Source organism: Terrapene carolina, unplaced genomic scaffold (genome assembly GCF_002925995.2).
Source record: "Terrapene carolina triunguis isolate 2854851 unplaced genomic scaffold, T_m_triunguis-2.0 Scaffold68, whole genome shotgun sequence".
Classification (NCBI taxonomy): domain Eukaryota; kingdom Metazoa; phylum Chordata; order Testudines; family Emydidae; genus Terrapene; species Terrapene triunguis.
In genome coordinates, this window is record NW_020664419.1 from 10,564,766 (window position 1) to 10,628,199 (window position 63,434).

At 42.5% G+C, this 63,434-nt stretch overlaps 1 protein-coding gene across 3 annotated transcripts; it reads right to left on the bottom strand.

The window, feature by feature from the left end:
• Positions 1–3,947: 3,947 nt before the first annotated feature.
• On the bottom strand, positions 3,948–60,071 carry BEND7 (BEN domain containing 7). 3 transcript variants are annotated; one of them, XM_026648644.2, is made up of 9 exons: positions 59,508–60,071; positions 55,410–55,493; positions 48,154–48,453; positions 40,934–41,056; positions 36,139–36,404; positions 27,351–27,576; positions 20,424–20,543; positions 10,875–10,922; positions 3,948–6,051 (listed from the first exon to the last, which is right to left on the bottom strand). In XM_026648644.2, the coding sequence occupies exons 1-9, from the start codon at positions 59,566–59,568 to the stop codon at positions 5,990–5,992; spliced, it is 1,290 nt and encodes a 429-aa protein (XP_026504429.1). In that variant the 5' UTR covers positions 59,569–60,071; the 3' UTR covers positions 3,948–5,989. The 3 variants fall into 3 exon arrangements, with proteins under 3 accessions (XP_026504429.1, XP_026504428.1, XP_026504430.1); XM_026648643.2 differs by having other exon boundaries at positions 10,875–10,925; XM_026648645.1 differs by lacking the exons at positions 55,410–55,493; positions 59,508–60,071 and adding an exon at positions 48,910–48,975 and having other exon boundaries at positions 10,875–10,925.
• Between the last annotated feature and the right edge of the window lie 3,363 nt (positions 60,072–63,434).

Genomic DNA, 63,434 nt, shown 5'->3' on the forward strand with positions numbered 1-63,434 from the left:
GCAAAGGTTATGTATTATTGTGGGCGAGGATTATGTGTCTTTTTATGGGGGAGAGGTGATGTGAACCCAGGGAAGTGTTATGAACTTCAAAAGATTGTACTGAACAATGGGCCAGACAACAATGGACTTTTGGGACACTGTCAAGTGATTTGCCTGGGGAATCTCTAGGGGGAGGTGAATGCAAATTTTCCACCTCCTGTTAAGCAAAGCCAACCCCTTTCAGAACGAGGCCTGGAGAAGAGGACCATAGCCTGATGATTACTTGTTCCCAAAGGCTCAAGATCAGAAACCAACCTGTACAAAGTAAAAACTGAGCTATTCATGGGGGTGCTAGTTCTGAGCTAAAGCTGGCATGAACTGACCGCAGAAAACCCCCTTTGTGGGGTTTGAAGGACTGACTCCTATCAGAGCCCTTGTTGGAGATGGGGTGATCTCGTGAGCATATGTGTAGGTTCTTTTGTTTTAATATATTTTCTCTGTAATGCTTTCACCTTAAGAATAAATATGCTTGCTTAGAAAGAGCTCTGTGATAAGCTGTGACTGCTGGCAATTACACTGTTCAGAGCCTTCTGAGAGAAAGCAAAGCACAAACACTGGCCTCGCTATCAGTCTGACTTGGTGGGAATATCACACTGCCGCCTGGAAAATACTCAGGTAAGGAGGGAGAAACAGGTCTCACTCAAGAGAGGTGATGGCTGGGGAGTCTGAAGCCTAGAGTGGGTGCCCTTGCTGGACCATGGAGATGCAAGTGAAGTTAGGGTGACCAGATGTCCCGATTTTATAGGGACAGTCCTGATATTTAGGGCTTTTTCTTATATAGGCTTCTATTACCCCCCATCTCCATTCTGATTCTTCACACTTGCTGTCTGGTCAACCTAGGTGCAGTTGACCTAATCTGTGACACCCTGGTCTCCTGAATCCCAGTGCAGTGCTCTATCCACTGGACCTCATCACCTCCTTTTCCCAGCTAAAAAAAATTCTTTTTCCAACATGAAATCAGCAGTTTTTGGTAGAGCTGGTGGGAATTTTTGAACCTCTCTTGTGCCCCACAAATTAATTCTATTACATTTAGGACTGATGTGTTTTCCTCAACCCGCTTTCAAGTTGGTCTCAGGTGCTGTGGAGTAGATCCCAAGAGTTTGAAAGTTTAGCTTCATGTGGTTTTTCTAATATCCCAAGGACTCAGACAGCCTTTTCCTCTGAACCAACACGTCAAAGGCACTTACACTTCAGCTGGTTTTCTTCTTGTCTTGCAATTAATACATTTTTAATAAAGCTCAGGCTCCAGTTTCCTTTCATGTTACAGAGAGGATATCCTTTTCCTGTTAAGCTGCACAAGGATTTTTCCCCAAAGTAATAATCTCTAGTGTCCTGTAAACAGGTTAGATGAACGTATTAGCCAAACAACAAGGCACTGGTCGCTGATGCTTTAATTGAAGCACAGGTGACTAGCTACGTTGTTTGCTAGCCCTTACATAGCTGTCTCAACTGTGTGAAATGGCAGCCCTACAATAACATTTGATATTTATTTGTTAGTAGATAGCAAGATTGACCATGCATTGGCTTTTGATGGTATAATGACAACACTGGTTTTGTAGCTTAAGCTCCAATTTAGGTTTTGTAAAAATATTTTTAGAAGTTTACATTTCATATTTAGAGACATTTAAAAACAAAAGATGACAAAGTTAAAACAAAGTCAAATCACACTGAGACAACCTAAGTAGTGCAGTAACTCCTCACTTAAAGTCGTCCCAGTTAACCCTGTTTCCTTGTTATGTAGTTGATCAATTAAGGAACATGCTCATTTAAAGTTGTGCAATGCTCCCTTATAACGTCATTTGGAAGCTGCCTGCTTTGTCCACTGCTTGCAGGAAGAGCAGCCCGTTGCAGCTAGCTGGTGGGGGTTTGGAACCAGGGTGGACCAGCAGCCCCCCCATCAGCTCCCCACTCCCCTAAGTTCCCTGTGCGGCAGCCACACAGCAGGCTACCAATTGCCAGCAGTTCAGCTGTCCCTCTCCCCACTGCCACATGCTGCTCCTGCCCTCTGCCTTGGAGCTGCTCCCAGGAGCCTCCTGCTTGCTGTGCGGGAGAGGAGGGGGGGAGAAGGGGGCTAATGTCAGGGTGTCCCCCTCCCCCCTGCTCCTGCACCCCGCTTACCCCACCTTCCATAGAGCAGGGGGGACACACGACAGGGCTCAGGACGGAGGGAGCTTCTTGGCAGCAGCTGCTGTCTCAGCTTGCTGATCTACTTAAAAAGGCAGTGTACTTAGAGAGTGGGGTCAGCGTACTTAAAGGAGCAATGCTCATCTCTCTCACACACACACACACACACACACACACAGGGTGTGTCTCTGTCTCTCTCTGCCATGCTGTCTCCTCTCCCTCCATTCGTGCTGCCTTGTAGAGTGTGAGCCTACATTAACAACGAGTTAACCCTTGAGGGCTCAGCCAATTGCTAGTTCATCATTTAGCAGCAAGGTATTTGCTGGGAAAAATCCCACCCTCTGACTTCACCACCTCAACCAAGCTTCACAATCATCATCGCTGTGTACCAGTATTAAATTGTTTGTTTAAAACTTATACTGTGTGTGTGTGTGTGTATATAATATTGTCTTTTGTCTGGTGAAAAAAATGTCCCTGGAACCTAACCCCCCACTATTTACATTAATTCTTATGAGGAAATTGGATTCACTTAACATCGTTTCGCTTAAAGTCACATTTTCCAGGAACATAACTACAACATTAAGCACAGGGCAGTTCAGCAAAGTTACTAATGTGTGTGTGATTTGTTCCATCAAGCTAGATGAGCATTAATGGTAGGAGGTATGAAATACATTTGGCTCAGAAACCAATTTAATTGCTTGGAAGACCGAAGTGAACACAGTTAAACAATTTTTAAAAAGTTATTCTACAATTAAGAGTCACTTAACTGATTCAACTCTGTACAGGCATGCAAGATTTCAGAAGCTCAATGCAACCTCTGAGATCTATAATGGAATGACCATCAGGCGTTTTACCATACAATTCCTCACAAGTGCTACTATATAAAATAGATAAGGTATGGCTGGTTGGTCATTCATTTCAATAGGCCATTGTAATTGATTGATTATTACTAAGGAACATGTTTTCACAGGAAATATTTTCTAAGGCTAAACAATGTTTGATGAGGTGTGATACAGCAGAACCTCAGAGTTACAAACACCTCGGGAATGGAGGTTGTTCGTAACTCTGAACAACTTTCAAAAGTTTACAACTGAACATTGACTTAATACAGCTTTGAAATGTCTAAGCAGAAGAAAAATGCTGCTTTTAACCATCTTAATTTAAATGAAACAAGATAGAAACAGTTTCCTTACCTTGTCAAAAATGTGTTTTAAACTTTCCCTTTATTTTTTACACAGTACTGTTCTGTACAGTATTTGCTTTTTGGGGGGGGGGGGGGGGGGGGGGGGTTTTTGCTGCCTGATTGCATACTTTCAGTTCCAAATGAGGTGTGTGGTTGACCGGTCAGTTCATAACTCTGGTGTTCTACTGTAATAAGTTATGAAAACATATGTTGTAGCAGCTACTTTTGCATTATGAACACTGGTTTGTCTTTCCTATGTGTTGTTTCCATAGAAGCGGAGCTTAACCTTTTAAGTGAAGATTATAAAGACACCTAATTCAATTAAAATTAGACTTCAAGCATATCAGCACTTAATTCTTATGAGATTTCATATTGCTATTTTTCTGATTGGCAGGCAAAATAGTTCAAAATTCAGATAGTTGGGGAAATCTTATTGCTATGGGTTTTTTTATAAGCTTCCCTGCAAATGCCATTTTTTTTATACAAGGCTGTTAAAATGTTAATAAAAATCTTTGAATTACCAGGTACCCCCTTCTGAAATATGGGCATCTAGTACATAACACAGAAGACACATGTTCAATTAAAGTAATTTATTGTGGGTTTTTCTTTTCTGAACTAACAAAGAGGGTTTTCCCAGAGATTGGTAACACAACACAACGTTATACACCATTTCACAACTAGCCCCTTGTTGTTTTATTAAGAACATAGTAATTTAAAAATATCTAAATATTTACATATTAATAAAACATATATACATAAGATTGAGATGCTTTACCTAAACATGGAATGATTTTTCTAATAAACCCTATAAAAAGATGGCTGAAGAAAGTCTGAACAGAAGTCACAGTAAGTAAACACAAAATGCAATTTTTTAAAATTTACAAAATGTTGATTCCATCAGTTAAGGGTTGTGACATGAGCCTGGCAGATTTGCTGCACAGGCTGTAGATTGCCACAGCCCTGCTCAGAAATCCAGACCCTGGGGGAAGCAGTCACATCAGCCTTTGAAGGAAATGCTCTTTAAGGTCTGCAGTGCACATTCGATATAGTCCACAGTTTTAAAGAGAACATCACCACCTTTAATAGTACATGTTTTTTTAAAGAGGAGGGGAAAGCTCAAAAGCCTGATTTTCAATGGTGCTGAGAATCAGGAGCTCCTGTTGGCTTCAGTGTTATTTGCGGGCATTTCAGCAGTTGTGACAATCAGGCCGCCGGTCTTTATGCTAGTTAATGATCATGACAAATATTTGTAAAAAGCAGCAAAAAACTTTAAATATTTTGAAAACAGGCCCACTCTCTGTAATAGCACTTCTGTTAAAACACTCGATAAAAAAGACCAAATAGTTTCAAGGAGAAAGCATCGTGATGGGCTGAAAATATACAAAGGAAAACAAAACACGATGGCAAAGGCTACTGCACTCTGTAGCGTTCCAGGAAACACACACTATTAGTTAACTGGCTGGTGATCAATATATCTGTGGGATAAGATACTTTCTATATTTTTTCTCTCTATTTTTTTTAAAGTGAATTTAGTGCTGGTGAAGGTGCAGAGTTAAAGGTGCAGAGGGCAGCAGGAGATGTGGCATAAGAAGCAGCAGTGCAACTTTCCCCACCCTGCCACATCAGTAAGCCTCAGTCCTGACCTGAAGGGACCACTTACAGGGTGAGAGGGTAATTCAATCTCTTGGTCAATTCACTCATCCTAACTGCTGAGACTCTCAATAGAGTGCTAGTAATGACGGTGGTTTGTATAGGTGGACCTATGTCCATAGGTCCATATATGTCCACAAGGGCAGTGGTTTTCAAACCATGGTGTGTGGACCAGCAGAGGTCCATGAACCCTTTCCCTGATGGTCTACAAAATAAAATGTTTTGAGAACCAGGCAGTGGGGGATTCTGAGAGGCTGCGGAGGAGGTGGGGCAGGATGATTTTATGAAGTGAAAATGCTGGAGAACCACTGCACCAGAAACTGGCTGGGAACTCCAACTCATTTCACAAATACATTCTGTATACCATCCACTAGGAAACAGACATTATCAGCATGTACCCTGCTCTATGGCCAAATACAGTGTGTGCCATGTTATTTAGACAGTGTAGGACAGGCAGTTTGTACCATCTCTCTTCAAACATAGTCAAATAGTGAGCAAAAAGGAAAAGTGAGTCTTCCGAACAAAAGAGGACTAACCAATCCCCCTAACCAAACATTCTTATTAGCTTCCTGGGCCCATGAAAGGGGGAGATTCCATCACCACTCCCTGAACTGTTTATTTTACTTCTGTGTAATTGAAGATGAAATACAGTTAGCATGCATACAGTCACGTGGGAAAATACAATCAGGAAGAAAAACAAAGGCAAGGGAATTTATTCAGTTGCAGTGGATACCACACTAATTAGACAATGTACTGGATATTGAAAAAAAAATCATCTCTAATTATGATGGAAAATCTTGAAACAATTTCGTGGCTTTATTATCCCATGTTTCATTAAAAATAGGTGAAACAACTCAAACTTGAAGGGAAAACTGCACGGAACATCCCCCACCTTGAAGTATGCTGAAATGCTTACACAGATCTTGCAGGAATGTCATTCAAACTGAAGGATGTTTATATCTGCTAATGAAACACTGACGCAGAAAGTAAAATTTAAGCAGAAAAATCTGGTTTTGAGTCGACCAGCTTATCTGTTGTGATCTCAAGAATGCTACCTGAAGAAAGAGAGGATTTAAATAAATTAGAAAAAATAAATTATACCAGTTCAGTCATTTCCTAAAATTGTGTTCCAAATTAACCTACATGAGTTAAATATTTAGAGACTCAAATGTAATACTTGTGAGGTTGCTGAATTATCTGTGTATTCAGATGGCCATTGTTGGGTATCAGTTTAGTTGTCTAAAAAAAGATCCTATTATATACTGAATTTGTGAATAGAGGTTTTGATAGCAAAATGCAGAACACATGAAGTGAGGTGTAAAGTGTTAGAATATCGTACAAACCGCACTACAGTGCTTATATCTTTGAAGTTATATGGCTCTAAAGAGGTGAACAAAGCACCGCATGAATTTTAAGCCTACAGTATATACTTTGGGTTATTCTTTGGAAAACTTGAAAAATCATGATACTGTAAATGCATATGGCAGAATAAAAACCAGAGATAAGTTGCATGATTATATCACATCTTTTTTAAAACCACATTAAAATATATTTTTAAACAGAACAATGGAAGACGGACAGAAGAATTATAACTATAGAAGTAAGAACACAGAGCATATAGGAGACAGACATCAATCAGTGTAAGAGGCAAATACAACAAGATGAAAAGGGAGGACTTGTAGACTCATGCACTGAAAGGATAAAGATTTATATTACAATAAAGGATTTATATTTAAGGTTTTGAAGCGGTTTCTAAGGTATCATTTTCTTCCCATTGTATTCCAAGAGAAAAGGAGGCAGGCCATACAGGATTGGCTCATAGTTATTTTCTTATCATCTGTTTCTTTAGCAAGAGATCTTTTCACAAAGCTGTATCTCCCTGGGACCCAAAGACTGGCATTTGTACTCCTATTAGTGGTCTCAAATTCTTTCACAACTTGAAATTCACTCCAGTGCAGAGGGACTATGCAAACCCTTCAGCACTGCTTAAATCTCTCGCTCGGGGCTTAAAGAGGACCTTGTAGCATCCCTGGACATACACATCCTTAGTGTGTAATGTTTCGGCTAAAGATACATAACCACCAGTGCTGAGGTTGGATTAGATTTGTTCCCGTTTGATATTTTAGGAAAGTGAGTCAGCGTGGCGTTAATCCTCACTAATTCCAAATACGCAGTGTAAATCACAGACCAGGATCCGAACTCTTTTGTCATAGCCATTATTCCTTAAGTAGGAAAGTTAAAGATCCTAATGGGGTGCCATATATTCACTCTGCTAAATGTTTATCCACCATCTACCTTGGTCTCCACACCACCAATCAGGGTAACTGGCTGCCTGGTCTCCCTCAAGACAGGGCCCTACAGTTTGGATTTTGGCAGGTCCTAGGCAGTCTTTTGCCTACGCTGAAGTGAATATGGGATTGTAACTCTACCAATACTTTCTAAGGGACCCTAATCACAAAGTTTGAAACAAAACCCAAGTTTTTAATAAGTTAAAATTTAACAGCCATAATTCTTCCAGTTCACTTTAAAGGTCTCCCAATTCACTGAATCCTTTAAGCAGAAGGGAATAATTAGCATCAAAGATACTTTTTAACCACAACACCATTTGTGCTCCTAAACACACAAATATGGCTAGGCAAAAAATCCTTCCTTGGTTTTAGGATTTAAAAATAATGAAAAATAATGAAACCTTTGGATGTCATATGTTTTCCTGTGTTAAGATACTAAGTCCAGGATTTCCTTAACTGTAAGCACAAAGGCTGAGGAATCTAAACCCCTTTGTATACTGGGATTCCTCAGCCTGTATCCCCCATGTTCAGATTTTTTTAATTTTTTCCGCAGGGAAAAAGGAAGGGGTGAACGGGCACCTCTGAGTCATCCCTCTATGCAGTTTAAAAGATTTGTTCATGTTTATCCAAACTTTATTCAATTCACTTGCTCTGGACTCTCTTGCTTCCCAATTTTGTCCAGTTCTTGGATACCCAGGTAATAAGTGTTTTAAATATACACACCATAAATCGATTCAGCATCCCATTCTTGCTCCCAGTCCCACTTCCTGCAGTACTCCCTTCAAGTAATCCCATTCAAACTCTGTGTCAAAGGTTGTCTCTACATCATGGAAGACTAACATAATCCATTTGCCCTTGACCATTACTGATTTATTATTTATCTTATGGCACTGCCTGAGGGGCCCCTCGCCCCCAGAGATCAAAGCCCCATTGTGCAGGGCACTGAACACACACACAGTACGGGAGCGCCTCTTTCCCAGAGAGCTTGCAATTTAAACACACAAGCCAGCTGAATAGATCACATCTGAAACTCTCCTTAAATGATCCACCAGTGACATCCCTGCAAAAACCAGCTATTGTACAAGGGAATCTAATCTACAGGTGAGGATCGCTATAAAGGTTATATCTACCTCCTTTACCAGCCTCCTTGATGGAAGGCGTCTATTTTGGCTCCCTACGTCAGTAACCTTTATTATAATTACCATAATTATATTGACTGTATATCACTTAAAATGATTTAGTCCCAAGAATGGTAGAATATTAACTATTGATACATTCTATAAAGAGTCACTTGTACATATATAATAATGTGTGTAATTCAAACGCTTGGCTGAAAGCCTTTGGAGTTCACCTTTTTTCCACACGCACAATCGGAAAAAGAAAATGACTATTGCACTGTCAATTTAGGCATCCTCCCACAGATTCCAGGGAGATCTATATACTGCAAGACAAATATTAAGCCTTAGAATTGTGCACACATGCATATTCAAGGGTACATGGGCACACATTCAAAAATACACGCTGGAAATCTTGCAGAAAAGAGAACAGGATTCCCAGGATGGAAATCTTGTCCCTTTACTAATGTGGCTGTCTCAATGCATCACATTCATTTTCACCAATAATGTAAGATGTGAAATACTAAAGAAACTACATTAGGCTCCAATAAAATAATTCTGGTACTGAATAAAATTACTAGAGCAATGAAAAGATAACACTGCATAACAACGTAACATTTATCAGGGTTCTCCTTTACTAGAATTGCTTCCATCCCTGATAACAGAAACAAACAGGATGTCACTTGAAAGAGACCTTCAAAACCAGAGCTTCCTGCATCTGTTATCAAATTAGTACCATGAAATGCTCAATGGGTAGCTAAGAAAGCAGCACTGCAGCTCCTATCAGTTACCATGTGCTCCCAGCCCCTCATGAACAAGATTATAGCTGCTTCACTGGTCCTACTCCTGAGTAACTCCACATAGTCTGACAACAGGATTTCAACCACCAGTGCCTCACTGCTAGCAGCTCATGCTCCAACCCATAGCACCTCCGCACTGAGGATGTCTGAAGACCCATCACAAGCCTTATGTAAGAGTAATTGGGAAGATAGTCTGCTGGGACAAATGTTGCAATACTGCTCTCATGACCACCACAGAGCGTTTGTAGGGTACATTACAGCACTGTGGGGAGCTGCTGTCAAAGTACTACCCTGGATATAGCAAACTGCTAGCAGTAAACAGCCTACACTTATTCTTTGCAGATGTTGCGTGACTAATTTCCAAGGAATCTTTTTCATTAAGTATTAATTATATTGTACTGATCTGAGAGAGAAACTGTAAACCCAAGGTCCTGATCATTCAAGATTTTTACCACATTTTTCTCAGGTCTAGAGATATTAAACTGCAACTTGGTGACATTTTAAATGCAGGTAATTACCATCTATACAGTCAAGATTTTCAAAAGTGATTAGTTATTCTGGATGCCCAACTTGGAACACATGATTTTCAGAGGTTATGTGCTCGGCACTTTCTAACAATCAGGTCCTGGTAGGGTATCTCAAGTTCAGCACTCCAAAAAAAATCACTAAAAAAATCTTAGCCTACCTACTTAAATTCCAACTAGAAGTTTCAATTGCACATGGAAATCTTCATCAGTTCCTGCCCTAGACTGTTGCACAGTACTAAAGTTTGCTGTTAAACAACTGCCATGTTTGACTCGAGGGTGGGTGCATTTTAAGGGAATGGGGGGGGGAAGGGGGGAAGAGAGGGGTTAAAAGTGATCTTCCATATCAGATAAAGAGCTTTGCAATCCCTTTGTAAACCCAATATATTATTGCTAATAGTACACCAATGCAGAACTGAAACACATTATGATACAAATTACTGTGCCAGTCCTTGGAAGTGATGTGGTGTCAAGAATTTTCAAAGTACCCAGAAATATCATGAATGAGCACAAGTTGCCATCTGGAGTCATGAAGATCACTTACTGGTTTGTGTCATTTAGCCATTACTGTCAAACTGGAGGTTTTATGAATAGGAAATCAAGGGGAAAATAGTGAAATTCTGGTGCATGTTCTCTCTCTCTCTTTTTTTTTTTAAACACAAGGCATTCAAAACGTAGACATCTGGGCCTTGTGTGCAGATTACCCAAACTGTATATGCCAGGAATCGGCAACCTTTGGCACGCGGCCCACCAGGGAAAGCCCCTAGCGGGCCGGGCCGGGCTGGTTTGTTTACCTGCAGCGTCCGCAGGGTCGTTCGATCGCAGCACCCACTGGCCGCGGTTCGCCGTTCCAGGCCAACGGGGGCTGCGGGAAGCGGCGCGGGCCGAGGGATGTGCTGGCTGCTGCTTCCTGCAGCCCCCATTGGCCTGGGATGGCGGACTGCGGCCAGTGGGAGCTGCGATCAGCCGAACCTGCGGACGCAGCAGGTAAACAAACCGTCCCGGCCCGCCATGGGCTTTCCCTGGCAGGCTGCGTGCCAAAGGTTGCCGATCCCTGGTATATGACATACCTAGAATATTGAAATCTGCTTTATGCAAAACAAATAAATAAATAAAGAATTGGTACCTGATAAAAACTTAATGCATTTTACCTGTTTGCAGTAGAGAAATGTCCAGTTTCTCATCGCAGTCAGTCGTCTCTGCTGATTACAAATATAAACAAGAAATCTCATTACTTTTACTGAATACAGGAATAGGATTAAAAAGCTACATACTGTAGAGTGCTTTTGCCATTCTCTATCTACTCTTCTCAGCTGCAATTTGCTAGCATCCAGTTAAACAGTCACTGCTTGTGCGAAAATGTCATATAATAAAAATGCAAACTTAGGAAAGGTAGTCTGGGTATTAATCCGTGGTTATGCTGGGCATTGGATTGGAGTAATACACTACTCCCTTGAAGAACTCAAACTCCTGCTGATATAGGACGCTTACAATAATTTTGTAACTTTTACTTAACAGCTGCCATCCCAGATCAGACCAGTGGTAACACTGAGGCTGGTATTCAGTCTCCAATGGTGGCCAGTATCAGATGCTTCACAGGAAGGTGCAAGAATCCCAAAATGTGACCATTATGTAACAGCCTGCCCAAAAGGGATTTTTCCCCCCTAATCCTAATCAGTTTGGGCCAGATTTACAAAAGGATTTAGGCACCTAAAAATGCAGACTGGAACCTAGCTGGGTAGATTAGGCATCTAATTCACATTGAAAGTCAATGGGAGTTAGGTGTCAAATTCACTTGTGCACTTTTGTAAAACCCAGTAGGTCCTTATCAGCATCTTTAGGCACCTAAATCCCTTTGTAAATCTGGCCCTTAGTTGCTGGTTTATGTCCTGAAGAATGAGAATTTACAAGACTGATCAAAAGCCCACTGAAGCCAAAGAGAGTCTTCTCAGTGACTTCAGTGGGCTAAGGATCAGGCTGTATACCCCTATCTAATGTAACTTCAGATGTTCTCATTACACACACAAATTTCTACATCTTTTTTTGAACACTGCTAAGATTTTGATCTCTAGTGGCAAGAAGAGTAAACAGGAGTACCAATACACTATCTCTGTACTACTATTTCATGCATCACTCCTTATATATTTATATTTTTTTTCAAAGAGGATCATGGTCATAAACCAATGGGTACATTCCCACTGTAATGTGCCCCCGTCTTCGCAGATGTCAAAAACTGGCCAAAGTAATACAGATATATTGAACAACCAAAATCAGTGCACGTCCTTAACTGGGTTGTTTGTGCTGATTACCCTTAACAGTGTTGTCAAACAGCACCAAACTCATTGAAAACAAGGATTAGTTTATTTTTTAAATAGCGGAAGGTCTTAAAGCACTATGACCTGCTCAGAGCCAACATTAAACAGCCTTTTTCAGAGCCCTCATCCAGTGAGCTCCCTTGGCTCCCAACAGAAGATGTTTCAGATGATTATTGGGGAAGCAGGTCAAGCTAAGTTCAAGTTCACAAATAAGCAATAAACACCTTGACCCTACAAATGCTGAGGCAGATCACCCTTCCACATTCCATTCTAAACAGGAAAATGTGGTTTGCTTTCAAACACCACGCCCATCAGCCATGAGCCAAACTGTACTTGTCTCGACTTCAATGGGCCTACCTGCATGACAAGGCAAGCAAGATTGGAATTTTGAAACTCTCTTGTATTCTTTGTTTAGAAAGAGTTTGGTAACTGCGGTAAACACTCCTGTAGCCACGTCCTTCAGACCTTTTTCCAAAATCACTTTGCTGCTGCGGAATGTGCCTGTCTGGCAAATGTGCACCTGCTATTTTGCTGCTTGCACAGAAGCATGTACGTGCAGGAATGAAGAGGTTAATAGAGAGGTTGCCCTTATTAGTTCTGCTGTCGTTATTCTCCTGAATCTAGATAAAATACTGGCCAGGAAAGCATAATGTTACTCCTGTGATTCCCATCCAACATAATATCTGCCCTTGTGTCTGCTGCTAAACATAAATCAGCACTAGCCAGAATCTGCTATCTCACAAGACACATATGCCTTGTGTATTAATTACATCATGAAGAGAGGACCAGAGAAAGCAGAGGACTGAGAGGAGGGGCAAAGCCACAAACAGAGGGGAAAAGAATACCACAAGAGACATAGGAAGATGTGGTAATGATGGAGTGGAGGTCTCAACACATGGGTGAGACAGCACAGTCCAGCAAGGATTTAATATAAGTTTTTCTCCTCTCGCCCCCAGCATTTTCCATTGTAATCAGGCAGTGTTCAAAATAAACAACAGTACAATGATGCAACTACTATCATCATGTCAGGTGACTACTTCACACCAATCAGACCTGAAAAGACTGAGCACATTTCATAGTGCTGCTTCATTTTCCTTTATTATGTGTGGTATTTAAAGGCTTTTGAGTTACACACAGTAAAATCATATTGCATGAAGAACTCTTTCTCACTCTGTGCTTTAGGAGCATTTAGTCATACTGTACCAGCATTCCTGTCTATATGGAGGCTTTTAGCAACATACTGCCATTAAAGAATAATGGCTCATAACCTTTTCAAGACTTGAAAAGGGAGGGAGGACTTATCACAAGAGATGTGTGGCTCATGCCCCATTTTTTATTATTGGAGACAGAGTTGAATAGCCAGAAGGTTTGGATACTAGTTTTGGATGCAGAGATGATGACAACAGCAGGGCTGTTTCCTGCTGAGACTAGCCCATTCATGGCCCTCCTTAAATCACTGTGCCAACGGCTGTGTCTCTGGATGTGTTGTCGCTGGCTGGTCCACTGGCCACCTACCCATATTCCCATGGCAAGTCTACACAATGGGAGCTACTGCTGGTCAGGGCAGCTGTAAATCACAATGCAATTTGCATTGTAATTTATCCTGTTCTAAAAAGGGAAATGTATACATCTGATTTTTCCTCAACTTCATGTCCCTGGCCATACTCCCTCCCTCCCCAGCAGTTGCAGGGAGCTGAGCCTAGACGTTATGGAAGGGATAGAATTGGCAATATGATCCAGTGCCCCAGAATGCATACAAACATGTGGATTTTTTTTGGCCGTGCCAATTGCATGAAGTGGGACCAATAGTCAAAGGTGAAGAATATTATCATGCTATTTTATTTTAATTATAACATCTATTTGTAATGTTAACCTCACAGTCTTTTTTCCTCCCTTGTGACAGCCAACTTGTGAAATTTTGAAAAGACTGAACAAGGCCAATAAAAATTTAATGGCAAAGACAGCTTTATTCTCAGATCTAGCAAATTAAAAGAAAAAACCCAAGTCTCAGATCTAAGGCAATAATCTAATGGAACAGAGAAAAATCCAAAGCAAAAATAAGACTATTTCCAGTTATGAAAAAATGTTATTGCTGATGCTAACCTGAAATTAATTTCTATTTGTATTAGGATAACAACCTTTCAAACCCTACCCGGGGAAGTTTTTTCTAGAGAGTGAGCAGGGTTTTTTTAAAAGCAGTTTGTTGATTAGCCTTCCCAGTCAGAGACTATTCTGTACCTAATTCTAGGAAATGAGCCAAATATGATAAATAAGGTTGAAGCTGGACAACATCGAGGATCCTGTGATCAGAATATCATTTAATTTGAAAATACTCAAGAGGGTAAATACTAAAGAAAGCAGCACTGAAGGCAGATCCTCCCCATTCATTTGCTGGAGTTCTCAAGCTATTACTGCCACAGATGGCTAGGGGAATACACTGGCGTTTACACCATTAGTGTATCGAATTATCAAACCACAGGATTCAGCATGGAAGATTACTCATGAACATAATTTGTCATCATTTGGACATGCAAATAGCTACTTGGCCTAAATAGAAAACCCAGTCAGAGGGTGGACTGAATGCATCAGAGGATTGGTAATGGAATAGAGAGCCTTTCCCTTCCAAGCCAGCAGTTCAAATTCAGCCCAACTCAGTAGGGGCCAAACGGCTTTTGGTGGCATTTGTGAAAAACAACAGTGGTCTCAAGCCTGTCCACACATAGTTTGTGCACCAGCTTAGCTAGAAATTGAATTAGTGAAATTCGTGCAACCCACCAGTGTGGACACACTTATATCAGTTTAATAAAGTCTTAAACCAGTTTAGCTTAACTCAATTGCAAATAAGATCTTTAGGTACCTTGGAACTTAGGGTACGTCTCCATGGGGAGGTATTCCAGAATCAGAGCACCCATATATGGAGTTAATCAGGAACAGCTGTTCTTTAATTACACACACTACCTCAATTTGAATCAATTTTTCTATGTAGACAACCCCTCAGGCCTGATCTACACTGATCTTACTATTTCAGCAAAGGGTGTGATTTTGTATGGAAACAGTTACATGGGTGGGCACAGTTATACCAATAAAAAAGGTGCCTTACAGTTTGTTCCTATACATGTATACAGCTATAACTATAGGGTTGCACTAGTGTAACTAAATCTGTTTCTATAGTTAAAGTACTACAAAAACTGTGTAGACCAGAGCTTAAACTGAATTAAGAGTGTCTGCACTAGAAGTTGCATAAATCAACTTAAAATCAAGTGGGTGAGGTAATATCTTTTATTGGAACAATTTCTGTTGGTGAAAGAACACATGTTGCAAGAAACCAGGGTTTCCTGAACTCCCATTTCTGGCCTTCAAACAACACCCACAGCCTCACTAAACTTACCATCAGAAGTAAGCTACCCACAGCCATATCTCCACTGCTGTGATGATCAATACTTCCCACAACATGCCTTTCAAGATTCATGGACCGACACATGACTATCACAAAGTGGTGTACTTCAGCCAGTGCATCAAATGCACGAACAACAACTACGTGTGTGAATCTAGACAATCACTACACTCTTGAATGAGGTCACAGAGAAAAATGGTAAAAGACAAAAACACCCTATCCCTGCGGGGGTGAACACTTTGTACAAAATGATCGCTCTATATCTGACCTCTCAGTCCTCGTCCTCAAAGGAAAGCTGCACAACACCTTCAAAAGACAAGCCTGGGAGCTTAAATTCATAACTCTGCTAGACACCAAAAATCATGGACTCAACAGAGACACTGTCTCATGACAACAGTTTGTAACCCATTCTCTCTCCTTTGTCTTATGCTGCAAAGATCTTAATTGCCAACTTCATTTTGAACGGTTTCTTGCAACTTGTGTAAACTCCTTATGCTTAACAATCTGTTCCACCTTATATTTAACTGTGCCACTCTGATTACCTTTCCCAGTACTGAAGAATAGCTCTGTGGAGCTCGAAAGCTTGTCTCTTTCACCAACTGAAGTTGGTCCAATTACAGGTATTACCTCATTCACCTTGTCATTCTAATATCCTGGGGCCAACATGGCTACAACAACACCGTAAATTTAAAAATCACACATTTAAGTAAACTGGTGCAAGTGAGGCACACTGAAGTCAATGGGAACTAGTCACCTAAATACCTTTGTGGCTATGGGCCTGAGAATTCAGACCAGACTCCAGTTTGGGTTCTAATTTCAAAGCATCCCCACACAAGCCATTGCCTTTGGTACTAGGTTACCAGTCTATCTTCTCACTCCTGGAGAGTCTAGACTGCTAACCTTGGTCTCTCCAAGGTAGGTGGAGCGTGCGGGAAGCTTGCACGGCCAGCACCAGCCGCATATCTGTGCTCTCTAATAATGAATTTCAGTCTCTGGGTCTGACAAATAGACCAGCACCTTTCCCAGGCACTACATTCATTATGCAAAGTTTTAAAGTAAGAATAAAGAGAACTGGTTTGAAAACATGAAGTTGCATTTTGGAAGCTAGAAAGAAATTAGCCCCAAGGTGCTACAGCTCTGCTCTGAGAACTCTTTTGTTAGCGTGTTCTGCTAGGAAAATTATTACATAGTTCTGTGATGATGTCAAAACTGAGGATGAAGTAAATAATGAAGGAAAAAAAGCAACCACATACGGAAGATGAAATCCTGGCCTCACTGAAGTCAATGGGAGTTTTGCCATTAACTTGAAAGGGACCAGAATTTCACCTCCTGGCCTAGCTCTCCTCTCACTTACTCCACTTCTACTCCATTGGAGTCAGTGGAATTATTCCTGATTTACAAGTGTAAAGATCTATACACAGATTTTAGTTTTAGTACCAGTATGTGTCAATTAAGGGTGTAATTAAAAAAAAAAAAAAGTTTTACCAGCACAACTCCTAGTAAGGACGCAGTTATACCAGTATATATTATTCCCCTCTCCATATGGGAATAGCTAAACTTGTATAAAGCATTGTTATACCAATATAACTGCATCCACACTGGGGAGATAGTGCCACTTCAACTATACTGGTACAACTTGTGTATAGACAATGCCTAAGTGAGAGGACAACCAGATCCAGAGAGATTGGGATGTAGGTGAAGGGCCAGTAGAAAAAACATACATTAAAATATAAGAAACAATATAAAATAGAGTCTTTACAACAATTTAGCTTCTATATACTAATTGGAAAATGGGTCTATGGGTTAATGTATTTCTTTTCATTGTCCACCCATGCACTGGGTTGATCGGTTCCTGTCTCTGGGCAGGCATAGTTAGTACCCCACCTAGTTTAGTATACTGGGCTCAGTTTCACTCATCTTTTCATAGGAAGCCTCTTACTGCTAAGGCTGAGGTGCAGCATTCCCAGTTCGGCTCCCCAATACTGGGGAAAGAGCATAGGTGGGAGTGGGTCCTGGTAGCCCCTCTTTAAAAGAAAACCAGTAAAGTCATTGCTAACTCCCGCAGTAGAGCTGCAGCGCTAGCTACCATCCTGGAGAGGCACACCACAAAAAGCAAATAAGGGCTGGTCTACACTGGGGGGGGGGGATCGATCTAAGATACGCAACTTCAGCTACGCGAATAGCGTAGCTGAAGTCGAAGTATCTTAGATCGAATTACCTGGGGTCCACACGGCGTGGGATCGACAGCCACGGCTCCCCCATCGACTGTGCTACCGCCGCTCGCTCTGGTGGAGTTCCGGAGTCGACGGTGAGCGCGTTCGGGGATCGATATATCGCGTCTTAACGAGACGCGATATATCGATCCTGGATAAATCGATTGCTACCCGCCAATACGGCGGGTAGTGAAGACGTACCCTAAGAATGTTGGAAAAATATTCAAAACAAACTAAATCAAATTAGGTCAATGGAAAAAGCGACAAAGAGTCCTGTGGCACCTTATAGACTCACAGAAGTATTGGAGGATAAGCTTTCGTGGGTGAATACCCACTTCGAAGAGCTTATGCTCCAATATTCTGTGAGTCTATAAGGTGCCACAGGACTCTTTGTCGCTTTTTACAGATCCAGACTAACACGGCTACCCCTCTGATAGGTCAATGGAGTTCTCAACAAAAGTTCTTCTGCACCTCTGCAGATACCCCAAGGGCCCCCAGTCTCTCTCCCTGCCCGCCTCCTCCACTGCACATATGAATCTTCATGTCATTGAAGAACTGCACCATAGTGCCATTCTTCCAGTCAAGGATGACTAGGTAGCCTTCTGAAGCCTTCATCAATGGCAGAAAAAGATGCTGCTGTGCAACGACAAGCAATCCGATGATTCTCACTGGCAAGCTCACCTTATAACCTCATATTCAAGGGCAGAGTTGGCTTGATAGTCTAGGGGATTTGGTAAACTCACCTTTTTTTTGAAGAGGAGGATTATTGCTAGCAAACGATCTGCCCTTCTTTCCTCCTTTTTGTTTCTATATCTCCCCCTCCTTTCTTTTACACTCTTACACTTTTCTGTGTATTTCCCATTAGTGCGATAGAAGAATGCCTCAGCTTTTACATAGTTACCTCAGATACTTGCCTAATCAAATGCTACAGACAAAGCTCAGGACTGAAAATGTTGGCTCGTTGGTGCATGGATCCAGCAAACGGCAACAGTTCATTCATCTGCCATGGTCTATCTCATACTCTTTGGCCAGCTGAATATTCAGCCTTTGGAATTCACAATGGATTTTTTTTTTTTAAGGCTATACATAAACACACACAAGTTCAATAGGTCAGAATAACTCCAGTTGGCCCAGAAACCTAGAACTTTACATTGTCAGATTGGACACCTGGGTTCAGTGCTTCATCCAGCAATTTTTTCCAGCAGAAACAATGCACTTATTTGCAGTGAGGAGCAGTAAGAAAAAATAAAGGAAGCAAGCTAAGAAAAGTGGCTGTAAGGAAGAGTTATTGGTGTGATGCAAATGATGTGCCTCACACAATGGGGGTCAGGTGCTATTGGAGAGAGGGCTGTTGGAGAACTGGGAATACTTGCATATGGAGACTGAAGAAAATGCTGGGGAGAGAAGTAAGAGATAACCAACATAAGAAGAGAGTCCCCAGCAGGAAAGGGGGCACTGTACTTAGAAAGGAGACTGGTAAAAGTTTATAAAATAATTACACATACATCTCTATAATGGGGAGAAACTGTTTTCAGCTTTCTAGGAATTCTACCGTGGATTCTGAATCTATAAATTTTATTTCAACTGGAATTGACAGCACATGGGCAGTGCATTGCACCGACATGCCATTAATTATAAGATTAGAGCCTAAGTATGTCTTCACTGCAGAGTTAAGTCAGGTAATCAGCACCTGAGTTAGCCTAACCTGTGTGTGGGCAGCCACTCGGCAAAGCCAAAACTACTGTGTCCTCACTAGTGCTGCACTTACCCACGTGTGTCGCTAGGACTTCCGGGGACATATCCTATGCAGTGGCGGATTAGCCACTGTGCCAACGAGGCCCGTGCCCAGGAGCCCCGGCCAATTGGGCGCCCCCGTGCCCTGACCCGCTCTGCCAGGCACTTCTGCTGGCGAGCAGGGTCGTGGCATGGAGGCTTGCCCCACTCCGCCCACCCGGACCTCCTGCCGGGGAGTGGGGAAAGCTCGCACTCTCCGACCCCGCTTCCCGGCAGGAGCGCCGGGCGGGCGGAGGGGGGCAAGCCCCCGTGCCCCAATCCCAGTGCTGGGTGGGGGGCGGGGCAAGCCCCACACCCCGCCCCCATTTTCCCGGCAGGAGCGCCGGTGGGATGGGGGACTGCAGGTGGAAAGGGTGGGGAAGGGCCCCCACTTGCTCTGACCTATGGCCCCACAAAACAGTAATCCGCCTCTGATCCTATGATTCTTTGGGCTCCAGTAAACTGAGGTCTATGATTCTCTCTCAGTGAATTGTGGAAGAACTTGTCTGCACCTTTGGGCGCATGGGGGGGAATTGTGGGAAGGCACTGGAGGATTCTTAGCATTTGAGTAATTTAGCCTGTGTCCTCACTGAGGAGTGGGCAGGTTACCAGCCCAAGTGAAGGCAGCCCCTAACCTCTAGTAGTCTATAGCCCCAGCTGGGAAGCTAGCCTGGGCTTAAAGCACAGCTAAACTCAGGTGAGATGGTTGTGTGTATGGTGGACAGGAAGGGCTTCGAGGCAACACCTGAGAAAGAGCCTGACTTAACTCTACAGTGAAGACATACCTTAAGACTATTACCATTCAAAACATATCAAACACCACATTTTGCATTCTAGCGGCAACATGCCAAAAGTGTATTGGCTTCATTTTCAGAGGTACTGAGCCCTCATAACTACAATTAAAGTCAAGGGGAGCTGTGAGTGCTCAGTGCACCTCTGAAAAAAATCAGGCTTTATGACTTTAGTCTTATGCTAAGTTGTTATTTCTGACATTTTCATGCTTACCTGAGCCTCTTTTTAAGCGTCTTCTTGCCAGTTTAATTTGATCCTGTAGAATCTGTACCCAGTCTCTGGGGCCAGGAAGTTTATCCACGTGGTTAGCAGTGCAATATTTTTCTGTGAAGACTAAAATAAAAGGTAGCATTTTTTTTAAAGTGTCTTGTCAAAATTGAGAAGGGGAAAACAAGGAAGAGGAGGAGGATTAAAAATAAAAACAACAATAACAAAAACTGAAGTTGAAGTGGCCAAAACTAGGAGGGCAAGACCAGAGGTCAATTCAATGTTCTATGTGTTTATCTTTAAATATATTATTTTGTGTCTAGATACTATATTGATTAGCTGCCTATAAAAACCTGAGAAAGAGAGAGAATGTCTACATCTCATGTATGTCACATACAGAAAATATGTATTAAAATAATGGTGAACTTTGAACTAAGCCTCACAAGTGGTGGATATTTATAACTGTCTGTTCACCATATGCATTTTGGCATTAGCGGAGAACTGCAGGTCTCCTCCTGGTCCTTCTGGTCTCATGATCTTATCTGTCAGGCTGCTAGCAAACAGGAGATATGAAGAAGTCCTAAATCTTCAGTGGGCATTTATCATATTGGCAAAACAGAAGAGGACACTGAGCTTTTATAAACACATATAAAAACAATTGCTTTAAAGGGGACAATGTCAATCAGGTCCAAATTTTAGATTTTGTAAAAAACAAGCTTTTACAGAGCTTAAAATACTAGATATATTTTCAAAATTTGTTATAATTCCAATGAAAAACAAACAGATAAAACATTCCCCTGCTGTGTCTGCAACCCTAACACATTGCAACATTGAAAGCAGGAAATGAAACTGACTATAAACAAAAGTGAAACTGACTAATTGTTTTCACTGTCCACCTGAGAGAAGTGCAAAAAGTAAATCAGAACATAAATAGTCTAAGTATTACTATGATTAACAATGCTATTGCAGTAGTGGCCAGAGGTCTCAAAATCTGGAGCACCATTATGTTAGGGCAATATACAGGAAGACTTGGTCTCTGGCTCAAAGTGCTTACAATCCAAGAGGACTTCCTATATCCAAGTAGTATATGAAAGATTTTTTATATTTTTATATGTGTGTGTATATATATATATTATACACACACACAGTCTTCAAAATATTAATAAATAAGTATAAAGGGTTCAAAAATAATGTATTTTTTAAAATTCTTTCAGTTTTAATAATGTAAGGCACTATTCACAATATATAGGTGTTTGTTTACAATCTATGGCCTCAATCCCACAGTCTCATCAATGAGGGCATGGGGTAGCCCATCTGGAGTACCACAGATGTCAACAGGGTCTCACATCGGTGCGGTGGTCAGCTTTGCATGAACTCAAAGCTTATTGGGTCAGGGACTGTCTTTTTGTTCTGTGTTTGTACAGTGCCTGGAACAATGGGGTCTTGATCCATGACTGTGGATCCCTAGGGGCTACAATAATAAAGTAATAATAATCAACTGATTACAATATCAGAGTCTATGATGTGAAAGATTACATTGTCCTTTGAAACAGACATCAACTTGAATTCTAGTAAATTAAAAAAAAGTTGATAGTAGTTTCAGTTTCAGCTTCTGCCAATTTTTGTGATTTTACAACCACATTTGCTTATTTTTAAACAAGATTTCTCTCTCTATGTTGTGTGAAAGACACACAAACAACAGGAGGAAACGACTACTCAGGGAAAACAGTGAAACTGTCGCTACACAAAGTGTGCGCAAAGTAGAAAGAGAGAATTTCTCCTCTAATCGTTTTCAGTTATAGGAATCTTATATATAATTTGTAATGATAGTAGGTAAACTGTTTTCAGACAGAAGGACGATTTTCAAGTTGACAGTGTCCCCTTAAGTTCTCAGCTAATTTCTCCAATGAATGTAGTTTTTTCTCCATTTTTGTATCCACGTCATGGAAAAAGGACAAAAAACATCACTAAACAATATCTGAGAGTTTGGTAGCGTAATGTCTTAATGATAATGCAAACAACATGATGTTGTTCTCATGGAGATTTCATACTGGCTCAGTCATTACTTGGAATAAATGAACCCACAGTGTCTTATAGCACAGCTCCTCAGGGGGAAAATAGTGCTATCGGAGCCAGGCTGAGTAAAGTTCCACACTGTGTCAACCCTTGGCAACTTGTTGCATTAGCCCCTAGGAAAGAACTCCCCTAATGAAACATGACAAAGGTCATGCACTGTCATTTGGTTGATACTCTAAATGCAGTGAATGCAATCCTCTTATTATAGCAGTGCCTAGTAGTACCACCACAGACACATTTCTATTTCCATTACAAATTCTATTTTTGAGGGGTTTTAATTGAAATGTGGTCATTTTTGTTTAACTGCTTGTGACTGCTGCTTTCTACAGTAGGGCGAGTTTTGCTATTTCAATGGTGCTGCCCCACCTACTGGAAATATCTGTCCCCTGCTACCTTTCCTCCATGTCAGCGGATTTAAAAATTCATATTGAAACCTTCCTGTTTTCTCTGGTTTATGACTAACTTGCCTTTTAAAGCTTTTTGTGACTTGTATGAAGGATACCATGTAAAAAATATTTTTTCCTTGTATGCCAATGTTTATCAGCAATACAGTATTCTGTATGATGGGTCCTACTGATATCATCCAATGGACCTTTCGGTGCTAATATATCGTCAATGCCTTGGTACAAAACCATCAACAAGATGTGAATGGAGGCACTGAGTCAATGAACATTACATAGAAATTGCCATTTCAGATCAGTCGTCCATCTAGTCCAGGATTCTGTCTCTTGCAGAGGCCAGTACCAGATTCTTCAGAAGAGAGTGTGTAAGAAACCCCTCACTGGACAAATTATGAAATAACCAATTTTTTTCCTGAGTTAGGCAATCTAAAATCAAACTTCTAATATAAACCTGGTTCTGAACCTGGTTGTGGTTGCAGTCAATACCAGAGATTCTATCAGAAATATAAGTCAGGACTGTGTCACGGTCACAATCACAGAATCAGAGAAGAGTAGGACTGGAAGGGACCTCAAGTGGTCATCTAGTCCAGTCCCCTGCAACCAAGGCAAGACTATGTAATAACTAGCCCATTCCTGACAGGTGTTTGTCTAACTTGTTATTAAAAACCTCCAATGACAGAGAATCCACAACCTCCATAGGCAATTTGTTCCAGTGCTTAACTACCCTGACAGTTAGGAAGTTTTTCCTAATGTCCAACCTAAACCTCCCTTGCTGCAATTTAAGCTCATTGCTTCTTGTCCTATCCTCAGAGAGCAAGGGGGATAATTTTTCTGCTTCCTCCTTGTAACAAATTTTTATGTACTTGAAAACTCTTATTATGTCCCTCCTTAGTCTTCTCTTCTCCAGACTAAACAAACCTAATTTTTTTCAATCTTTCCTGATGGTCTAAAAAGACATGAGCTTTCAATCATTTTTGTTGCTCTCCTCTGGACTTTCTCCAGTATGTCCACAACTTTCCTGAAATGTGGCACCCAGAACTGGACACAATACTCCAGTAGAGGCCTTATCAGTGCAGAGTAGAGTGGAAGAATTTACTTATCGTGTCTTGCTTGCAACACTCCTGCTAATACATCCCAGAATGATATTTGCTTTTTTTGCAACAGTGTTTCACTGCTGACTCATATTTGGCTTGCCATCCACAATAACCTCTAGAGCCCTTTCTGCAGTACTCCTTCCTAGGCAGTCATTTCCCATTTTGTATGTGCAACTGATTGTTCCTTCCTAAGTAGAGTACTTTGCATTTTTTCTTATTGAATTTCATCCTATTTACTTCAGACCATTTCTTCAGTTTGTCCAGATCATTTAACATTTTGATCCTATCCTTCAAAGCACTTGCAACCCTTCCCAGCTTGCTATTGTTCGCAAATTTTATAAGTGTACTCTTTATGCCATTATCTAAATCAATTATGAAGATACTGAATAGAACTGGACCCAGGACCGATCCCTGCAGGACCTCACCCGATATGCCCTTCCAGCTTGACTGTGAACCACTGATTTACATTCTGGGAATGGTTTGTCAACCATTAATGCACCCACCTAAAAGTATCTCCATCCAGGCTGCATTTCCCTAGTTTGTTTATGAGACGGTCATGCGAGACAGTATCAAAAGCCTTACTAAAGTCAAGATATAACATCTACTGCTTCCCCCCATTCACAAAGTTTGTTACCCTGTCAAAAGAAAGCTATTAGGTTGGTTTGACATGTTTTTCTTCACAAATCCATGCTGACTGTTACTTATCACCTTATTATCTTCTAGATGTTTGCAAACTGATTACTTAATTATTTGCTCCATTATCTTTCCAGGTACTGAAGTTAAGATGACTGGTCTGTAATTTCCCCAGTTGTCCTTATTTCCCTTTTTATAGATTGGCACTATATTTGCCCTCTTCCAGTCCTCTGGAATCTCTCCTGTCGTCCATGAGCTTTCAAAGATAATCGCTAATGGCTCAGATATCTCCTCAGTCAGATCCTTGAGTATTCTAGGATGTATTTCATCAGGCCCTGGTCACGTAACAACATCTAACTTGTCCTTTTCCTATTTTAGCCCTCAAATTCTACCTCATTTTCCCTGGCATTCACTATGTTTGACTTCCAATCGCTACTATACTTTTTGGTGAAAACTGAAACAAAAAAAAAGTCATTCAACACTTCTGCCATTTCTACATTTTCCGTTATTGTCTGTTCCCCCTCAGTGAGTAATGGGCCTACCCTGTCCTTGGTCTTCCTCTTGTTTCTAATGTATTTGTAGAATGTTTTCTTGTTACCCCTTAGGTCTACAGCTAGTTTGAACTTGTTTGGTGCCCTGGCCTTTCTAATTTTGTCCCTACATACCTGTGTTATTTGTTTATATTCATCCTTTGTAATTTGACCTAGTTGCCACTTTTTGTAGGACTCTTTTTTGAGTTTCAGATCATTGAAGATCTCCTGGCTAAGCCAGGGTGGTCTCTTGCCAGACTTCCTATCTTTCCTACACAGTGGGATAGTTTGCTCATGTGCCCTTTATAATGTCTCTTTGAAAAACTGCCAACTCTCTCGGACTATTTTTCCCTTTAGAATTGTTTCCCATGGGATCTTACCTACCAACTCGCTGAGTTTGCTCAAGTCTGCCTTTTTGAAATCCATTATCTTTATTGTGCTGTTTTCCCTACCATTCCTTAGAATCATTAACTCTATCATTTCATGATCACTTTCACCCAAGCTGCCTTCCACTTTCAAATTCTCAACCAGTTTCTATTTGTCAAAATAAAATCTAGAACAGCCCTCCCCTAGCTGCTTTCTCCACCTTCTGAAATAAAAAAATGTCTTCGATGCATTCCAAGAACTTGTTGGATAATCTGTGCCCTGCTGTGTTACTTTCCCAACAGATGTCTAGGTAGCTGAAGTCCCCCATCACCACCAAGTCCTGTGCTTTGGAAGATTTTGTTAATTGTTTAAAAAAAGCTTCATCCAGCTTCTGCCTGGTTAGGCGGTCTGTAGTAGATCCCTACCATGACATTACCCTTGTTTTTTACCCCTTTTATCCTTACCCAGAAACTTTCAACAAGTCTGTCTCCTATTTCCATCTCAACCTCAGTTCAGATGCATACATCTTTGATATACAAGGCAACACCTCCTTCCTTTTCCCCTGCCTGTCCTTCCTGAGCAAGCTGCACCCTTCTATAACAATATTCCTGTCATGTGTATTATCCCACCAACTCTCTGTGAAGCAACTGTCATAGTCGTGTTTATTCACTAGCATTTCTAGTTCTTCTTGTTTATTCCCCATTCTTCTTGCATTAGATTATAGATATCTAAAACGCTGATTTGATTTCCCCTCTATGTTTCCTCTTGTCTCTCCCTTATCCCTGCTATAATGGCCCATGCTCCCCCTAGATTCCGACCCTTCTCCCAGGTCTCCATAGTCCATATATTCTTAACTTCCAGGTTAGCTCACGGCAACTCATAACTAGGAATGAATCGCATGTATTTTAAAAGCTCCAGATGGTACAAAATGCAGCAGCCTGTCCACTTAACACAGATCACTAGCTTTCCTTCCTGCACTAGCTCCCTGATTAAGTTGAATACAAAGCCTCTGTCCTAATACTCAAAGCCCTGGACCATAATTTCCTCTAACAGCTATATTCTACCGGTTATCTTGAAACTGTTGATCAACGGGGAGACAACTCAGAGGTGGACAGAACATTCACAGGAGCTTGACCTATGGAACTCACTCCCATAAGACAAGCAGGACCACAACCTCACTGACATCAGAACTAGATACAAAACTCATTTCTTTGACTAGATTTTCTTCAATAAGATCTTCCTCACCTCACAGCCAGCCACAAACTACTAATCCAGTTATTCATAGACTAGATATGACACAGTCAGATGAATGGCGAGTTTTTCCATTCTACCCTGCCGATGTGCCTCAACCCTGATCTGGGAGGATCAAGACAGAAATATGGCAATCCAGGACCCAAGGTAAAACTCAGGAGAGTTCTTCCATTACTCTGCATCTCCATGGAGTGGCAGCAGGCTCCAATCTAATGAATGAGCAGTGCATTTCTCTAGTTGGAGCAATTGTTTCAGGCTGTCTTCTGACTCAAAATGGATATCAAGTACTCTCTGGTCACATTTTCAAGTTTTTCTTTACATCCATGAAGGCCAGAAAAAAATTAAAGTTGAGATTCTTATCTCATCACAGGCCTTCAGGGGCTGGGGACCTAGGCATAAGCCTCTAGCTTAATCTGGTCTGGAGGGACCACTTCCATAATTTCTGAAAAATTATAAAAAGAATGCACATTTTTCTGACTTAAACGCCAGGGATTCTAACTTCCTGGCATTACTCAATGACTAGAACATATTCTCAGCAAAGGATGGAGACACATATATATAGGAAACAAAGCAGAAACATACCTTTTATTGCACCCACAATATTTTGGTCTAGTCCTTTTCGGTTGTCATTGAGTCCTCTTTTCCTCTTGCCATTGGGTAAAGAGTTAGCCAAGGTCTTGTCATCAAAAAATGCACACACCAGCTTTCTAAACAGCAGGCTTCCTGAGCGAGTATAATTTGACAATATAGAGTCCAGCTGAGATTTGGGCATAAAGACATCAAAGCCTTCAGCAAGTTGCACTTCTGGCTACCAAAGGAAAACAAATATTTTAATTAAAATAGTGTTCACACATCTTGTTTTACATTGTCACTTAGTGATCACATCCATCACATCACTTCATTGTCACTTAGTGATCACATCCATGAAGCTTATCCAGGGGTTATGATAAAAAACGGTTACTCACCTTCTCGTAACTGTTGTCCTTCAAGATGTGTTGCTTATATCCATTCCAATCAGGTGTGTGCGCGCCGTGTGTACAGTCATAGGAAAGTTTTTCCCCTAGCAGCACCCGTTGGGTTGGCTGTGGAGCCCCCTAGAGTGGTGCCTTCATGGCACTCAATATATGACTCGGCGCCTCCTCAGTTCCTTCTTGCCGGTTACTCAGACAGAGGGGAAGGCGGGTGGGTTTGGAATGGATATGAGCAACACATCCCGAAGAACAGTTACGAGAAGGTGAGTAACCGTTTTTTCTTCAAGTGATTGCTCATATCAATTCCAATTAGGTGACTAGGCGGTGGGGTCGGAGTTATGGAATCGCAGATTGAAGCACCACTCTGACAAAAGCTGCAGCATCTCTGGCATGCTGGACGATGGCATAATGAGAGGTACCATATGTACCGAGGACCAAATTGCTGCCCTGCAGATTTCTTGGATCAGGACCTGGGCCAGGAATGCCACCGACGAGGCCTGTGTCCTTGGGGGACTGTGCTGTAAGTGCCTGGGCTAGTGTCTTGGCGAGCTCATAGCACGTGCGGATGCAGGACGTGATCCAGGAAGATATTCTTTGAGATGAGACTGGTAGGCCTTTCATGCAGTCAGCACCCGCTATGAACAACTGGTTCGATTTCCTGAATGGCTTGGTGCATTCAATATAGAAGGCTAACGCTTGCCAAACATCCAAGGAGTGCAGCCTCTGCTCACGGCTCCTGGTATGAGGCTTCAGATAAAAAACAGGCAAGAATATGTCTTGGCTGGTATGGAAATGTGATACCACCTTAGGCAGAAAGGCCAAGTGAGGTCTGAGCTGCACCATGTTCTTGTGGAAAACTGTATAAGGTGGGTTGGAGGTAAGGGCCTTAACTCAGACACTCTTCTTGCTGATGTGATGGCAATTAGGAAGGCTACCTTCCACGATAGGTAGAGAAGGGAGCATGTCGCCAGCGGCTTGAATGGGGACCCCATTAATTTGGAGAGGACCAAATTAAGGTCCTACGCAGGAACAGGCTGTCTAATCTGGGGATGTAGCTGATCCAGAGCCCAGACCCTTGAGGAACCGTCCAACCATGGGGTTGGCGAAGACGGTGCGTCCAGAGGCTCCGGGGTGGAAAGCCGAGATAGCCACTAGGTGTACCTTTACAGATGACACTCCCAGGCCTTGCTGTTTCAGGTGCAGAACATACTCCAGGATAAGAGGTAATGGCATCTGCAGTGGGGGCATATGACGCTGGTCACACCAGCAAGTGAACCTCTTCCATTTCACCTGATATGTGGCCCTCATGGAGGGCTTTCTGCTGCCGAGTAAGACTTCCCTTACCTGCACCAAGCACAGGAGCCCCATAGGGTTCAGCCATGAAGCTTCCAGGCCATGAGGTGGAGGGACCGGAGGTCTGGGTGATGAAGATGACCATGGTCCTGAGTGGTCAAGTCGGGGAGGAGCGGCAACGTGATCGGAGTGTCGACTTACAGATCCAGAAGCGTGGTGTACCAGTGTTGTTGAGGCCATGCTGGCGCCACCAGAATGATCTCTGCTCCGTCTCTGCGGACCTTGAGCAGGACCTTGTGCACGATACTGATCGGGGGAAAGGCGTAGAGCAGACGGCCTCCCCAGGGTAGCAGGAATGTGTCTGCGATTGAGCCCGGGCTGCTTTTCTGAAAGGAGAAAAACACTGGGCACTTCCAGTTGCTCCGAGTGGCAAATAGGTTGTCCTGGGGAAACCCCCACCTCAGAAAGATGGAGTGAAATCCAGCTGGATGGACCACGCGTGGCTGTGGAAGGACCAGCTGAGGTGGTCTGCCAGTACGTTCTGGGCTCCTGGCAGATATAAAGCTTCCAGGTGAATGAAGTGGGCTATACAGAATTCCCAGTCTGAGAGCCTCCTGACAGAGGGGTGAGGACCAGGTTCCACCCTGCTTGTTGATGTAAAACATTGCAGTGGTGTTGTCCGTCATGACTGCCATGTGGCTGGCCTTGAAGATGAGACTGAAAGGTCTGGCATGTGAATCACACTGCTCTGAGCTCCGTGATATTGATATGGACAGAGAGCTCGTCCTGTTACCAGAGGCCCTGCGTTCGGAGATATCCCAGATGTACGTCCCAACCTAGAGCTGATGCGTCCGTAACTAGAGACAAGGACAGCTGAGGGCTGCTGAAGGGGACTCCTTTACAGACTATTCGAGTCGAGCCACCACTGGAGTGACTCTAGCACCGGCTGTGGCACCATGACCACTAGTCCCAGGCTGTCGTGCCCTGAGCAGTATGTTGAAGCGAGCCATGTCTGGAGAGATCTGAGTCTCAGCCTGGTATGTCGGGCCACGTACATGCAGGCTGCCATGTTACCGAGAAGACTGAGGCAATTCCTTGCTGTAGTGGTCGGTACTCTCTCATGCATCGAATGATGCTTGCCGTGGATTGGAATTGGGACTCCAGCTGGCTTGCTCTTGCCTGGACCGAGTCCGACACTGCTCTAATAAACTCGATCCTTTGGGTCGGAGACAAGGTGGATTTGTTCACATTGAGGAGGAGACCCGGTCTCTTGAACGTGGAAGGGGCCAGACAGACTGCGACTCCACCTGTTCTCTGGTGTGCCCCCTGAGCAGCTAATCTTCGAGGTAAGGGTATATCTGCACCTGCCTCCTTCAGAGGAAGGCTGCTACCACTGACATGCACTTGTTGAACACTCGTGGGGTTGTTGACAGGCCGAAGGGAAGGACCGTGAACGGATAACGTTTTTGGTCAATCGTGAACCTTAAAAAGTATCTGTGACTAGGGTGAATCGCTATGTGAAAGTACACGTCTTGCATGTCGAGGGCGGTGAACCAGTCTCCCAGATCCAGAGAAGGGATAATTGTATTGAGGAAAACAATGCAGAACTTCAACTTTACCATGAACTTGTTGAGTCCTTGCAGGTCTAGAATGAATCTGAGACCCCCTTTAGCTTTGGGGATTAGGAAGTAGCGGGAATAGAATCCTTTGCCCCTGAGCTCCTCAGGAACCTCCTCCACCGCTCCTATGGCAAGGAGTGCCTGCACCTCCTGGATAAGGAGTTGCTCATGAGAAGGATCCCTGAAGAGGGACGGGGGGGAACTGGATTCTGCTGCGCCGATGCGGGTTGCGGTCTAAGTGCTGCCTCCATAAGGAGCTGTTTCAATCTAAAGTCCCGCTCCTTCTTGGTTCGGGGGTGAAAGCCCTTACAAATCCTGCACTTTTCTCACTGATGTGCTTCCCCCAGACACTTTAAACAAGCGTCATGAGGGTCGCCCATTGGCATGGGCTTGTTTCAGGCCTTGCAGGGCTCGAACCCCTGGGACTTAGGCATGTAAGTCCCCCAAAGAGAACACAGTCCGGGTGGAGGGTAAACTCCCCAGCCCAACAGCTAACTACTAACTACAATAACTAAGAACTAACTAAGAACTAAACAACTACAAAATACAGTCTGAAAGAGAAGCTAGGGAAACAGAGAGAGCTTGCAAAGCAGTTCTAACGATCGTCACTGGCGGTAAGAAGGAACCGAGGAGGCACCGGGTCGGCAGGGTCATATATTGAGCGCCATGAAGGTTCCACTCCCGGGGGTTCCACAGCCAACCCGACAGGTGCTGCTAGGGGAAAAGCTTTCCGACGACTGTGCACACGGTGCACACACACCTAATTGGAATCTATATGAGCAATCACTCGAAGAACAGTTTATTTTACTGAAATAAAAGTAACCAGCGAATGAGCACATTAAAAGGCAAGTCAAATAATTATACAGATTGTCATCTTTATGTACCATTGCAGCTACTCAACACTTACTATGCTACTTCTTTGTACACAGCAAAAAAACTAAACAAAACAAAAACCCAAAGGGCGAGGATACCTTGCAATATGCAATTACCCAGAAGGTCACCACCAGAACAATTTCATTTGGACAAGGCCAAATAGCCTTTTAAAATAGTGTTTATATGACCCTTTAGTGGATCTGATTCACTCCCATGAGCACAGGGAGTACAATCTGCATCTTTCTGCACTAATGGAGCAGTTCACCCATGGGGCACCCAGGGAGGACAGGTAGTTGTACGGCAACCATCTTCCAGTAGGGTACTGGCTTTAAGTTCTATTCAAAGCTCCACAGGAAGTCAAGTCAAGTCAGTAGGACCTCGCAATGCAAGGACAACTCGTGTGTGTGAAAGATGGCAGAAACTGAGTAAATGATTGCTCCCAAATCCTGTGTTGGCTTGTGAATCACTCTCTTTCTTGTTATCATGTATCATGAGTGCATCCTTAGGATATAATGACATTAAATTGACAGCTTATTATAGCAAAAAAATTGTGGTAAATCATATACTAAATGACACCATCAGAAGAAAAGGGGGAAAATATCACTGCCTTGTATTTCCTACACAGCTAGACTCTCTTATTAAGCACTTTTAGGTCCAACATTTTCCAAAGGTCTCTGAGAGGGTCCCCACCTCACAATACACACTGGGCATGAACAATGTATATTTTTGTGCAATTACACATTTTTGGCAGGTTTGCTCAAGCAACATTTTGTTTTTGTTTTATTAATGCAAACGTCCACCTGCAAATACGATGGCTATGTTTTCAAAGACGCAAACACAGGCATAAGTGGTAGCGTGTACAGCGCTATGCTGCAGGAGAGCTTCTCTCACCAACATAGCTCCTGCTGCTTGTTGGGGGGTGGTTTAATTACGTTGACGAGAGAGTTCTCTCCCAACGGCATAGAACGGCTACAGAAGAGATCTTACAGCAGCGCAGCTGCATCGGTACAGCTGTGCCACTGTAAGCTTTCTAGTGTAGACACAGCCTTAGAAATCTAAGGCCGCGTCTACACTTACAAGCTTACAGCAGCACAGCTGTACTGATGCCGCTGTAAGAGCACTCGTGTAGCCGCGTTATGCCGATGGGAGAGAGCTCTCCTGTCGACATAATAAAACCAGCTCAACGATCAGCAGTAGCTACAGCACTGTGCACACGAGCGCTTATGCCAGCAGAACTTATGTCGCTCAGGGGGGTGATTTTTTTCAAACCCCGGAGTGACAAACGTTTTGCCAACGTAAGTGCTAGTGTAGATACGGTCTAATAAGATCCCAGTGTTGCAAGGAGGAAATGCCATAAACAAATCTAATTAATACTGCTGTGAATTACTGGTGAAAAACACCTATGCATCGGGGAGGTCGGAGGGGGAGAACAGAGTCAATTGGTACGTTTACACTTACCGGAGGGTCCGGCGGCAGGCAATCGATGTTCTGGGATCGATTTATCGCGTCTGGTTTAGACGCGATAAATCGATCCCGGAAGTGCTTGCCGTCGACGCCGGTACTCCAGCTCGGCGAGAGGAGTACGCGGCATCGACGGGGGAGCCTTCCTGCCGCGTCTGGACCCGCGGTAAGTTCGGACTAAGGTACTTCGAATTCAGCTACGTTATTAACGTAGCTGAATTTGCGTACCTTAGTCCGAAGTGGGGGGGTAGTGTGGACCAGGCCAATGTAATGTTAGTTTAGGTTTTTCTAAATAAATTAATCAATTTGTATCTCAGCCACATAAATTGAAGGTAAAATGCTGATTTATGACTGCATTCCTTTAGTAGCAAATTATTCTTCAATCAAAGGCAATCAGTACTTAATTGAGCTTTCATGGACAACTCTGAATGTGATTTATCAAATGGAATAGCTCTTGTTGGCAGATAATAATTAGATATAATTAAATATAAAGAACCAGTGGGTAACTATTCATGTACAGTGTAACAAATTATCTGCATTAATAGTAAAGCAAAGACAAGAAAGTTTAACTATCATTATATTTAAAAAGGGCTAATCAGGTTCATGGGCCAGATTCTGAGCTCTGATCCACTGATGTGACTCCTGGGTACCTCAACTGAAACCTTAACATTGGTTTCAATGAAGTTATCCTTGATTTACAACTGAAATGGAATGGGGATCGCTTTCTAGGCAAAGATGTAGTGAAAATAATATTGGCATTGGTTAGTAATTTTATAAATCAGTACATACAAGGCGCAATTTGTACAATTTTCCAATGAGAGTATTTATTTACTGTACTATCAAAACTCCCTTTCAGTTTTCCTAGGCGCTCAGACACAATGGTTGTAAGTGCAATAGAAATGCCTATAAATAAATAGAAGGAAAAGATAAAACAATGTCCTCATTCATTCTTTTTAAAAAGTGGTATTATTTAATACATTCAAAATGTTTAGAGATTTCATTTTATTTCCACTGGTAAATATATCCACTCCCAAACCTCAACTTTCTTCTTTTGAAAATAAAACCCATATGGTTTAAATAATAATAAAAACATCTTGCTTATTTTCAGAACTGTCCTAAGCTGCTTTGATGGTGGGGAGGGTTCAGTTGCTGGAAACATACTGAACCAACAAGTGTGGCAAATAGTGCATGTCAGTTCCAAACAATGGAAGCAAGATGAGGCCCAATTTTTAAGCCAAGCTTCCATTTTCAGGGTGCAAAACTGCCATCTACAAGGAACTGCAGCCAGAATGAATCACCACAGAACTAGCGTGAATGAAACGAACCCACAAAACTATGGATGAAATTCCATTGCACACACAAAGCTTCCTGAAAAACTGGAGATCCAACCTAAAAATCAGGCCACAGGCATAGAAGTCTTATAAATGTAAATTGCATATCTGAGGCAGAAGTTATCCAGTATCTACTATCGCTTCAAACCTTTCTAACCACAATACTACAACAGAAGAACCTTTGCAAAGCATTGAACTAGTTGCTCTATATCATTACACAGACTCTCTTGCATGACACCGTAATCTAATTAGTGGTGTCGCTTGCATCTATATAACTGAATTATCATGACTGCTCTTTTTTATTATTAGTTTGCACTTCTAGAAAAGGTACAACATTATCTACAGGATTCTTTTCATTTACGGTCATTGATACAAAATTTAATTATGTTCTTCTAGCTCACTGTACTTAGGAAATTGGAAACTGCCTTCTCAAAATTAAAAATATATTAAAGAAATTAATGATCAGCTTATTCATCAGTGAACTTTTCAGACATCACCCATCTGATCATTAAACAAAGCCAATCAACCACCCCTATGGTCACCAGATAGACACTTCATTAATCAATGCCACCTGCAACCTTCCATACGCTAATAGCTGCTAATTCTAATCCTGCAACTGGATCTGCCTGGGCAGCCTCTTGCACTCATACAGAGCCCCACTGACTTCAACAGCAGGATCAAGGCCTTTACCTGGATACAACAGGGATGAAAGTTAAATACCCCAATCTTGCAAAGATTTACACATATACACCTCTACCTCGATATAACGCGGTCCTCGGGAGCCAAAAAATCTTACCGCGTTATAGGTGAAACCGCGTTATATCGAACTTGCTTTGATCCGCCGGAGTGCGCAGCCCTGCCCCCCCGGAGCACTGCTTTACCGCATTATATCCAAATTTGTGTTATATCGGGTCGCATTATATCGGGGTAGAGGTGTACGTAAACTTTATTCATGCGAGCAGTCCCTTTGAACAGGGCCGGCTCTAGGATTTTTGCCGCCCAAAGCAAAAACAATTTTGGTCACCCCCCCCCGTTTTTTAATTACCCCACCCCCGGCCCCAGCCCTGCCTCCTCCCCCCAGGCTCTCAAGCCTAGGAGGGAGGGAGGGAGGGAGGGGGAGAAGCGGCGCCCGCGCCGTGGCCACTCGGAGTCTCCCCCTCCCTCCCAGGCTCTCAAGCCTGGGAGGGGGAGCAGCGGCGCGCGAAACGGCCTGTGGCTGTGGCTAAGCCTGTGGCTGTTTCGCGCGCCAGCAGCAGCGGAGGTGAGCTAGGGCGGCCCGGGGCACATTTTTAGGGGCGGCATTCTGGCGCCGGCCATGCCGCCCCTAAAAATGTGCCGCCCCAAGCACCAGCTTGTTTTGCTGGTGCCTAGAGCCGGCCCTGCCTCTGAAGCCAATAGAATTACTCAAGTGTGTAAAATTAAGTAAATAAATACTTTTTTCAGGAGCAAAGCTTAGGTGTGGAATAATTACATTAGTCAAGAAAGGCTAGGGTTGTGAATTCCTTAAACAGCTCCTTGCAGGGGCTCCTGGACTTACTTTGGCCCTGGGTAACATGGCAGATGGGGACAGCAAGTTTATTTTGCAGGGGCAAACAGAGCTCCCGATCCCTACAGAGCATCTACAGAGTGGTTTCTATGGGATCAGGGAAAGAGAATATAAGGCGTTGGAAGCAGCACTCCCCTTTCATGACTCCAAATCCAAATCCCCACTTTTTTTGTGATAGAGGAAATAATATAGCCTCAAGTAGACTTCAACATTGATCCCTAAGTTATAGTGCGGTAAAGTTCTCTGGCATTTTATGCAACTGAAATATCAACTTACATCTGAGGAAGATGATTCAAGAATGATACCAAATCCTGAAACATGGGTCTCTGGCTTTGGAGTATGTTCAGCTGCTTGCAGGCTGGATCTTTCAGAGTTTGCTGACAGTTTCTTTTCCTTCTCTACAGTGCTGGGCTTCTTATTCACAGTAATGGGCTCAAGAGTCTTTTGGGGCAATTTTTTCTTTTTATTTCTCTTTCTTGATATTGTTGACTTCTGTGCACAGATCAGGGGAATCGGAGGCTGCTGTCTGTTTTGGGTGCCAACTGAAGGGAAAAAAAGCTGTGAATATATTTATAGAAACATGTACACCACTGCAGGTTAAACGTAGTTATTAACTTGCTGTATTCATCCTCTGGCTAAGCAACACTATTGACAATACAGTTTGTGCATATGAAGCATTTATATTTTCTCAGGTTTGCATAATTAGCCCTGAATATTGAAAAAAGGACTTGAACAATGATTACAGTTGTGTGAAATTGTATATCCTCTGACATTATCGACGATCTTATGGTCTTTCAACATCTTTTACTGACATAAATAAGAAAACTCTCTAGATGCATTAGCAATCATGCTCTTTTCTAAAGAAAATTGGCTCAAAAAGAACATTTAAAAAACTATTTTATCAAGAATTAGTAAAAAATATTTAACAGTTTAATTTCTACATTCTGGGAAACAGTTACCTGTTTGGTTTTTTTTGAAGCCTAATGGGTCTTATTTTTCACATATATTAATATTTTATATTTATACAGCATCTTTCAAGGACACATAAGTGCTCTACAAATTAAGGCCCTACTCCTGCAATCAGAGCTGTCTGGATTCATAGATTCTAGGACTGGGAGGGACCTCGAGAGGTCATCGAGTCCAGTCCCCTGCCCGCATGGCAGGACCAAACACTGTCTAGACCATCCCTGATAGACATTTATCTAACCTACTCTTAAATATCTCCAGAGATGGAGATTCCACAACCTCCTTAGGCAATTTATTCCAGTGTTTAACCACCCTGACAGTTAGGAACTTTTTCCTAATGTCCAACCTAGACCTCCCTTGCTGCAGTTTAAGCCCATTGCTTCTTGTTCTATCCTCAGAGGCTAAGGTGAACAAGTTTTCTCCCTCCTCCTTATGACACCCTTTTAGATACCTGAAAACTGCTATCATGTCCCCTCTCAGTCTTCTCTTTTCCAAACTAAACAAACCCAATTCTTTCAGCCTTCCTTCATAGGTCATGTTCTCAAGACCTTTAATCATTCTTGTTGCTCTTCTCTGGACCCTTTCCAATTTCTCCACATCTTTCTTGAAATGCGGTGCCCAGAACTGGACACAATACTCCAGCTGAGGCCTAACCAGAGCAGAGTAGAGCGGAAGAATGACTTCTCGTGTCTTGCTCACAACACACCTGTTAATACATCCCAGAATCATGTTTGCTTTTTTTGCAACAGCATCACACTGTTGACTCATATTTAGCTTGTGGTCCACTATAACCCCTAGATCCCTTTCTGCCGTACTCCTTCCTAGACAGTCTCTTCCCATTCTGTATGTGTGAAACTGATTTTTTCTTCCTAAGTGGAGCACTTTGCATTTGTCTTTGTTAAACTTCATCCTGTTTAACTCAGACCATTTCTCCAATTTGTCCAGATCATTTTGAATTATGACCCTGTCCTCCAAAGCAGTTGCAATCCCTCCCAGTTTGGTATCATCCGCAAACTTAATAAGCGTACTTTCTATGCCAATATCTAAGTCGTTAATGAAGATATTGAACAGAGCCGGTCCCAAAACAGACCCCTGCGGAACCCCACTCGTTATGCCTTTCCAGCAGGATTGGGAACCATTAATAACAACTCTCTGAGTACGGTTATCCAGCCAGTTATGCACCCACCTTATAGTAGCCCCATCTAAATTGTATTTGCCTAGTTTATCGATAAGAATATCATGCGAGACCGTATCAAATGCCTTACTAAAGTCTAGGTATACCACATCCACAGCTTCTCCCTTATCCATCTGACTTTGTGCAGATGTAAAGGTCCAGCCACATGGATCAGATTGTAGAATCAGGGCTAAATAATCAGTATCAAGCAACTCAGGGCTTGTCTACACTTGAAACGCTACAGCAGCGCAGCTGCAGCAGCACTTCCGTGTATACACTACTTACTCCAATGGGAGGGGTTCTCCCATCTCATAGACTTTAAGGCCAGAAGGGACCATTGTGATCATCTAGTCTGACTTCCTCACATCACAGGGCACAGAACCTCACACATTCTCTCTTGTAATAGACCCAAACCTCTGGCTGACTTTCTGAAGACTTCAAATCATGATTTAACGACTTTAAGTTACAGAGAATCCACCATTTACTGTAGTTCAAACCAACAAGTGACCCCTGCCGCATGCTGCAAAGGAAGGTGAAACCCCTCCAGCATCTCTGCCAATCTGACCTGGGGGGAAAATCCTTCCCAACTCCAAATATAGTGATCAGTTAGATCCTGAGCACGCCGGTGAGACTCACCAGCCAGACACCTGGGAAAGAATTCTCTATAGTAACCCAGAGCCCTCCCCATCTAGTGTCCCATCTCCAGCCACTGGAGATACTTGCTACTAGCAGTCGCAGATGGGCCACATGCCATTGTAGGCAATCTCATACTACCATCCCCTCCATAGACTTATCAAGCTCAGTCTGGAAAGTTCAGTCTGTTTTTTTGCCCCCACTGCTTCCCTTGGAAGACTGTTCCAGAACTTCACTCCTCTGATGGTTAGAAACCGTAGTCTAATTTCAAGCCTAAACTTGTTGATGACCAGTTTATATCCATTTGTTCTTGGGCCAACATTGGCCCTTAACGGAAACAACTCCTCTCCCTCCCTGGTGTTTAACCCTCTGAGAACAACCATGTCTCCTGTCAGCATAGGTAATCCACCTCCCTGAGAGGTGGTAGCTAGGTTGACAGAAGAATTCTTCTATTGATCTAGCACTGTCTACACTGGGGGTTAGATTAGCTTAACTACATCACTCAAGGGTATGGATTTTTCACACTCCATAGCGACTGTAGCTAGGTCAAAGTAATTTTTTAATGTAGAACCTTATTTTTTTCCATGGGCAATTGAAAGCCCCATTGAAAATGCTACAGCTTCCAGGGAACAGCAAACTGCCATACTCTGCAAAGGTTTCTTAATAGGAACCCCATTCATAGTGGTATTTACTTAATGGGTTTTGGAGAGGTTTCTGGCAACGATTACAAGGGCTGCAATTTGTACTTTGTCATTTAAATAGGAAGGTGCTTAACTATCAGAATAAATCATTATGCTTTCGTATACACATTTGTATTTTAGGTGCTAATTCTTTTTTTTTTTAAATAACAAAAGTGTCAAACAAGTGTCCACATACCACAAACTATAAACTATTTCCCAAAGCTTTTCATCAAGAGGTCCATTAAATTACGAACTTATTTACATTACAGATACACAGCACGGAAAGAGAAACACTCCTATTATCTTGGATTCCAGTTTTCATTGCAGAAGGTCTAGTCCTGCATTTTTTATCCACAAGTCATCCTTACTGATGCAAATAATCCCCCTGAAGTAAATGTAACTACTTGTGTAAAGGGATTTCTCATGTGCGTAGAGGACCCTCACACTCCTTTGAAACCCAAACATATTTACTCACGGTAGCTGACATTACAATACTTGTCTCATCTATCCTTAGCTCATAGTAACATTATTTCAAGTATGATACTGTATGCATACAATCACCTTCTTTGTCCTTTCAACTTCCACCATATTTCAATTAAAAGAACCCCCCGCCACACAATTCTAACTGAGGGCTGTCATAGTTCAGATGACTGCTCCTGTGTTTCCCCCTCATGGTTCACCAAGGGCACCCACTTTCAGACTTCTGGCTTCCCAGCTGTCACCTCTCTTGGGCGGAGACCTGCATTTCTCCTCCTCCTGACTGGGTATTTCCAGGCTCCACGGTTCCCTGCCTACATTGTGAATTCTCCAGCACGACAGATAGCCTAAACAGGCCCACTTTGCCTTCTTCTCAGAGATTATGAGCAGCATAACTCCTCAGAGATGGGAAACCCGTTTAAATCCCTTCTCCCCATCAGGCAGAGTGGGGAACTGAACCAGGGTCTCCCACATCCCAGATGAATATCCCAAGCACTGAGCTAAAAGTTACAAAGGAGCTGCGGCTCCTCCTCCTTCTCCCTTTGTTCCCAGGCCATGTTATGTGGAGTTATGTGGCTGCCTAACTTATTCCCATAAGAAATAACTTGGGGTGCCTAAGAGGGGTTCCCATTAGTGGATCACAAGCAGAGAGAGAGGCCTTTCTGCAGCCCAGATTTAGGCACATATCTCCGTGAGAGAGTCTGGGTTTAGGACACACCCCTATGATTGGCATCTCCCCACTTAGCATGCTGGCTTTTGTGAACTGCAGTCTAAGGTGCCTATCTCCCCCCATTTGTTGTACAGAGAGCCTAGGTGCCTAACTCAGGCTTTGTGGATCAAATTGTTGTTCTAGTGATTTTCTAGGCATCTAAAAGTTAGGCATTGCGATGCTTACCATAGCAACACCTAAGTCTCTTTGTGGATCCAAACCTTAGGTGCCTAAGGGCCTTAATGGGCTCCTATGGCACCTAGGCACTTTTGAAAAATTGACCCCAAGAAGCAGAGACTTGAATCCTGGTCTCCCAAGTGAGATTCCTTAACTACTGGACCATTCTTCGTAGTGAAAGCACTCTGGAAATATCCTGACTAACGATATCAGACACAGATTAAAGGAGTGTGAGAAAGAGAGAGATCATGGTACCTGCTTGAATCTGCATTAACTTTCTCATGGTCTTCAGCTCTTGGAGAATGGCCTGCAAAGTTGACTGGCAATTACAAGTACAACAGTTTGGTCCAACTGATGAACTGACCCCTGGAAGTTCTCCTGAAGAAGAAATGAAATAAAATAATGATACAATCAAAAGAGCTGGACAGGATTTTGAAGCTAGTAATGTACGCTATCGTGAAATTGGACCCAAGGAAAGCACAGCCAATAATTACCAAAACATTCATTTTTGGGAGGAGGGGGCCATTGGGTTTTATCTGGCTACCAGTATATATGCTTACATCCTCAGGGGGACATGATGTTATAGGGGTTGGTGAGGACTGCACAAAAGCGTGAACACAAGGCGCTCTCACAGCAGGGCTCTCTATTGTCAGGCTAGTTCATCTCAGATAACAATAGCTCCAAATCTCATTATAAACATACTCACTTTATCATGCACAAAAAACCCCATCTCCTAGAACAGTCCTACAAAGAATGGGTAGCCGTCTGTGTAATAAAGGTTTATATTATGCATTAAATAAGGGCCTACCAATTCTAAAATTGGATGTTACCTACCCATGTTGCTTTATAACATGAAGAACTCAGAATGAAAATCAGATCCTCTGGTCACAGAATCACAGAAATTACTGGTGGGAAAGAACCATCAGCAAGAAAACCTATATAATCTGCTCCATCCTTCTGCCAGTACTGGTTTGTTTCCTACAGCACATTTTCTCATGCTGTGTCCCAGGAGATAATGTTCGCACAACTCCCCTTGGGAGACTATTCAACAATTCAATAGACTGCTTTGTCCAGAATTTCCTACTGATATTTCAGCCTAATTTTCCTTTTCTTAATTTCATTCTTTTACTTCTGGTTCTACCCCCCTGAAAAAACCTTAACTCTTCCTCAGTCACCAGACTGTTTTCATCTTTCACATACTTGGAGGTCTTGAAAAAGGGTGGCTCTCACAAGCTCAGAGAGCTGGTACCTTCCTCTGCTAGCTGTATCTTGTGCTGCAGAATCTGAAGTTTTTGTTGTCAAAGAATTACGTTTCTAGCCTTTAAAGGTGCAAAGAAAACCTTCAAAATACAAATAGAATGTCAACTGCTGCAAAGGTATCTGTCTGAACCTATAACCAGACATGAACTGCCCCTATTCATTTCAATGGCCGTTAATACTGAAGACTAATGACGATTATTTAAATTGGTAACTATTTTACTGTTTTGCAAAGCACAAAAGAAGAGGGATGATCCTATTATGAAGATCTGAACAACCTAATACAAGTCATTTCATTTTTGTATCACAGGTGTGCGGACCTTTGGAGAGTACATTGTTTATTTTTTCTCCAACCTGACTAGTCGAGTTATCGTGTGCCCTTTAGTTATCATTTAGCAAACTCTAAGGATACGTCTACACTGGATAGCTTACAGTGGTATAGCTGTACTGATGCAGCTGTGCTGCTGTAAGATCTCTCATGTAGCTGCTCTAAGCCGACGGGAAAGACCAATCCTGTTGACATAATTAAACCACCCGCAATGAGCAGCGGTAGCTATGTCAGCAAGAGAAGCTCCCCTGCCGACATACCGCTGTCCACACTGGCACTTATGTCAGTGCAACTTATGTTGCTCAGGGGAATGTCTTTTTTTCACAGCCCTGAGCGACAAGTTTTGCCAAGTAGAAGTACAGACAAGTAATTAACTCATTTAATCTTCTCTCAGAAGTCCCTCCAGCCTCAATTACTTTTGTTGCTCTTCTCAGAACTCCCTCCTATTTGTTAATAACTTTCCAGTTTCAGCTTGTACCTTCTGGATCAGATCCTCAGCTAGCGTAAACTGGCACAGCTCCACTGGCTTCAATGGAGTCATGCTAATTTATAGTGAATGAGCATCTTCCACATTTCACCCAATCCCTGGAAAACCATGCCTGTTGTGGCCCACCATGTTTTACACCTCTCTTCCTTCACGTCTCTCCTAAGAGTGTCTTCTTCCAAAAGTCCTATAAGCACTAATCCTTCCCACAGAGAAGTATTGGCAAACTAAACAACTGAATCTCCCACTGTCCCACCAAAAAAATCAAAATAAAGACTGAGAATCAAAGATTAATGGAAAATGTAATTCTTCAATCACACTGCTTTGTGTGACATCCCCATAGATCAGACTGGGGGGAAAATAAGTAGTGTTAATTCTCCCAAGAGCCTCCCCGTTTGTGGTACCAAAGTGAAATGTCATTCACAGTAGATTGCACAGAACTTCACAATATGACCCTTCCTCTCCCTTCTTACATATTTTGATTGCCATTGGCAAAGTAATTAAGAATGCTACCATTTAAAATTCTCTCCCTGTTAACACCACATTGAGATGAATGGGGCACCTCAGACTTCCGAGACCTGCTGTTTCAGGCGCTCTGTGAATTTAGCAAACACAACTGCACCAGTTACACTTGAGTCATGTTTTATGGTTTTGTTTGCAGTCTTAAAGGTGGCAACTTGCTTTTTCTTTTTTCAAATAAAAAAAGCGATTCCAAAGACTAGGAAGGCAGTCTCAATTAAAAAATAACAAAACTAACAACAAAAAGGGGTTTACTGATCTGGCACAAGCCCAAGTTTGACCCCATCCCTCATCCTTCCTTTGTACATTGCCTATTCAGACTTATGCCTGGTTTACACTACCCGGTTAGGTCGACGTAAACTGCCTTGCGTCGACCTAGCTGTGGAAGTGTCTTCACTTAAATCTGGCTCCCGCCGACGTAAGTACCTCTGTACACCAGAGGTCAGCAACCTTTGGGAAGTCGTGTGCCAAGTCTTCATTAATGTAAGGTTTCGCGTGCCAGACTGGCAGCGCGGGTGGCAGACGGAACCCCAGGCTGGAAGCGGGCTGAGCGGGGCCAGCGGCCGGGACCCCGGCTGACAAGGGGCCGGCGGCCGGAACCCCAGACCGGAAGCGGGCTGAGCGGCTCATCCCGCTGCTGGTCTGGGGTTCCGTAATCCAGGCCGGCAGCAGGCTGAGCGGGGCCACTAAAAATCAGCCTGCGTGCCGCCTTTGGCACACATGCCGCAGGTTGCCAACCCCTGCTGTACACCAATTTAGTAACACTACCTTCCTGTGTGGGAGTGTCAAAGTCGATGTAATTAGGTCAATGCAATGTCAGTGCAGACTCTGTTACTTATGTCGACTGTTACTGGCTTTCAGGAGCTGTCCCACAATGGCCCACACTGACAATACAATTGATACAAGTGCTCCTAATGAGGAAGCATACCACCGACACAAGGAGCCAACTGTGCACACACACCAGCAATTTAATAACTGCGGTGGCTGTATGCCGACATAAGTTAGGTCGATATAATTTTGTAATGTAGACATGGCCTTAAGGTTCTTTGAGGGGAGGAATGGGACTTTGTCTTCCCAATTGTTCGCAATGTGCTTAGCACAGTGTTAGAGCTACACAAACACCACATAAGGAAGGTTTTTATTTTTAGTCTTGTGGCAGATCACTCAGGGTATGCCTACACTTAAATAGCTAGAGTGGCACACAGCTACTGTAGTGCTTTAGGGCTTGTCTACACTTGAAATGCTATAGCAGCACAGCTGAACCGCTGCAGCTGAGCTTCAGTGTAGACACTGCCTATGTCAGTGTAGGTAATCCACCTCCCCGAGAGGCAGTGGCTAGGTCGATGGAAGAATTCTTCTGTCATTCTAAAGTGGTCTACATGAGGGCGTTGATGTAGCTATGTCTCTCAGGGGTGTGGATTTTTCACATCCCTGAGACATACCTACGCCTATATAAATTCCCACTGTAGACCAGTCCTCCTAGTCCCTGAAGAGACTTCCACCAACACCCAATTGAACGACAAAACTTTTATTGTTCACAGGTGCTTAAACCCTCCCCTCCCCCCCAAGACAAAAGTTTTGCCACGGCAAGTGGCAGTGAAAACAGCTCGTTGTCGGCACGAGCGCTCTCCTGTCGACAATGCAAACCCCACTCGTAGGGGGTGGAATTATTTTGTCGGCAAAAGTGCCGACAAACAGCATTTACACTGCCCGACTTTTAGTGACATGGCCGTGTCGCTAGAAGCTGTGTAGTGTAGACAAAGCCTTAATGTCAGTAGGAGATTAGGTTCAAGGCAGCTTCCAAATGTGTACGTGCTTGGTATAAAAATTCAGCACCAACACCACCGCTCCCCGCCGCCTTTAGTAAGGCAAACAGCTATACTGGGTGTCCACAAAAGGTGAGTCAGTTATATTATCAACAATAACGAAAAAATCCCAGTCACCCCTCCCTCTGGGCTTCTCGAGGTCATCCTATCTACTCTATCTTCTTTGAACAATAAGCTCCTTGGGACAGGCCCAGTCTTATTTTCTCGCTTGTAAGGCATCCAGCAAATTGCAGGAGCTTAGCAAATAATAAATAATATTTGAAAGAGTAGATATTTTCAGATTTTGCATATTTGTCTCTAGAACGTAGAAACTTTGACTAAGCAAATACTGCCAAGTAAATACCTGTTCATCTTTCCTGTTACAAATAAAATACATTCCTAATGAAGGCACAGAGGCCCTGACTGAAAACCAAAGGGTCTGTTTTCCCATTGAGGCATGTGGGATTTACATTATAATTCCCATTAGCATTGATAGAAATTACCCATGTAAATCTACCATATGTATTGTAAATGGGAAAGGAGACCACCAGTACTTCAAATCAAAGCAGACTTCTGCCAACTTCATACATATTCATGAAGAGTTTTTATTTTTCTTCCATCATCTCTCTTCCAATCAGTTACAATAGCGGAGTAAGAAACATCTTGTAGAATGGTCTCAATCATTGTTCCAAGCACTACCTTTATCATTTTTAGAGGACAAAAGCAACTCTTTTCTACTCGTTATAAATCAATTTTTAATTTTAAAAAGAGAGCAGACTTTTTATTTTTATGGAGGAGTCTTTAAAGACCCATCTCCCTCCATTCTGGAGGCAAGCCAGCATGTGAATTTGATAGTGGCTTGTATGACGGAAGAGACACAAATACATCGCTTGGTGGTTCTCTCTGCATAATCAGCAAGTACCCCAGGATGGTTCTCTACAAATGGATCCGCTGACAGTAAATCATGTTGGTGTAACAACATTACTACACTAACAAATTTATTCTTGAAAAGCACTTAGTACAATTCATCAAAAACAATTTGAGCGTAACCAAAAAGCAATTAAGATGGCACATTGCTGCCAGATCCTCTAAAGAATCAGAGAAATAAAAAAAAAAAAAATCTCAAAAAATAATTTTGGCCCAGATTCTGTAAACACTTCACTTACATGCATGAGTGTTTGCAGGATTGGGATGTTAAGCCAGATCCCTGTGCCAGACAGACCTCCACTAAAATCAGTGGGGCACTAAATGAGCACAGGAATCTGCCCATCCTGGTCAGCTTGTAGGATTAGTGCCTTAAGGCCTGACCTAAGCAACGCTCCCACTGGCTTCAGTGGTGCAGAATCAGATCGTTGCTTTGTAATTATCATTATTTCTTTCCTTTGGTTACAATAATCCCTGCACCCCCTTCACCTTCTTCTTCCATGCTTGTCTGTGCTGTCTTCTACACTTGGAACTCCCACCCTATCCCCTTGCGCAGGGCACTCATCCTCCAATCATTCAAATCTCTCCTTAAAAAACAAAACCCTGTGAGGCCCATAAACCCTAAATTACTGTATCTCTAAAATATACTGTCACACTAAAACAAACAAATCCACAAAACCTGAGTTACTGTAACACCATCCTCTGGATCTCCCAATACATGTGAGTCCAATCATTGTCTATACAGGAATATAGTCAATGCAGGAGGACTGAAACCTAAGCTTCTGAGTGCAGGGATAGTACTTTCTCTTGTACAGCATAGGGAATAACAACAGTAATCATTTTTGCATCTGCTACAAATGATGAATACATGCGTGTCCTTATAAGACACACAACAGATATCGTTCTATGGCAATTATTTTTAGAGAGAGAGAGAAAGATTCCTATCTCATAGAACTGGAAGGGACCCTGAAAGGTTATTGAGTCCAGTCCAGCCCCCTGCCTTCACTAACAGGACCAAGTACTGATTTTGCCCCAGATCCTTAAGTGGCTCCCTCAAGGATTGAACTCACAACCCTGGGTTTAGCAGGCCAATGCTCAAACCACTGAGCTCTCCCTCCCAGAATATCTCTGGGGACAACTGCAATTTAGTTGACAATGTTTTTGGATAGAAGCTCACAATTGCCATTTAAAATTTTGATAAACAAGATATCAGAATTGAGGCAGGTTTTATATTAGAATTTTGGAATTTAGGTTGAATGTCAGGGAAATTTCTTGGACAGAAAGATCTAGCAGTTTACGGAAGAATCTTCCAAAGGAGTAGAGAAAGCTCATTTGTGACATTTAAAGCACTAAGAAAATATACATTTAAAAGCACTGGAACATCCACCGCAGGGAACAAGCCTACATTGGAAGCGGGGTGGACAACATGCTCCAGATTCCATCACAATTTATCCCTAATGGTCCCATAAGCACAAAAGCCTACATGTGCATTTGCCCTGTGTTGAAAAAACTGGCATTTTAGATCACAGCTACAATGGTATTTCATATCTGGATGTAAAAAGGTTTCAGAGTAGCAGCCGTGTTAGTCTGTATCCGCAAAAAGAACAGGAGTACTTGTGGCAGCTTAGAGACTAACAAATTTATTAGAGCATAAGCTTTCGTGGGCTACAACCCACTTCTTCGTATGCATACGTATAGCCCACGAAAGCTTATGCTCTAATAAATTTGTTAGTCTCTAAGGTGCCACAAGTACTCCTGTTCTTTTTGTGGATGTAAAAAGTAATTTAAGTCCAATTCTGCCACCCTTACTCACGCAGAGTTGGATTTTACTCACAAGCAGTCCTCTGACTTCATTGTGCTATTCAGTGTGAGTATGAGGGACAAAATCTGGCCCTTAAGGCACTATGAATTCAGTAACAATGGTTTTAATAAGTACAGAAATAAAGTCTAAAGAATAAAATATTAATATTATGCACCACCACTAGGAATCCACTTTAAAACTTAAGGCCTATGGGAGTAGCATGCACCAGGCCCACACCCACAGTCTTTCAAAGTGATAACTATAATAATGTATTTATACCTACTATAATTATCTGAACACAGGTAGATATTTAGTATAGTAAAAAATAGTATTTGTAATATCTAATCTAGATCATACCATTGGATCCTACAGTTCTTGTTTCATTTTGGAAGCTTTTAGACCGAGTCCCATACTGCCCTGAAAAATGGCTAGCTTGAGGTGATACTTCATTCCATGCACCATTCTGAGAAGGATGGAGGCTCGCCTGGGAGTCTGCAAGGGCAGTCAGGCGCTGGGCCCATGCTATATCTAAATCCTGGGGTTCTTCCTTCAGTTTTTCTCCTTCTTTGCCAACTCGCTGATAAATTCTTCCAGTGCTGTCATTCAGTAATCTTCTCATCCCTGTAATTTGTTTTTTAATTTCCCGGCTTTCATCTCCTAATGAAAACAGAGCCACAGTTATCACTGTAAATTTGCAAAAATGGTAATGGGTAGAGATTAGTGATTTTAGATGCCAATAAGAGTTTCTAGCTGCTGGACTACAAAACAACAAATAAATAAAAATAAAAGACATACTCGAGTGGTAGTTATGTATTGTGCCCTGCTTTAATACAGCAGTAGTTGGGATATCCATGGTTAAAAAACCCTCTCATCTTGGCTTTCCTAATACTGTTTTTAAAACTCTTACATATACCATACCATGGTTTTTAAAGCTCTTACGTATACCATACAATGGTGTTTGCTGTTTTCTGCTGAAGGAAACAACAATGGGTACAGCTGTTTCAAATACACTATCATTTTATGAGCCTAATCCTATTCAGACATTGACATCAATTGGAGTTTCATCTGAGTTAAAGGGTGCAGGATCAGATTGTAAAGAGAGGAGCCAGATACCTATTAAGGGATAGGCCCAGCTCCCGTTGAAATCAACAACATAGCTCCTATTGACTTTAATTGGAAAAGGATCAGTCCCTTGGTCCTCAGAATTTCATCATAATGGGATACATAGAAATAAATTTAAAAACAGCTAATATCTGTACAACCTTATATAGCCAAACTTCTGGATGCCTTAAAATGCAGATTATATGAGAAAAAAGAAAATATATACAAGAAAAATGTAACTGTTTCAAATAAATTCAGCACATTTAAATAATAACAATTACATACTTAATGCTCTCAGCACCGTTTAAGAATTAATTTTATGTATGAAACTACTGATTGCACAATGAATATATATGTTTTGGGCAGATAGTAGCTATTTTTCTCATTAAAGTAAGCATTACATTTCATTAGTAATAAGGAAATATTCATAACTACTTCTGAAATAAGAAGCTTCTATTTTTTACTGGTAATAGAAAAAAAAATCAAACATCATAAGCAAGAGGAATAATGAAGATCAAGAAACTGATCAAATCAATCCTCCTCTTAGAATACATTTAAGACAGTGCTACTTGGAATCATCTGTTCTTTAGAAAAGATTTCAATTTCCATTCTTACATACCACCCCAAAATAAGACATTTTTTAGGAAAAATAACTGTACAAAACAGATTTTGGGAAGAAATGTATAATGGCTCCAATTCAGCAAGGTCCTTAAACACATGCACAACTTCAGGAATGTGAATAGCCAGTCTCATCAACTTCAATGAGACTATTCATGAAAATTAGGCTGTTGTGATGCCTAAAATACTTGATAACAGTTAGGCAGTTGAGAACACAGCACATCATGTGGACCAACATGGTCTCATTGTTTCCTTGTACTCCCCCGTCTGTATCCATTTGCTGTCTCTTGTCTTACAGATTGTAAGATCTTTGGGGTACGGACTGTCTTCTTGTTGTGTCTGTACAACATATTCTGGGGGGAATTCTGCGCCACTGCACAATGCAGAATTTTGCAGAAATTAATGTTGTGCACGCAGAATTTCCTTTCCCCCACAGAAATGGGCAGCAGTGCTGCTAGCCACCACTAGAGGCTGCTGGACTTGGAAGAGCCCACCTTGCACACAAAGACACTGCTGGGGGGAGGGAGAGGGAGCCAGAGGGTTCCTGGCAGCTGCAGTTCCCAGAGTGCCCTGAGGGAAGGAGAGGACGGCATGCAGGAAACTCTGTGCAAGCCTGAGACTGAGCATCAAGCTGTTTCTCCCTCTTGGATCCCGGGGCTCTGGAGAGGGGAGGGGGACAGGTGTCTGGGCAAGGGGGGCCCCACAGCTGGGCTCTGGGGAGGAGGGGGTTCGGGTGTATTGGTTGGGGGGTAGCAACAGGTGGGCTCTGGGAAGGAGGGGTTGGGGGTCTCTGGTCCGCTAGCTGGGCTTGGAACGTGGCAGAGAAACAGGAACTGGATTGTCATAGGGGTTTCTTTAACTCTCCACTCCTGGGGGAATTTTTGTGTGTGTCTGTATTGTTACAGACGTACTTGCTGATAGGTATTTTGAAATAAATTACCAAAATAATTGACACTGGCATGATTATGGAGTGTTATTTTGACAAATAAAATTTGCAGAATTTTAAAATATTGTGTGCAGAATTTTTAAATTTTTGGCACAGAAATTTGAATTTTTTGGTGCAGATTGCCCCCAGGAGTAACAACACTTAGCGCAATGGGGTCCTGGTCCATGACTGCGGCTCCTAGGTGATACAACAATACAAATAATAGCAGCTATGTGCTTTGGTACTTTGCTGAACTGGAGCCTACTTTTTTTTTTTTTTTTTTTTTTTAAACTAATACACAATATGGGTCTGTAATTGTGCATCCTGCAACCCCAGTGTGCCCATGGGGCCAGCTATGTTGGAGGAGAGCTTCGGTCTTGAGTGGAGAATAAACATGGGAGGACAGCTGCAAAATCTATCTCCAGAGAATCACTGCATCTCCCATCTGACTTAGCTTCAACATTGCCAGGGCTGGCTCTGCTCCACTGTGGAGCTGTGCGTAAAAGTGGCAAAATCTTGCCCTATTTTAATATATCACAAGCATTGTTCAAGAGAAATGCTCATAACCAAGGTGTATGACAAAACATACTTACTATTTCTTGTTCAACTATAACTCTTCTATGCCAAAGCGTAACTAATTTGTAATTTTCAAGTGGCCTATCTTCAAGCTGTCTTAATAAAGCTCAGATACTACTTATTCTGAGGAATGGATGTGCTCTCTTTAAAATAATGTTAAACTGTTTCCTTAATGAGTGAGAATTTGTGTACAGAATTTACAATACTGCTTTGAGAATCATCAAAATACTTCAAATTAAAACAGGTACAAACTGAATTCTCCCCCGACAAATGCATGTGTGCTTCCAGGTGCTAAATATTTAACTGTATTAAGTAACAACAGTGTATTTATAGCAACTTGAATTAATGAAACACCACTGGTAATGTTGTAATGTAATGCCTAAACCCCTACTTCACCAGTATGTTTTCACTATTTTTCTTTATTGTTATACTTTACCTGTATGTAGTATGTTGTCTAAATGCAGGTCATTGTGTACTTTTCATATAGATTAATTTCATGGGCTATCTTTATCACAGTGGTACATAGAACTACCTAATTTTGCTACCCCACGTTGTGAAAAAAATTATATGATTATACTGTAGTAGCTAAGAAATGGTATGTGATCATGAAATGAAAATCTCTACTGAAATACATGTATAGGCTCAAGAGGGAAGAGTTAAAATTACACCTTCATCCTTTGGTTTGGCATTTCCTGACTGAGTGCATAAATTAAACAAATAACCTTAATGTTCCCTTAGCACAGTTTTAACTTCCAATTTTTTATTTTAAATAAAAAGTAGGAAATATTTTAAAAATATAGTCAGTTTTACCTTTTACTTTACACAGCTTCAAAGTTTTGCTGAATTACAAATAATCGCATGAGAGCATTCAAGTTCTTCCATTCAGAACATCATCAGAATGCTGCCTTCCTGGACAAAGGCCAGCAAAACTCAGCTGCCGTATTTGAAGAATTTACACGGACCAATTCAAAGCACTTCAGGGGACCAGGGAGTTTAAAGCACACAACTACACAAATGTGCATGCCCAGTGCATCCTTTCTTACGTGCATCGCTAATGAGCCAGCCAAAACTCTCATACTCAGGCTATATGATTTACAAACACTTGGTCAAAAGAAAGTGAATTTCTCCTGGCACAAAAACATGCAACCCTCCTCTGCAAGGACTATTTCCATACCAAAACACAACTTTCAATCTTCAGCTGTTTCTGCTGTAATCCTCTTCAGACGTCACCAAATTATGGTTTTGAAATACAGGCAATTATGAAGGCCAGTCAGTAGAAAAGGTGGGAATAGGACTGCCAACCTCATGCCTCCCTGCTCTGTGCACATTTCCCTAGATTAAGGAAGTATTTTGGCTGAGAAAATAGAGGCAGGAGGGGGATCCTTTTTATCAAATGATAGGTTTTCCAAAACAACTGAAAAGTTGTCCTGGCTGTTTTGTAGCTATCTGCGATTAGTCATTTCACTTTATAGCTAAATTATGCACATCTGGTATAGCAACATTCCCTCATTGTACACTTTGGCCCCAGTCCTGCCAGCCCCTGAGCCCATGTGGAACCCCAGTGAAGTTAAAAAGGTCCACATGGGTGCAGACATCCATCTCAGCAGAGCAATTTACAGGATCAGGTTCTTAGGGTCAGATCCTCCATCAGTGGGAGTTCTGCTATTGACTTCAATAGGAGCAGGAGATAGCCCTGGATGAGCTTAGCAAAGGGGGGAAAAAGCATCCTTTGCTGTGTGTGCTTGGTATAAGATTTTCAAAAGCTTATAATCAGTCAGATCAAAAACATTTTCCCCTGGAGCAAGGCTACTGTCCTTTCATGCTACATTACAACTATTAAACTATAGCTAGATGTTTCATCTGGAGGGCTGTTCAATGTATAGCTAAATAAATAAGGTTGCATGATTTTTTTAAAATGAAAAGTGTACTTCAAATCCACCCCTCACTAGGAATGCTAGGAACAATTAAGAAAAGGATAGATAATAAGGCCGAAAATACCACATTGCCTCTATATAAATCCATGGTACACCCACATCTTGAATACTGTGTGAAGATGTGGTCGCCCCGTCTCAAAAAAGATATATTTGAATTGGAAAAGGTTCAGAAAAGGGCAACAAAAATGATTAGGGGTATGGAACAGCTTCCATATGAGGAGAGATTAATAAGACTGGGACTTTCAGCTTGGAAAAGAGACGACTAAGGGGGGGATATAATTGAGGTCTATAAAATCATGACTGGTGTGGAGAAAGTAAATAAGGAAGTGTTATTTACTCCTTCTCATAACACAAGAACTAGGGGGTCACCAAATGAAATTAAGAGACAGCAGGTTTAAACCAAACAAAAGGAAGTATTTCTTCATACAACACACAGTCAGTCTGTGGAACTCTTTGCCAGAGGATGTTGTGAAGGCCAAGACATAACAGAGTTCAAAAAAGAACTAGGTAAGTTCATGGAGGATAGGTCCATCAATGGCTATTAGCCAGGATGGGCAAGGATGATGTCCCTAGCCTCTGTTTGCCAAAAGCTGGGAATGGGCGAGAGGGGATGGATCACTTGATGATTACCTGTTCTGTTCATTCCCTCTGGGGCACCTGGCATTGGCCACTGTTGGAAGACAGGATACTGGGCTAGATGAACCTTTGGTCTGACCCAGTAGGGCCGTTCTTATTTGAAAACACAGCTATATATAAGAAACCCTTTTGCAAGTTTAACTATAGTAGCTGCTGACAAAAAAACCATACCTGGATATAATTCTATTAAAACTAACAAGTAACTTCATAGACTTACGTAAAGTCAACTTTTTCTGTATGAATAAATTGTGGAGGATATTATTCCTGGAACAGAATATATTCTTGGAATTACTGAGTAATTTATGCACTGTTCCACCATTCCAAGTACACATTATTTATTTTATCATGACAAAATAAAGTTATTAATCTGCTGACTTCCATTTTAACAATGTGAAATGCTGTAAAATGCACAGACACCTGCATTACTGTACATTTCAGTTCCACTTTATATCAGCCATAAACATCTCTGTTTTGGACACCTCTTCAAAACAAATGCACACAGCATACTGTATGTGGCATTCGATTTTATGAAACTATAAAAGTTCTTCACTGTTAATTACACAGACAAATGTCTCATCACACATTTGGCTACCAGGATAATAATTAGTTTTCCACATTAACCTTTCAAAGACAGAGCATGAATTTCAAGTCAAAAGCACTGTAAAAAGACTCAGCTAGGAGGTACCTTACATTATACTTTAACATTTTTGTGAAGATAATAAAATACAAAGACTGAAGAAAACAAATTATGTATGCAATCAACATTTTAAAAGCCATTGTGTCTATATGTAACAGTATTGTCTGCATGATACAGTGGTACAATCCTCTCAAGGACTTGCATGCTCATCTCTGAGCTAACATTTTTGTGCTAAAACAGACATGCTGTCAGTATCTGCCAGACAGTTATGGGGCTTTACTGATTCAAACATCAGACCCAGAGCCTGAGCCTGACAACTTTTACTCATGAATTTAATGGGACTATTCAGGATCAGAGATACTGGATTTGCTTTCAAATCCAACTCTCACTGATGTCAACTGAAAGACTCATATTGACTTCACTGGGAGGTGGATCAGGCCTTTAATGAGGGGATGTCTTGAGTATCTTCAAGTCTTGCTGAAGTCCATGGGTTAAGACACAGCTCTTTTCTGCAGAGGCTCAGAGCCTCTCAAGATCAGACTCTAGATAAGACAGGAGTGGAAATGTAAAAGGAAGAGTACACGGCCACAAAAATGATGAGCGGCTCAGTGATAACTAGTTCTATCAAGCTGTAGTTAAAGCAGACTATATATTACATCTCTGTTTTCTTTACACATTTTTGACTGTTGATTTAATTCAATTTTGCGATGGCAGTATTAGCAGCCAGGCTACAGAGGTGAAAGGACATTACATTAAGACATTACATTAATCCTCTGTCCCACCCAGGGCAGAAGCAACACCAAACAAATAGCAGCTTCCTGGAAATTGAATTTCTGTTATCCAGATGTCAAAGATGTAATACCCCAATTACACAAACTATTGCCAGTGAAGCATGCTAGTGAATATGCAATGTAAATGGGGTGAACAGAGAGCTGCAAAACTGCCCACTCAGCATCTGGCTCTGACAGTGAGTGATAATTAGCACTCTGTGTAGACTCTAATAAACATTTATGTCTGAAACTACAACTTTTAGCAATGTTAATAAAGGATATATTGGCAATTTGTAAAATAAAAAGGTCTTGAAGAGACTGTCATATTAAACAATGGCATACAGCTCTTTGCACTGCCCCCTAATTGCAAATGGCTAAACTGTGTTGCTCATAAATTAATTGACACAAGAACATACCTAAAAAAACTGATTGTGTTTCTTTGGTCTCCCCATTAACATCATTGCTGTAGTCAGAGATCTTATATACCTCATGATGATAATCTGGAATGAAAAAGGATAAAAAAAATTAGAGCTCAAGTGATCTGGAAAAAATGAATGCTGAACACACTGCTACAGCTTTACTACATCAATTATCAATATATCTGCAGTTTATTCCATGTACATCAAATTAACCACAGAAAATGTGCTCTGTATCAGCACTTCCTAAAAAACTTTGCTCACACTGAAGAGAACTAGGGTGACCAGTCAGCAAATGTGAAAAATCGGGACGGGGGTGGGGGGTAATAGGAGCCTATATAAGAAAAAGACCCAAAAGTCGGGACTGTCCCTATAAAATCGGGACATCTGGTCACCCTAAAGAGAACTGAAATATTTCACAGATTTTTGGGACAAGTTATGCCTGGCGTAAATTACTATGTTCATTTTCACACTAAATTATTTCACCAGATGCCTATTATCTGGATTCTTGCCTTACAGATGGAATGCAAATATATAACGTAAATGAAAACGTTACCCTCTTATAGGCCCAGGGAAACTTTCACACTACCTCAAAACAAAATTAGTGATATACATTATGGGATAAATTTTTAGCTCTGTGGCCTGATCCTGTGCCGCTGATGTCATTTGGCCATTGAATTCCTATGGGACCAGATTTGGGCGCTATATATGGATATTGACTCGTGGCAATTGATTTCCACGGCCATCATAAAAATATTGATTTTCTATTTCAAATGAAATGCAACTTGGATAAACAGTCTGAGCTCTGACCACGGGTGTGCATTTAGTGAAAACAACTACACTCTCTACATGCACACAAGAAGAGAGTAGCATTTACAACAGGGAATACTGGGAGACAGCACGCCAGGATTCTATTTCTGACTCTGCTACTGACACACCTGACAGTGACCGTGACCTTGTGACTGTGTGACCTTGGGAAAATCACTTTGGACTGAATAATAAGGTACTAAGCAGCTCTTGTGAAATGTTGCACACATTCAATTCTACTGACTTTAATGAGACTTGAGCATGTTCAGCACCTCACCAGGACTGGGTTCTCGAATTCCATGCGTCTCAGTTTCTCCCTCTGTAAAGTGTTTTTATAAGATTCACTTGCTTCATAAAGGTGTTGTGAGGCTTCCTTAATTAATGTGTGGGAAAGTGCTTTGAGATATTCGGAAACATGGCACAACAGAAGCGAGGAATATTATGTTCACTCCTTTTATGAGAAAGGCACCTGCCTCTCTGACAAAATAATCAGGTCCAGAATGTAAAGATCCCCTAATATACGGACTTTATTGTTACTTATTTTGTAAAGCACTACTAGTGTGACTAACTCAAAAAAAAAAAAAAAAAAGACACTCTCCAGCAGCAAACCAAAATCACACATAATACAGCAACATGACAGACAGACAGAAGGGCTGTAAGGGAAGGATGAGGACGGTGAACATAAGGAAGAAAAGGTGAAGAAGTGAGTGATGATAGGTAAGTCAGAAGAAATGAGATTTGGTTTTGGGTTTTTTGGATGGGGCAGATAGATGGATGAAGGAGAATTAAGTTGCACAGCACATGGGACTAAAGATAAAGTTCCAGGCACAGAGGTGGGAAAAGCTAAGTCTCTTTTGTGAGAATTATAAAAAAGAGGATTTACCAGAATCTGATACATTATTCATTTTTTCCTATATTTTGATACCTCCTGGTGAAGATTGTCAAAATCTGGGCAAAAATGTGTAATAATGCTTAAGAACTATAGTGAGGGGCAGATTCATAATGCTTAGAGAAACAGATTGCATGCTGTCTCTCTAAAATTTTTCCTGTCTCCAGTTAGATATGGTACTCTTCACTGTTTCTTAACTGTTCTATGACCGTTTCTGCATTTCACCCAGAGGTGGCTGCATTGGAGGTATACACAATTTTATGTATACAGTAGTCTGAATTAGTTCAATATGATGATAAAGTTCTTTGACAGGTTTCAGAGTAGCAGCCGTGTTAGTCTGTATCCGCAAAAAGAACAGGAGTACTTGTGGCACCTTAGAGACTAACAAATTTATTAGAGCATAAGCTTTCGTGGGCTACAGCCCACTTCTTCAGATGCATATAGAATGGAACATATATTGAGGAGATATATATACACACATACAGAGAGCATGAACAGGTGGGAGTTGTCTTTGAGATTTCTTGGAATGAAAGAGGCTACAGTATACAGTAAACGTGACAATAGTTTACATAATATAAGTCAATATAACAGTGGGTGTCTCCCTTAGTCCTTTCTTCTACCTGCGATGTCATAGTCCAGGGCCTATGAAATCCCTATCAATTTCCTCACAGTAAACACTAAACTATGACACTACTGAATGACCCAAGCAGGAAGCACCGGCTGGGTAGCAGGGAGACACCTATTTATACATAATTATCTTGGTAATCAACTTGCATAGGAAATGGGGGGGGGGGAGGGTAACATGAAAGCTGAATCTTACTTTGTTAAAATACAATTTTTATCTTCTCCATTCTCCCAGAATCAAAATACAACTTTCTCAGAAATTGTGTTTAGTGTGGCTGGTCTCTTTAAATTTCTATAACCAGAAGGGTTCTCAGACAAACCAAAAATAGCTAAGAATTCAATAGTGAAAATTGGTTATCTATGATTTAAAGTTAAAAGTATTATTCAAAAAATTATCAATCTACATTACAAATGACACCTTAAGACTGAATGTTTGTCAAATATTAATTTACTTTTGACTATTTGTGTTATTCTTCACTTCTTACAGTTTATTCAACTTGGAAATACAAACAACTAATCAGTTTCATTTTCAGATCCTCATACTCTAGCACAATTCGGCAATGCTTATATTATAAGCAATGCAAGAGAATATAATTGTTAAAAAAAAAAAACCTGTTTCCTTTGGAACGTTAAACCCCAGATATGGCCAGCAGAAATGTGTTTGCAAATGTTTGTTTTTACAAAACCTACGGTAGTTTTTTGGCCAATTTTGACCTGACCGTATTCCTTTAGATTAAAAAAAAAGTTATGTCCAATGCTCAAGATTCTACAGTACTGTAATGTTAAAATTAAAACATTTAATTGTTCAATGTTTCCTCAAAGTGAGGTTATTTTCATTTTTAAATTCCTTTGCTTCCCGTTTGTTTTAATCTAACGTTGACTGAAGAGGGATGCCTAAATATACTAAGTGCAAAACCTTCACATTAAAAAAAAAAAGGGTGACATTACACCAAAGAAGTCACTTGCCTTGAACTTAACATGCAGGACACACACAGCATTCCAGGGAGATATTTCAGTTCAATACTTTAAAACACGGAAGTCAAATCAATGAGAGTAAAAGATCTAATCAGCTGGAGTAGCAGTACATACCCCCACCAAAATAAAACGCTAAGGCTGTAAAGTCCACCTGTGAAAATGACCACCAGCGACTCTATCTTATTTTTAAAAAGATCGAAATAGAGGTCTGTTTTTTTCCCCGACATAAATCCAAGTATTTTCTTAACCATCCCTTTTAAAACACCCTCTTCTTTTCGTAAAGCAAACACACACCGAGCGAACAAGTTACATGCCAGGAATTCTTCCTTACCCATGTACAATTAATTAGCTGCGTTGATTTTTTTTTAAAGCAACCTCTATTAGGGTTTTCTTTGAAATACGTGTATGTACGCAATCAACAGGAAAGAAAAAAACCCTCCACAGGAGTTGAATACCGAAAGGGTTCTCTGTTCCCCAAGTACCATTATTTTGATAATTTCCTGACTCGCTTTTTTTGTTTGACTGGGTTTACAAGGAAATTGAAATCCAACTTTATTTTGGATAACATCTGCCTTGAAAACCATGCCCTCGCTGGGGAAGAGGGGTTTCAGAACAAATCCAAGGAGTTAAATAATAAACAACAGAAGGCAGAAAGACACTGAAGGAGACAGAGGGAAGGGAGAAGCACACATTTCATAACATCCTGCTCTTCTCCTTTGAGACACGTTGAGCCGAAAGTCCTTTTGAGAGACAAATACGCAAAAAGTCACGCACCAAGCCGCCCCCCACCAGCACCGCTTTACCTTGGTTGATCAGTTTAAAGCTTTGGGATTTCCTGCTCCTCTTCCTCTCAGTAAACTCCATGGTGTGGGCAGAAGGCAGGAGGAGGAAGAAAGGAAGGAGAAAGGGGATGGCACAGAGCGAGTTGGAGGCTGAACAGCCACCCAGCCGCAGGACCAAGGTCCGTCCCTTTAATCAGCAAAAATAAACCGGGGCTGGGAGATTTCAGTTCCAACTGCGGATCGGCGGCGATCTGGGGCAAGTTGGCTCCGGGCTCCCTCCTTCCCCCCGGATCCAACCCCAAACTTTGCGGGGGGCTGCTCGCCCGGCGCAGGGGAAGCCCTCGCTGTGTGCGGGGAGCCGGCCGGGCCGCCTCCGGGGAGCCACCGCCGCCGCCAAGGGAAGCGCTCCGCGGCTGGCGTGTGTCGCTACCTCAGCGGCGCCTGGGACCCCGCTGCCACCTGCTGGGGGAAGCCTGCGCGCACCACAGCGCGCCCCGTGGTGGCTGAGGGAGCCTGGCCCGCAGGCCGCCACCCCGAGGCCGGCCCGCAGCCCCACGCCACGCCGAGGCGGCGGCGGTGGCAGCGGGCCCCAAGGGAGCTGGGAGGGGGCTGGGGGAGGAGCAGGACAGCGGTTTCAGCCTCATGGTCGTGAATGAAGAGGACGGCGAGGTGCTTCTGCGCCTCCCCCTCCTCTGCCGGCCCGGAGGGGGGTGGATCGGGGTCTGGTTATCGGAGGGGGAGGGGGACGCAGGGGCGGCGCCATTTTGTGCCCCCGTCCCCAGTGCAGTCCCCTCACGCGCACGGGCTGGATCCCGCCAGTGCCTCCTCGAGCCGCGGGCGCTCCCGGACTGAGGCCCGGGCTGGGGGCCCCGCAGGGCGCTTGGGGGCGAGCCAGCTCCTCTGGTCATCCCGAACTGGGTGGCATCGAGGCAGGCGGGTGGCATTGCCCCCCAGTCCCCCAGGGGCGGCATTCCCCCAGCCGGGCCTGGAGCGAGCCAGGGCCACTTCTCCCCACTGCAGGGGGGGCTGCTTGCTGGGCACACCTGGGGCCAAATCCCACCCTCCTGCCCTGCCAACTTTGCTCGGGAGAGGGGGAGCGATGGCCTGCAGTGGAGCTCCCAAGGGGGTTGGGCCCAGAGAGGAAGAGGCAGACTCTGCTCTCCAGCAGCCTACACTGGGGGTCAGATCCTGCCTCCCACCAGCAGCTCTCCCCCATGCCTGGGGCTCTGCTCAGGGAAGGATGTGTCATGTAAGCAAAGGTCAGGCCCTGGATCAGACAAAGGCAGCACCTTTCAGACTAGCAGCATACTTGACACCGGGCTTCAATTAAAAGCAAAGAAAAAAGGTGGATGATTCTGCCTGATTTTTGTTTAGGCCTGGTCTGCGCGCAGTGTTTGTACCAGAACAACTGTTTCGGTTAGGGGTGGGATTTTTAACCAGAATAGTTATACTGCTACCAGTCCTAGTGTGGATACAACTATGCCAGTATAGAGGTGCCTTATGCTGACATAGCTGGATCCACACTGGGGGTTAAACCACTTTTAAGTGCATTAGGCCTGGTTTACACTACAGGGTTAGGTTGACGTAAGCTGCCTTGCGTCAAACTAGCTGTGGAAGTGTTCTTCACTTAAATTTGGCTTCTGCTGATGTAAAGGCCTCTCTACACCCATTTATCAAAGGGGTGGCCGTGTTAGTCTGTATCCACAAAAACAACGAGGAGTCATGTGGCACCTTAAAGACTAACAGATTTATTTGGGCATAAGCTTTCGTGGGTAAAAAAGCCACTTCTTCAGATGCATGGAGTGAAAATTACAGATGCAGGCATACATATACTGACACATGAAGAGAAGGGAGTTACCTTACAAGTGGAGAACCAGTGGAGATCCACTTCCTGGACACTAAAGTGCAAATAAGTAATGGTCACATAAACACCCTATACCGGAAACCTACTGACCGCTATACTTACCTACATACCTCCAGCTTCCATCCAGGAAAACATCACTCTATCCATTGTCTACATCCAAGCCCTTAGATACAACCAACTTGCTCCAATCCCTCAGACAGAGACAAACACCTACAAGATCTTTATCAAGCATTCTTAAAACTGATGAGGAAGTGAGGAAACAGATTGACAGAGCGAGACGGGTACCCAGAAGTCACCTACTACAGGACAGGCCCAACAAGGAAAATAACAGAATATCACCGGCCATCACGTACAGCCCCCAGTTAAAACATCTCCAGCACATCATCAACGATCTAACCTATCCTGGAAAATGATCCCTCACTCTCACAGACCGTTAGAGGCAGGCCAGTCCTCGCTTACAGACAGCCCTCAACCTGAAGCAAATACTCAGCAGCAACTACACACCACAGAAACACTAACCCAGGAACCAATCCCTGTAACAAACCCTGTTGCCTACGCTGCCCCCATATCTACTCTAGCAACACCATCAGAGGACCCAACCACATGAGCCACCTCATCAGGGGCTCATTCACCTACACATCTACTAATGTGATATATGCCATCATGTGCCAGCAATGCCCCTCTGCCATGTACATTGGCCAAACCAGACAGTCTCTATGTAAAAGAATAAATGGACACAAATCAGACATCAGGAATGGTAACATACAAAAGCCAGAAGGAGAACACTTCAGTCTCCCTGGACATTCTATAACTGATTTAAAAGTAGCCATACTTCAACAAAAAAACTTCAAAAACAGACTTCAAAGAGAAACTGCAGAGCTACAATTCATTTGCAAATTTAACACCATTAATTTGGGCTTGAAGAGGGACTGGGAGTGGCTGGCTCACCACAAAAACAATTTTCCCTCTCTTGGTATCAACACCTCCTCATCAGTTATTGAGAGTGGACCATATCCACCCTGATAGAATTGCCCTGTCAACACTGTTTCTCCACCTGTAAGGTAACTCCCTTCTCTTCATGTGCCAGTATATTTATGCTGCATCTGTAATTTTCACTCCATGCATCTGAAGAAGTGGGCGGTTTTTCCCACGAAAGCTTATGCCCAAATAAATCTGTCTTTAAGGTGCCACCGGACTTCTAGTTGTTTTTACACCCATTTAGTAACAGCACCTTCCGGAGCGGCATACAGACACAGTTGATGTGTCACAGAGTCATCTGGGTGATGCTCTGGAACTACTCCCTAAGAAGCCAGTCAGGACTCTGGGGGAGCATGCCTCCTCTCTCTGAGCATACTGTCTCCAGGGCAAGAAGCTTACACAGCTTCGACCTTCCTGGGTCTGGCCTTGCATCCCCTTCCACACCGTGCGCTTCCCGCAGCAAGTCCGCCCAGGCGGGCCTCCTGGGGAAGGCAGAGGGCCCTGCACCTCAACTCCGCAGTCAGCAGTGACTCTCAGCCAGCCTGTAAAACAGAAGGTTTATTAGTCGACAGGAACACAGCGTAGGGCAGAACTTGTTAGTACAGAAATTAGTGACTTTCAACCAAGTCCATCTTGGGGGGAGTGGAGCCCAGAGCCAGTGCTCTGGCCCTCCTCCTGTGTCCCAAGCGAGCTGAGACTGACTTGCTTCCAGCTGCCTGGCCCCTGCCCTGCCCGTTGCTCCTCCTCTGGCCTTTGTCTCTCTTCCCGGGCCAGAGTCACCTGGTCACATTCCCCTCCTGGATCTCAGGTTACGAAGGGGCAGCCATAGCATCCCTGCAGCAGCTGGAGCAGCCTCTGCAAAAGTCACACACAGCATTCATGCAAAACAGTAAGACTCACATACAACATAACAAGGGAAAATCCCTACTTCGTCACATGATGTAATTATGTCAACACGTTGCTTATGATGACTGTTACTGGCTTTCAGGAGCCGTCCCACAATGCCCCACACTGACAGTACAATCAATACAAACATTCTTGCTGAGGACACGCATTGTTGACCAGGGCTGGCTCTAACTTTTTTGCTGCCCCAAGCAGCAAAAAAA

Coding starts and splice junctions, on each gene's coding strand:
- BEND7 (XM_026648643.2), bottom strand. CDS start 59,568: ATGGAGTTTACTGAGAGGAAGAGGAGCAGGAAATCCCAAAGCTTTAAA. Junction 20,544..27,350: donor TATTGTGGGTGCAATAAAAG/GTATGTTTCTGC, acceptor CTTTTATTTTAG/TCTTCACAGAAAAATATTGC. Junction 10,926..20,423: donor ACGCTTAAAAAGAGGCTCAG/GTAAGCATGAAA, acceptor ATTTGTAATCAG/CAGAGACGACTGACTGCGAT.